We start from the raw sequence: 72,089 nt of genomic DNA on the forward strand, positions 1-72,089 counted from the left end.
TTACTGTGTAACAGTGCAACTATTTTTCCTTTCATTTAAGTTATGTGTCATTTTTCCTTCCAGGTTATTTCAAGTGTCCCTGCCACTATTGTATATTTGAATGTTTCTCATTAATCAATACCACCATCTAGTGGCAAGAGGCATGATGTGTCAACTGAAACACTATTGAGCCTGTATTCATTCATCTCAGTTTGACTTTAATTGTATTTCACTGGGAATTTTGGAGGAATTAGTTCAAATCATGTGTAAAGTATTCCTCTCCGTTATATCGCTTCAAATGACTGCTTGAATGAATAATGACTCGCCTCTATTTATTAACATTGCCTCATCTCTCTCTGTTTTCCTGCTGCATACGGGGGAGCAGTGAGTGTTTACACTCACATGAAAAGGAACAGGTCATTTTTAGATTATTCATTCTGTGTTTGTATAAAACAGTATGTGGTTCTGACTAAAAGAGTGTTAGTGTTTATGTTAGCGGGTTGTCTGTGAATACATTATCACCGTAGCTGACAGCGTGATACACACACACACACACACACACACACACACACAAACACACACACACACACATACACACACACACGCACGCACACACACACGTGTGAATGACTGCAGTCATTCGCATATACAAACACACATATCTAGAATCACAGCGGTGTTTCTTCAACTACTGATTGCACTCAGTCACAATTGGGTGGAGTTTTTTTTTCTTTTCTTTTTTTTTTACAAATGAGTAACAGAATCAATGAGTAGAAAAAAAGACAGAGAGGGAGGAGTGGAAGACTAAATTAAAACAAGCGTAATGGGTGGGTTAGAAACAGGTTCGATTATTAATGAGGTATTAATCCCTCTCTCTCACACACACATACACACAGCAGTGTTCTCCACAGGCAAAGGAAAGACTTTCTGGTAAAAAAATCTACAACCTGGAGCTGTTAACAGGTGTGTGTGTGTGTGTGTGTGTGTGTGTGTGTGTGTGTGTGTGTGTGTGTGTGTGTGTGTGTGTGTGTGTGTGTGTGTGCGTGTGTGTGCGTGTGTGCATGTGTGTGTGCGTGTGTGTACTTTGTATTTATGCTAAAACAAGATGTGAATTATTACAATATGTCCGAAACTTTAGAGTTCAACCAATAGCACACAAATTGCATTTTAAATATTACAGTATGGAAACACAGGACACCACACCAGTATGAATATGCTGTGACAACAACGTTAATAACAGACAGAGAGGACAGCTCTGCAACGTCATTAACGCTTCAATGTAAATTAAAGCATCAGATTGTGTGTGTGTGTGTGTATGTGTGTGTATATGTGTGTAGGTGTGTGTGTATGTGTGGGTATGAGTGTGTGTGTGTGTTGGGGAGGCATGTGGCATTGGACAGTGGAGAGTGGAGGGGGCCACATTGTGATAACGTTATGGGTGTATGCGTGTGTGTGTGTGTGTGTGTGTGTATGTGTGTGTGTGTGTGTGTGTGTGTATGTGTGTGTGTGTGTGTGTGTGTGTGTATCCTTGGGACAGGCCCACACAATGGGATAGGCATGGTTGCCAAGGTAACCCCGTCAGCCCAAGCAACCGTGGCAACTGGTAGCTAAGTAACAGAAGCCCAGAAACAACATGGAGAGGTGGGTTATAGGTACATCAGAAGGGGTGAAATTATGGGCTGCCACATGCATGTGTTTGACTGGGAAGGAAGGGGGCGGGGTTATTAAGATGTTGATAATAAACATAATATTTGACCTCTAAAAACTGGAGCCCCTTCCTCCAGGGCAGAGGAGTGTGTGTCTTGCCCAGATAACAACTTCTCCGTCTAGCCCGGCCAACAGCTGGGTGGCCCATTGGGCCCCTCTCCTACACACACCCAGAGTCTGTTACCGTGTGTGTTGGTGTTTGGGTGACAGTTTCCCTGTTTTCACAGTTTTGGGCAGGAAGACATTAATTACCACCGACAGAGAAAGAAATCCACACGATGAAGAACTGTATGAGTCGAGCCAAGGGTGCTCTTATCACAAAATGCACACATGTACAGACATACACACCACACACACACGCACTTGAGAATGCAATTTCCTTCCTTTCACTCCATACAGGCCAGTGGTTCATCTCCTGTACAGCAGAGGGGGTCGAAATCAGGGCCCCCCACGACCTGAGCCTGCCTAATGGTTAAAAAAAGATGATGTTTTTCTCCTGTAACACTGTTGTTGTTGTTGTTGTTGTTGATTGTTGTCTGTCTCGTCTAACGTCTCATGTCGAATCTATGCACCTTCCGCCTAGAAAAATTCCTTGTTTGTGTAAACATTCCTGGCAAATAAACGGTTTCTGATTCTGATTCTGATTATCATCTGTGATCTTCAAAATAAGGACTATCGGTATAGGTTATAGGACTGACCATTTACTGCCGAGCAGTGGTAGAAGATTTATTAAAATCCTTTACTCTGTAAAAGTAGCAATAACTACCACCCGGTGAAAATACTCAACTAAAAGTAAAATGATGTCAGTATTATTCAGCACATTGTGCTTAGAGTATAAAAGTATTGATTATGAAGTCAAATGTTCCCTGTCAGTGCTTTACTTTTATATATGATACTTCTGGATTAATAATTATTTTTGCATTAATGTTTATGGTGCATTTTACTGTTGTAAATGTATAAAGTTGTGCTAATCTTTTAACTCTGTTACATGTTGGGTAGTTTAATTTACAGTAAAGCATCATACCTCATCATAATCTATAAGGTCATCATATGTTTGTAAAGTCGCTGTCCTATGAGAACCACATATCTCTTACTTTTATCAGGCCAGACAGTCCAGTTTTTAGCTTTTTGGCCATGCATTTTCCAGGTGATACAAGAGGTTTTTCAAATAGTTTTTTTAGTTTATGAAGTAGGATAATTTTCTCAATCCATAAAGGCAACACTTTATCACAATCACTGGACAGGAAGGGGACCAAGAAAAGTTACCTGAAGTAACTAAAACCGTATGTTAAATGTAGAGGGGTAAAATATACAATAATTACCTCTGGAATAGAAGTATAAAGAAGCAGAACATGGAAATACTCAAGTAAAGTACCTCAAATGTAAACTTAACTAACCCAAAATGTTTCACCAGCCCAGAACAAACAAAACGAACACTGGCTCAAGCGAGAGCCCTCTACATCTACACACAACTACACACACAAGTACAAAAACACGACAATAAGTCAGCATACAGTGCAAAGGCTGCGATGGAGACATGTGAATAAGTATCCTGGCTCTGTGAATAAAATAGTGAATAAAATAAAATATCTTGGCTCTGGCCACAGTCTCTCATCCACCACCACTATATTTACAGAAGCAGAGCACGAAAGTTCAGCCAAAACCGTTTTTTTTTTTTCAACATATAAAACCCAAATTCAATTGCATCAATAAAAATAATAGCCACCAACCTGAGGTGTAGCCAAGATCCACATGCGATGCCCTGCGGTGACATTATTCACAGTTTACCGAACAGCAATTTGTAGGCTTGTCGTCATAAAATTCCACAATGTTCCAATTCAAAGTTCAGAATTCGTAAACATTTTTAAAACCTCGACAATTACCCAAAGAGATATTTTGCAGCATCATTCCCCCGTCAGTCAATATTAATGAAGCAGCTCCAGGAAAAACTGCCCAGTTTTCCTCTACTTCTCATACACTTTCGGTGAACCTGCTCCAGGGTTTTGCCTTGTGATGCTGATAAAGATGAGATTATTCTTCCTCTGGTTTCTAGTTGTGGGAAAGAGATGTTCAGGTACAGAGATAAGAAACCCATATACTGTATTTGGGTCGACCGGTGATGTGGAAGCAATGTGTGAAGCAACCGAGGGCATGAAGATACGGAACTGGTCAAACCAGACCACGTACAGTGTGACTATATAGGACTCTGCTGGCTTCATGTTTGGACGTCCATCCTCAGCAGTGGGGACAGGGGAAAAGTCTCTATTCCACAAAGTTACATATACATGGATTATAAAAACAGTTAGGTTGTGTGGGTGTTTTACGCTGTTATTAAGGGATGCTTGTACCCTTGAGATTACTTCATAAACTAATACTTTTGCTTTACTACTTTAGCTTGTAAAACATGCCCAGGCACAGTCCACTATTTACCATGGGGCAAACATGTACTCCCTTGTCATTCTGGACCTGGACTGAGTACACACAGACACACAAACACACTTTCATTTGACAGCTGTGCGCTATTGGAGTTAGTTTGCATAAACGTCCTCTTCCCACTGTAGGTCCAACGGTGTCACACACACACACACACACACACACACACACACACACACACACACACACACACACACACACACACACACACACACACCTCCTTTAACTTCAAACTCTCTTTGTCCAAACACTTTCTTTGAAAAGCCTGTGGTTATTCCCAGACACGTAGACACAAAAGAAAAAACACAAATGGGGTTGGAGGCTTGTAGATAAGCTTCTCTTCTCATTTTTAAATAAACCATTTTTCAGCTGAAAACTAATGTGTATGGGTATTTAGTTGCCTTGTTGATGCGTTCAGGTCCACTTCTAAGTGCATATAATTTGAATTCTATATATTGTGTTATAAATATGCATAGCAACTGCTTTCAACGGTCTGAAACCCCAAATTGAATTTAACTCTTGGCTGATCTGGAGGCAGGAGACATGAATGTTGGCAGCTTTCATCAGTAAGCCAACTAGCCCTCCCTCCGTCCCTCCTGTAAAACCAAATGTCTATAATAATATATAATAATGTCTTAACTAATATATAATAATGTCCTAACTCTGCAGCAGTGTGGCCAGAATGGACTGGTTTCCACCCACTTGGCAACTTTTGATGGCTGGGCAAAAATAGTGTTGGGCTGCTTTTGTCAACAATATGAAAATATTGTGAAAAACATATAACCAAACAAGTAAAGATATACAAAAACTGTCAGATTTGTTGTGTCCACTCACACATATTATTGACTCATTTGATTTGATAAATATTTGATTGACATGAGATGTATTCAACCATTATTAGGGAGAAAGGTTGATCTAAATAGCTTGACGTCATCATCTTTTACATTTGCCATGGCAATTTTTGTATATGGTTTGATTGCACTAGTTGTGGGTTGTCATAGCCTATCTATCTAACATGTTATCTTTGGTTATTTTATGCAGATATGAAGCTTTGTATGCTCATGCTGTGTTTTCTATTTCACATGAAATGGTTTTACAAGGGTTTTTGGCAAGGTTATGATTTTTATGAATTAGGCAGGTTTAAATTGTGATTAGGTTTAGCGGTAGAAATTAGTATTTTAATTGAAAGGGTAACAGCTATCATTATTGGTTATTTAAAAATAGAAAATTGCTATCGCCAGATAATCAGTCAACACTGATTCACCAGATTTTGGATATAGCATTGATGGCTTAAATGGATAGCGCAACCCAAAATATAAAAATAGCCTATATTTTCTCTAACCTGTAGTGCTCCTTATCAATCTAGATTGTTTTGGTGTTAGTTGCCTAGTTTTGGAGATATCAGCCACAGAGAGGTCTGCCCTCCCTTGAATATAATGTGACAATATGGAACTCGGCTTGTGTTACTCAAAGGGACAAAAAAAAACCTCAGCAGCAATATCATTTTCCAGAAATCCTGGTGTGTGGATTATCTTGAGTCATGATTTCATGTTGTAACATGTTGGGCCACACGGTGAGAGGAAGGAAAGGCAGCATGAACACAGAGCGAGAGAGAGAGGGACGGGAAGAGGAGGGGAGGATAAATCATACTTCAGGAGAAAGTGAAAGAATGTGAAGGTTAAGATAAGAATGAGACAACATAGAGGACAACCCTGAGAGAGGGGAGTCAGAGAGAAACCAGGTGTTTAGTTATCTGCTCAATACGTGGTTTTACTATAAAAAGGAGCATGAAGTGGAGAGGTATTTACAGGCAGTCTGGTTGCGCCCAATAATGTAATAATTTACTGAAAATGTAATACAATTTGCACTTAACCTAATCAAAAATGTACTAAAACCCAATAAAGTAATAACTTGACCAATGGTCTAATGCTGGGGTGGCCAAACTATACCTTTTTAAGTGAAGTTTTGAAAACTATATATATAAACTATATGACTTGAGCACATTGCATATGAATTACACTGGATGAACATTGCACATTGTAGTTAAAACACAAGATGTGGACACAATTTTGTGAAATTATCTCTGTCTTAACCTCTTGGCACAGAAACCAATATTTGACCATTTCTGCCTGTTCTGTTTGGTTCCCTTAAAGGTGCTGCAGCCTTCGATATTTGAGATTGGGAGCATCTGAAAATGGCAATGCTTAGGACAGAGCGAACAGTGTTTACCTTGAGAGGAACTGGAGGGTGGGCATTGGTCAGGACGGGTTCATCAGCTGTAGCTGAGTGCGTGTGGAGTGTGTTTATAGCCTAAAGTTAGCCTTTTTCTTCTGGTTTGCATTTACTTTTCAAAAATCACAAAAGTGATGACTGATTTTATGATTGTCGTGAAGTAAGTTTTAATGTTGGATAAGGAAAGTTTAAAATTGCACTTTGTAATGGGAGCACAATTATCAGTCTGTCTGGATAGTAATCATGTGATGGACGTGCTAAATACAGTTGGTTGGTTGGTTGTCCTCAGGGGAAGAGCTGTTATCGAAGTGACGTCTGGAGATAATTGTTTGCCACATGAAAGAGTAATCTTGCTCCTGAACAATTATTATAAAATACGTATTTGAGGAAATATGCTGGGCGTTCTGGAAGAGAAACAGGCACATTGCTCACTCATCAGAAAAAAAAATCCAGCACTAAATAAACACGATCCAAGGCGGGATCCAATTGATGGAGGGAGGCAAATTGTATGTGGTATTCCCTCCACAATAAAACAATGTATGGACAACCTCTTGAAAATCACATATATTCAGTGAGATTATTAACATAATTGACTATTTCTGCAAATGTTGTCTTATAATTACAATAGACTAATATACCTTATGTTACACTAAGCGCATGTCATATTTTGTTTTACAAGAAGATAAGATAATTGGATTTTGACATGAAAATACAAATGATTTTTTTCTAAAATGTGTTGCATATTTTGTGGCATATAAAAATGGGTCAGGGTTAAAGAGGTATTTTTCATTTCATGTTGACTAAAAGTAGCAATACTAGAATGAACTGTGTGTTGTCTTGAAGTCTTGAATTCAAAACCTTACTTCAGTAAAACTACCAGAATATTAGCATCAACATATACATAAAAGTATTCATTATGCAAAATGGCCCATTTCAGAAGTACTTATATTATTCCTGGAACACAATTATTTATGTATTAATGTGTTCATCACTTTAATGTTGCACCTTGTAAAGATGGAGCTAATTACACCTGTTTTATATACTGCAGGGTAATCTATTATTATCTATAAGTATATATGTATTAGTTGATGTATACTGTATCAATAATCTGAATTGAGTGGAAAGTAGCATTAAATGGAAATACTACTGGAGTACTTGAATGTATTCGGTTACATTCTACCAGTGCTAGCATCGAGTCTTACTTAACGGCACAATATTTATTATTTATATTTGTTGTCTCAGTAATTAACTTTTCATTGTACTTTTCAATATTATGAGGCCAAAGTGTCAACCCCCCAGACAAAATCGTCTTTAATTCATTTGGCAGACGATTTTGTAGATCAAGGAGAAATATCTTGTGACCTTGTAGGCGGACTAACATGAAATGTGCTGAGTGAAAAATGTTACTTTACTGTCATAGCCAGGTAGAAAATATCCCACAGGGCCAATAACCCTGAGTTAAAAACGGAGGTAATTACTATATCAGAAAAGAAATGCTGACTAGTAGACACACGTACAACCAACTCACTCCTCTGAAATCTGCCTCGAGGTTCAGAGGAATCAGCGTATGGTATTTATCACTTTTCATTCTTTCTTCGTCAGTGGTGAAATGTAATGTATATTTTCATAATTAAATATTTTCTTCCATTAATTATACCATTATATTGTTCCTGGTCTGAGCTTGATGAAATAGTAATGCGATGAACAACAACAACTTAAATGCATAAACGTTTTCACTGTAATTATTTTATAGCACATGCAATATGGTGATACCAGTAATATTCACATACAGTAGGCTATATACTTTCCATATAATGGAGATACAAGTAGATTTAGTTTCTCCCCAAGTCAAATTCATATTTGTATATTCAGTATATTCTAGTGTGTAGAGTAATACACTGACAGGGAACATTTTACTGCATAATCAATGCTTTTAAGGACATTTTGCAATTTTACAATACTTCCACTATACTTTTACTTCAGTAAGGTTTTCCAGGTATGTTACTTGTAGTGGAGTATTTTCCCATTGTGGTGTTAGTGCTTCTACTCGATTAAAGGATCTGAATACTTCTCGAACCACGGCTTTAAAAAAAAAAAAATCTACCTTCCATCTATTATTGCTTCTAATAAATGTTTTAACAGGATAATGTTTGGTGGAAAAGGTTAACATGCTCTGTTGTGGCTCTTTATGCATCTGTGTGTAAATGTATGCAATGTTCTTTCAAATCCCATAATTATTCAAGCAAAGAAACAACAACAGCACTGAACTTGATCAAACAGGTCTGGGTGAAGTTGAATTGTCCCCACAGGACACTTTAAGAGGAAGTATCGATGAAACATGAGACTTAATTCTCACCTTAGTTCTCAAAAAAACTTCCTTTGCTGACACCAGAAAAAGAAACCAGGAATGTCCCGCACAGATTAAAGAGAGAACAGCTCAGAGTGCGAGTGTTCTTTTTTTATATTCATGTTTATTTGAGTAGAAATGTCTGACAGTAAATAAAATGTGTTTAGTTCAGTCAGTGTCGCACACAGACACACATGATGTTCTACATAACACACACAGTCTCACATTCTCACTCACATTCTCACTCACATTCTCACTCACTCACACACACACACACACACACACACACACACACACACACACACACACACACACACACACACACACACACACACACTCAGCTGAAACACTCCATGCTGGCCTTGGCTCTCTCCATCTCGTGTAGGAAGTTGTAAAACTGTGGGAGCGTCAATTCTGGAAGAGATGAGGGAAAAAACAGGAAACAGTTAGTTAATAACACAGACTGACTGAGTACGACGCTATTACGCTACAAAACTTCTTCTTTTTAAAGAGTTTTCCTACTCCCTTTTTTTTTTTTCCTACAGCAAGGTTTCAACATATTTGAATCCTGCTTCACCCGGCTTGCTGTTGTAGAAGCTGGTTCTGGTATCTCTTTAAAAGGAATACTTTTCTGGACATTACATTTCTGCATTGCTGGGAATACAGGATAAATGTTGAATAGTTAACATTAACAGTGATCTCCAACATGGATTAAATAATGTATTTGTATAGCACCATTCTTAAAAGAAATGGAGCACAAAGTGCTTTACATTAAAAGGGGAGACGGATAAAGAATGAATATAAAAACAGGGATAGAATGCCACAATTAATAGAAAATAAGATGGAAAACTATTTTTACAGGACACCTCACATTGATAGACATCTCTCAGCTTTTGTAAAGTAACGGGGCTCATGGACTTACGGTGAGAAACAGAAGCAAATAGCAGTAGTAGCGCTCACAGTTGACTGAAGTAGAATATGTAGTGTTAGCATGTATGAAATTCTAGCTGTTTGACACCAAAATATACCAGACACATGTCAGATATCGTATGTTGAAGTGTGTAAACACAAAAGTGCCCTCATAGAAAACAGGATTTAATAAGCTGCAGGGGAGGTTTTTTCTATCTCTGTACTCCAAACGTGCATCAAACAGATCACCGAAGCATTGACCCCTGAATCTAATTAGGCAATTAGAGCTAAAAGCTGCTTTTCCTTCTCGGGACGATGAACATTTACCACGCATTACTTTTTTGTGCAGTTCAAAGTCACAAAAACAAATCCCCATGTTGATGTCCTCCTAAGCTCCCAGTCATCCTGTTTCTCTCTCCCCAACATATCTATTTGTACGCACTGTAATGTTTCTACGTCAGTAATCATGATGACGGCATGGTGTGGTGGTGAGCACTGCCGACTCTAAATTGTCTGTAGGTGTGAATGTGAGTGTGTCAGCTTTGTGATAGCCTGGCAACCTGTCCACGGCGTACCCTGCCTTCGCCCAATGTCACCTGGGATTGGCTGCGGCCCCGACACCCGGTAGCCAACGGGCTGACAGCCGTGGCGACAGTCAGCAGAGGCAAAACTATTGTCAACTTTTTCTCTCCATCTCTGAGACGCTTTGCCAATATTGGAGCTTGCTAGAGCCTCAAATCACAGTTTGTCATCTCAAATGCAATGAGATGCAAAAAAATATAAAACAACATTACTCCTTCAATTATGTCACCCAACACAGCAAGATGACATTGATTGTTAATTTCCTGTGTCCATCTGAGTCAAGCTGCCTTTTCTCCCTCACTGATTCTGCAAACTATGCACTCCTGCTTGTGTTACGCAAGACAGCAGCACATATTTACATTTCAGTATCATGAAAAGGAACCCGTCGACCTGATTTACCTCACAAAATGGTTCTGAATATTTTAACAACTTCCGCTGTACTTGATCTTCTGCCCCCTCTATATAACTGTAAAAGCAGTTGCAGTCTATGCATCCGGCGGGCGTCTTGATTCAAACGATCTTGACTCAAACGATCTTGACTCATCTGGATCTGACATGTTGAGACGTTATTCTCAAAACAATATATTATGTGAACAAACGTTTTTAGAGCTGCTTTTGTTAGTAAAGGCACAAAGTCGCTCACCCATGTAGATGTTTTCAGTGGAAACCCCCTTTCTGACCACCAGCTTCAACTGCAGGAGGACAAGAAAACTGTGTTCAACAAAACTGAACAAATGAGCTGTGTAACTGTGTGTGTGTGTGTGTGTGTGTAGGTGTGTGTGTGGGTGTGGGTGTGTGTGTGTGTGTGTATGTGTGTGTGTGTGTGTGTGTGTATGTGTGTGTGTGTGTGTGTGCAGAGCTTTCAAACCTGCAGAAAGATGTTGCCCACTTTCTGTACTTCACTGGTGCCAACAGTCACTGCGAGGGTCAGAAAACACACCACGATACTCAGATCAAGTGATCAATTTAAATCACAAACAAAAATGCATTATTGTATTTTTTCAACTTTATAGGGAAAAATGTATTCTTAAAATTTGCTTGACAATTGCATGAAAACAAGACTACACAAGGGTTCATTGTTTGATATTTGTAAACATATATATAAAAAATACAGAGGATGTAGAACTGAATACAGGTTAGTGACGATGTATATTTAAAATGTCAATAAATGTTGTTTTTTAGTAGTATATTGTTACTTTTCTCCAAGGCTTTTTGTTGCATGTTATTTCCCCAATTCTCTCCAATACTTTCCTATAATTTTGCAGCTGTTGGGTGTCAAATGTAGGTAATATTGAATCAGACTATGTGTAACGGTAAAATGTGACAAACCCACAGATAATTATCATCGACTCTGTAGCTCTGCAGAAGTATTTTGAGTATTTTCGCACATTGTTTTGGTTTTAAGGCACATGTACTATAAAGCTCAGCCTCTCCACAGTTCAAGAAGAAGCTCTGTTAAAGCCACTGTACTCTGCTTGCTCAGCAGCAAACAGCAGACGGACACAGCTGGAGACTAACCGCTGATGAAAGTGGAGCATGAAGCAGCTAAAGAGCCAGATGTCTTTCTCAGGAGGCAAAACATGATAATAAACTGACTAGTAGGATTCCTCTTTAATTTGTTAACACTCCTTTCATTCTATTTTTGTTTGACTTATATTTCTTGGGTGATGTACGGCTAAACTACTGATACTGTAAAAATGCTGGGTGGTTATGGTATTGTGATACATCACAAACATGACTTTCTCTTTAATTCAAAAGGCTGCATTACAGCAAGCGATATTTAAGCAATATTTTCTGAACTTGACTTTTCAAGCAAAGTAAAATAAACCTAAGATGTCTCTCCACTTGATCATCACCTGTGCATTACTTTTGATGGTTTCTTAAACCAATATCATACAAAACAACTATTATACAAAAAACACAAGTCAGCTAATGGATTATGTAGCCGTTTGGTATTTTGTAGCGAGACCAGACAAAAATAACCAAGAACTCAAAGGTCCTGGACTCTTTCTAATGCACTTTATATACATTCAGCATTATACAAGATGGCCTGTTTGAGTAACAGCCGATGAGAAAAGCAGGGAACACATTGGCTATCAGACTTGTCAAGTCTCCGCAGATAACTGACTGTTTCCAGCCGGTTCATTGGCGACATGCAGAGACACAGTCGGTTTGCCTGGCTGAAGGTTTTGCATGTCAATAACAGCACAGTCAAGTAAGATACAGATGGGTGCAGCATGAACTGGCACTCACTGTCCACTCCCCTCTTTAACTGGAGCGCTGTGTATTTTAACATCAGCTCAACAATAGCTTAACATAATGCTAATGACTCCCCGGCTCCGTGTATTAGCATCACTATTACCTTTGAGTCTTAAGAAGTCAATAGGTTGTATTGCATAAACAATGATGCCTGATAAAGATTTCAGGGGCCACATGCTGCCCATATTGATCTCAAGTGGGCCAGACCAGTAAAATCATAGCTTAATAACGCATACATAACGACAATATTTCTCTATGTTTAAATCATTGGTGAAGGTTTTTGGATGATAAACCCTATTTTAAAAAGGTATTTCTACATTAAACTAGAAACATAAAGACCAAAAATTCAGACATCAGCCAACTGTTTATCTGCCCCGGCTCTCCTCTGCAGATTCCCTCGCTTTGTGACCCGTTTGTGACGCCACTTTCATCAATTTTACTTAAATGGTAAGAGCCTTGAGGTTTCCTCATATAATGTAGAGGGAGGGGGGAGATATTGTTTTGCAACACAATGGCTCGCTGTGAAAAATACAGGGAAATGTCCAAAAACTTGATCCTCCATTTGGAGCTTGTACTTTCTCCCTGAATTTCATCACAACGCCTGTTTTTCTCCCGATCATTGATGGTGCACTGTCTGTAGCCCCACTGACAGCACGGGTCCAGTCCACTCCGACCCAGCGCTTCAACAAGAGCGCTAAAGATGTAATTTGCTGTAGTGGTGTATCTGTCATGGGCATCAACTCAAGGAACTCCTCAGTGACCGCCAAAATCTCATCAGCACCACGAATGAATATGGCCAGAGCAACATCTTTAGTAATGTCACTGCTCTCATCGATTGCAACTGAAAAAGCTACAAATGACTTTACTTTATGCTTCTTTTGGCTATCCAAATCTTCTGAAAGATAAGAAATCCTATCCGTTACAGTATTCCTCGTTAGGCTAATGTTGGTAAAACCCTGTCACTTTAAAACATTTTTTTATTTGAACAGTTATCCGGCGGGCCGGATCCGGCAGTATGTTTGACACCCCTGGTCTAGAGCCTCTGGGTTCATGAATAAGTGTGAGAGGAGAGACAACTTCAGGGCTCTTAAGTGTGCTCAGAAATAGACTTAATTTCATTGAGAGCTAAATTTGATGGGATGTCTAGTTTTGCTTCGTTTTACCTCCAAACTTCCACTCCATGTCAACCAGCTGGTTGACCATCAGAGTCTGTCCCACAGCAAGTCTGGACAGTGCTGCATAGTGCTGCCCCCACTGCAAAATGCAGAAAAAAAACTCCTGTGCTCAAAAAATGATACCTGGTTTGACAAGAAGGCCATTTAATGACTTTTAAAAGAACAGGGCAACAAGATTTGAAAGTTACCTGCTGTGAAAAGTGAGCCGCCTTGTCTTCGCTTACTCCTGAGGAATCAACAGATAAAGCAGATTTAGTTTCCTGTGTAAAATGTTCACAATGATAAGAAGAAATGCTGTGAGAGCTTGTGAGGTTCCATCTGCATAACATGCCGTCATAAAAGGACACTATCCAGCGGCATGACCTAACTTCTGTTTAAAATGTACCCTCTTTATGAGCGACTCCTGTTTAAAAGGATTTGGATGTGTACCTAATGTCACAAGGTCTTCTTTGATCTGCTCAGCTGTCAGACTTTTCTTCAAGGCGCCTGAGGAGAGAACAGACAGACTCACCGTCAATGAGAGAGAAACCGTCCTGCTTTTCTGGAACCTTATAGCTGAGTTGAGTGTTGTGTTACAATTCTAAACTGCTGCAGTCATGTCTCTATTGTTGCACAATTAATTACTTAAAGTTTTGACTACTGACAGAAAAGGAAAATCTACATTTCTACTACTTCTACTTTCACTAAAAATGTGTAGATTGTGGATTATACCATATATTGTTTAGACTTCTACTGATTACTGGACTTGAATTGAGAGAAGATAATGTCCCAGTGATCTGAAAAATCAACATCTAAAGATTTTGGCATCAGAGACAATTCATGATCCCCGAGCTTGCACTAACAGACGACTTTGTCACAATGAGAAATGTATTGAAAGAAAAGACACAGAGAACAACAGGAGAGGGAAAACAGACAAATAATACTTTGGCATTTTTTTGCTTTCTTGCAAAGATTAAGCTGCAACGATTGATACCACTCTTATATTTACAAGCTATATGTAAAACTAGCGCCAGCAGGGGATTACATTACATTAAATTACATTTCATTTAGCTGACGCTTTTATCCAAAGCGACTTACAATAAATAGTTTAGCTTAGTTTAAGGACTGGAAGCAAGGGAAACAGGTGGCCTAGCCCTGATCACAGATACAAATCAAAGCTTTGTACAGATTGTATTACATCATACTACAAGTACAAGTAAATGGTTTTATGTGCTGAAACTTGTCGTACATGAATTTTGGTTAATACAGATTAAATGAGATATAAGTGATCACTTGGTGATCTTAAAAAGTATGTATAGGCTTACATTACATACTTGGCATTCAGAGACTGGTATCTCCCTGGATGCTTAGGAGATAGTTTGCACTTTCTGAAGTAGGTTGGATGAGGTAATTATCCTTAATCCTTGAATTACCTACCAGACTCGTTTGAAAATAACATTAAAAAGGTACCTCATAGAACACGGGAGTTGCTGCTGCCTCGCTGGGTTCGTTTGTGTGTTATTGTGTGATTAGGGGGAATCCAAACTAACCCTTTAAAACACCAAAGTCACACAATAACACTAATTAACTAACTAACTAACCGGTCAAGGCAGTGGTAGATAAGCAACTCTAGTGTTGTGCGAGGTCAAAGAAGTCTTGTGACTTTGAAGAGAGCATATAGATAAGGGATTCAGTTCCTCATCGGAAAGTGCTGTCTGACGGTTCCCTGTTAACATAATGATAAAATGGTAAATAACCTGTACTTGTACAGCGCTTATAGTCTTATAGACATGTCATCATTCACACCCATTCATAAACTGATGGCAGGAGCTACCATGCAAGGTGCCACGTGCCCATCAGGACTCTAACTAACATTCCTACCCGTTTATACACGAGCAAGTAGGGATTAATTGTTTTGCCCAAGGACACATCAACACTAGCAGAGCCGGGGATCATACTGACGAGCCTCTGATTGAAGGATGACTCTTTATTATGATTATGATTTATTATGTTTGTATGGATGTGTGTGTGTGTGTGTGTGTGTGTGTGTGTGTGTGTGTGTGTGTGTGTGTGTGTGTGTGTGTGTGTGTGTGTGTTTCCCACTCTGTGGCATCAAGAGGACGCTCTTCATCAGGTTCTTCAGAGGACCGGCACTCATCCCATGTTCCCCTGCAAACTCACCAAGCAGCTGCATGAACCGCTCCGTCTACTCTCACTCACACACACACACACACACACACACACACACACACACACACACACACACACACACACACACACACACACACACGCAGAAAAGCATGCATTAATTTGCACACACACACAATAGGACAGGCAATGTTTTTCCTCGGTTCAGTTACCATGGTTAATCACTGAGTCCAAAGTCCCATTAACATCAGAATTGTGTGTGTGTGTGTGTGTGTGTGTGTGTGTGTGTGTGTGTGTGTGTGTGTGTGTGTGTGTGTGTTCACCTCTTTAGGCTCCAGCAGGAACTGGAACAGGATTTCAATCAGACGAAGAAATTGCTGCACAAAATGAAAACATGAAAAGTCTTTGTTAATGTCTAAATCTGTGTTTGCTTTGTTGGAGAAAATACACTTTGATCTGCTATTTAGAAGAAAACATGCAGTGTTTAATCAACAAGAATCTCACGTGGGGACATTCTGTCCATGGTTGTCTGCACATTTTCTGAGTATTTTATTGTGTATTTCAAGACGATAGATTCATGTTTATAGTTGTTATTTGTGCAAATACAAACTGTTGACATGTCTACACCTACAGTATATACACACATTTTTCAGGAATATTTCTGCAGTTTCATGTAATACACCCTTTACAAACTGCAAAAAAAAAAGAGTGTTTTGTCTGAAGACAGTATCATGCACACCTGCCAGAGACAGGTGCATAGGAAAATAAAAATCAGGCAAAAACATGGTTAAAGTCTCAGAATCATCCCACTACAACAGGGTAACACATTTACTCAAGTACTGTACAATTTTTAGGTACTTGTAAAGTATTTTCATTGCATGCTCGTATATACCTCGCCTACAAAATGTTGTACTTTTTGCTGATTGACATTTTTTTGATAACATTAGTTACTTTGCAGATTTGTATTATTGATTGATTATGTATAATAGGTTAAGCAAACCAGCAGTATAGAGTAATTAGAGTATCTTCATCTTTACCAGGTGCAACATAAAATGTATAAACACATACCATTCATTACAATACAATTTATAATCCAGAAATGTAATCTATGTTATTTTGAAATGGCCCTCCTGCATAATGAGTACTTTTACTTTTGGTACTTTAGTAGCCTTACATTGATGCTAATGCTTTTGTACTTTTACTGAAGGAGCGTTTGGAATGCAGGACTTTAACTTGTAACTGAGTATTTTCACACCGTGGTATTACTACTTTTACTTCAGTAAATGATCTGAATACTTCTTCCACCACTGACACAGTCTGTTGTCACATGATTCACAAGAGCGGTGTGTTTACTGACAGCTCTGGACAACGAGACAAATCCTGCAAATTAACAACCACGCTTCCTTTATATTCATGTTTGAAGCCTCAATAACTATGAAAGCTATTTACAAATACGGTCTAAGGAGAATGAAACGTAAGAAACGAGCTGAGTTTAGAAATACAACTCAGTTAGCTAACATTAACGTGAACTAAACGGATGCTCTTTAGTTCATACCCGTCGTTAAAAAACTGCTGTATTTACCTGCTCGTTGAGTTTGTTAAGGTTCTGGAAGTCCGTGCTGACAGAATCCGGTAAAACATCTTTAGTGAAGTGAAGCTGCATCTTTTTTTCTGTAAAACCGTCAGTGCTGCTCGGCTCTTCCTCTCCACTTCCGGGTTCATTAGTGCGCATGCGTGGCCATGTGCTCTGTAATAACTAATACATCCTTAAGAGAAATTAAAGCAGAATATATTTTATTTATCATAAAAATGTGGTATGAAGGGAAAGGAATCAATTAAAACTATGAGTATAAGAATATTAGATCATGTTTATTTCAGTACTTTTGATAATACTACTTGGTCAAAGGAAGAGCATACAGATATAATCCAGGCAGTAGTGTAAAGTATTACATTTACTCAAGTACTGTACTTACGTACAATTAAAAACATTATGCACTACATATTTTACGATTTATTTTAAGATGTGGCATTTCTACTTTTGAGTTACTTTTACTTTGAGTATTTTAATTTTGTACTATGTTAATCTTCTAATATTGTACATTTTACACCACTGCATTTATCTGACAGCTTTAGTGCCTCTGCAGATTGAGATCATTAATACCCAATATAAATAAAACAATAAATTATCATATATTATTAAGGATTAAACTACACAGCAGCATATAAAGTAATAATAGTAAGGTGCTCCATCTTTCCTAAATGAAATATTAAACCAATTAACTAATTAATGCATCTATCATTTTAATCAGCTTGGACAATATACATTATTCTGAAATGGGCCATTTTGTATAATAAGCACTTTTACTTTTGTTATTTTTATGCTCGAACATTTATACTTTACTTTACAGGGATTTTTACTTGTAACCGAGTATGTTAATCAAAACATTTTGATTGTACTTTTTCTACCACTGATTATTCATCGTCATTGGTAAATGTGTAAAGCATTAGAATAAAGTGCTCCGTGTAGTTTCTGTTCAGCAACAGTGCGTTTCGCTTCACCATAATGACCATATTTCCCTAGAGACTTTCCCCTGAGATCACAGACAGGGACCGTTGAGTGTTGGTGAGTGGAGTTGTTTAAAAAAAAAAGTTCCTGTTCAGATGTTTAACCTGCGGGGACAGAAAAGGGGGAGTCGACATTCTCACCTGGGGAAACTCTCAGCGGCCAATCTGCTGCCAGCTCTCAATAACTTGAGCCGACCCACCGCGAGGCTGCGTCAGTGCACGGTGGGACACACGCAGTGAGCACGAGGGAGAGAGAGAGAGAGTAGGAGAGAGAGAGGGAGAGAGAGAGAGAGTAGGAGAAAGAGAGAGAGAGAGTAGGAGAGAGAGAGAGAGAGAGAGTAGGAGAGAGAGAGAGAGAGAGAGTAGGAGAGAGAGAGAGAGAGAGAGAGAGAGAGAGAGAGAGAGAGAGACTGCAGCAGCATGCTTCAACAGAGTGAACAACTCATGCGAGAGGGCTGACCGACTCCTGTCCTGCTGTAAGTTCAAGGTTGTTGAATTTTAAACCCACTTTTCGGCACAACTTTGACTCTACGGACAGCAACGCATCCTCCGTGTCATTTCCCAGCCAAGAAGCGTGGATGGTTATGTAAGTTTCTCACCGGGGAGGGCTTTTTTTTTTGCAGGAATTTACCGAGCAAATAATTCAAACTTCATATAGAAACCCACATGTTTGTCTTTAGCCACATTTGACACATGTCTGATGCTGTTTGTAGAGGCTGTAGATGGCGTGCTTTCCCCTCTATCTCATTGTGCACTTGTAAAGTTTGTAGCTCGGCAGTCTTGTTGCCCATGTGCTGCAAAAAAAAGGTTGAACCGAATATCTTTAAAATAATCATGTCGACGCTCGTGGTGCCTTTGTATTGCGTTTATAACGCATTTATTACAACATTCCTATCATGCTCTTTGAGGAATTGAATGCATCTGTAGTGCACATTGTGCTTATCGGCTTGTTTTTCAGTAATAATGTGTATCTCAAAATAGAGTTTAAGGTGACTTTTTTTTTTAACTTCAAAGTACTTGTAGCTATTGTTATCATATAGTTTATATTTCTGCAAGGATTTAACGTTGCTACTGGTCCTGAGTGGTGAGTTTGAAGGGAATTGTCGTGCTTAATATATATTCTTATAGCGCTGTTATTACGACTTGAAACGGTGTGTGTTGCTGCAGAATAGTGCTTTTCCACAACCACTAAGTGTTGTCGCAGCAATGTTCACTGTGGACTAGTTACTCCTGGTTTAGTTGCATGTCTCTTAAGCATTGCACGATGGGAAGTGCCCGTGTGTTTCCTGGTTTTCAACGCGCTCCGGTGTTTGAACATGTTCTGACGGTGCAGGTTTAGCGGGTGGACGTCCTTCTTCTCGGAGTATATTTCTCTATTGCCCCTCGAGGATGTATCAGTAGAGCTTGCAGCCTGTTGTTAGACCGGTAGGTACAAATGTATGCGATGGCAATTAAAAAAGTATTCTCATTCATGTCGGAGTCACTATAAAATGCAGAAAGAAGCCACGCGGTGGAAAGTGAAGGGGAGGAGTCATTAAGTTAATGATACAGTTAATCCAGAGGGATATCAACATCACTTAGATAGGCCATATATATATATATCATTTATTATTTATTCTAGAATTAAGTGACAAATGACAAGACGTTAACCAATACTATTTGTTTGTTTGTGAAAACACCACTGCAAGAGTTAAACTGGACTCAGATATAGCATTCAAGACATTCTAATAAATAAATTTAAATCAGTTTTTCATCTTTATTGTCTTTTGTGCTGAAAACAATGACAATCTGTGATGCAGATCTTAACAAGTAAATGAGTAAAGTAAAAAGTAAAACAATTCTACTAAATATTTAACTGAATTGAAAGCAAAATGTATACCAAGACAAGGGATGTCAATTGATCACAATTATATTTGCAATTAATTGTTTAGTGTATAAAGTGACAGAAGGTAGTCGGGGAAAAAATTTACAATGATATAAAACAGAAAACATTATCAAAACGATTGATTAATAATCAAACTATAATCTGGGAAGAATTAAAAAAGATACACTTGCTTTTTATTGTATAGGGAACCAGTGAAATGTTCAATAGAATAACACTGTGGGGTTCAATATTATAGACAATATAATGTGGCTTGTTAAAATTGTAATTATTTGTATCAGAGTAACTTCAATGTTTTCTATACTTTCCTCACTGCAGGCTGGAGTTTGTGTCCCTTTTTCTGAACCATTCATCACTGCAGGCTTAGAAATTAAGTGTGTGTTTTAAATTCTTTACATTCTTTGGATCGCCTTTTGAATGTTTTCAATCTTATCTCAAAGGAAAAGTCTGAATAGTCTGAAATAATCTGAATAGCTCCATTCAGTTTTGTTATCTTCAAGCATCAGGAGAAATGAGGCGGGACATTTACAGTTTTTAATGAAGGGAAGGACATTTGAGGAAGAATATAGTGCAGGGATTATAACAATAGTATACTTGGAGCCTGTAAAATATGGATGTAAGCTTAGTAAATGCAAGATAGAGGAGTTCTTTGGCAAAGTTGTTATCTGTTAGCTGTCGAGAGAAATGCAATAAACTGGATTTAGTCCCCCATCACATTTTAATGAGATCTCTTCAGGACCAGCATGCCCAGCAGGAGCACTTTTAGCAACCAGTAAGTCTTTAAATGTTCATATAGGCAGGCCAGCATTGAAAGAAAACATAAATATTTCCCATAGACCGCATAGAAGAAGTGAACATAGTTACAGTGACGTCACCCACTGGTTTATGGACTTTGGTTTTGAAGCCTTGAGGGTGTCATTTTTTAGGTCACCATTTTGGTTTCTGGCCATCGGCTTCTTGTTTTTTGGGAACCAGAAGTAATACGAGAGGGTGGAGCTAAGTACAACCCAATGCTGAATACAACACTTTTAGGTGACCAAAATGTTAACTTTTTTGAACAGAAAACACAAGTGAAAGGTTTAAGTTCCACTAAGAAATTACAGAGAATGATCACCTTGTATCAGTTTATAAGTATGAATCAAAACTTGTCTCTCCAGTAATCCTGCCAATATTGATAGCCTGGTCCAATTCCTGTGCTCTATTTTCCCTTAAATTTAAAATGTTTACAGTCGATGGCCCGCCATGACTCAATGAGACCGAACAACTAGATTTGTATAATTACATCGGCAAAGAACCCTGTGTTTAATATGCTGATACTTGACCCACCTAAAAGGGTCAGTACCAGCTCCGATACGGATCAAGGCATCCCAATACACTTATACATGGTCTCTTCCTGGAGTATACATCACCATTTTTCTGATCCAGGCTGTTGAGTGTTGGATGGTATGCTGCATGAGTGCAGTCTGTACAATATGCAACAAAGTAGACAATGTATAAACTGTAGGACTGTATTTGAGCCTGAAGGGGCCATAAAGTACATGACAGACAAGGAATGCAGCCCCCAGTGAGAGACCCTGAGGAGCATACTCTTTGAGTGAACAATCCCCTCTTGCAATGCAGTCCCTAATCTCTCGCCACCAGACACAACTTTGATGTGAAGCCCCCCCTTTTTGTCCCCTTTTCCTGGGCCCCTCACTCCTCTCTGCCCCCAGTCTTTCCTCAGTTTTTTTAAATTCATTCTCACTTTTCTGTTCCCAAAAGCAGAACATTTACAGTAATGAACACTTAAATATAAGGATTCAGAGCAGTATCGACAAACTAATTGTTACTTCATCATCATTTTCAAGCAAAAAGCTAATTGGAAGAGGAAGAAGGGACATTCAGTTAACAATAACGCTACAAATCCTGATGTGGCACGGTAGCTCCTCTCATCAGTGGGTGAATGATTACTATGTAAAGCGCTATATATACAAATACCAACTAGTTTTTGAAAAGTGAGTCCAATGTGGAAGTGCCTTAATCTTGCATTCTTTCAAATTGCCAGCAGGGCTCTACTGCAAAAACACGTCTGGTTGTATAGAAGTCAATGATAAAATCCCCCTATTTATCAATTGATTTATTACACCAATAAACATGAGTTTATGGTCTCAATAACTAGTTTGAAAACGTCTTCAATAGAGCATGATGTTCATTCAGTAACAGTGTTTCCCCTACCGGTTACGCTATCAGCAATCACTGTTAAAGCCTAACAGTTAATGTATTCGCAGGTCAAGACAAACATCCTCAACAGCCTGCAGCCTGCGGAGCTCAATAAATGGACGTTTCTGACTTGGCATATTGAGAGGCTCTGGAAATATTCTTCCAAAAGCCAGAAAAATACACTGCAGTGACAAAGCCTGCACACTTTGTGGTTGTCATTAAAATAAATGAACACCATGTTTCCTTTAAGTCAGTATTTATCAAACTTGGGCGAATTACAGGTGGGGCGCAAGAGGAAATGCTGATTTTAAATGTTTACTGTACACTGTTAATAAGTTACGCTTGCGCATGCACGACTCGCCGATTCTTGGCATTTTCCAAAAACCGATCTTCATGAGATCTCCGTGATGTTGGCTTTTTTGCTGTTGCGTCTCTCAAAACAACATTGAGCATGAATTGAGAGTGGCCGTATCAAGTCTACAACCCCGTGTTAAAAAGATGTGTAGAGGAAAGCAGCTCATTGCAGCCACTAATACTGATCCAACTTGATGGCTCATTTTAGGTTTTTTTTGCACAGATATAACTTTATTTTCATTTCACTTTTTTTGTCTGATGGAGCGATCTGGTTTACTTGAAAGTGATTGCACTTCCCCACTGTAAACCTAGGGGAAACACTGAGTAAATTATGGTCCTATTTCAATGAAAAGACGATAAAGCAGGGTATGGTTTAGGGCGTAGCTACTTTGGGATTCACAGGTTACTAGCACAGTGTCTTCTGGTCCGAGAGTTGTCCGTGTTTTCGTCAACCTTTAACCATTTCACAGAGTCTTTTCAGTTCATGAGCGTTAATTGTAACATTTAGTTCGCCGAAAAATTTCCAGTTCAGCGGTCGGTTGTACTGAGCTCCACCCTCTTGTGTCTTTAAAAAAGACAACAAGATGATTAAGGTTAAAATATTGAACTCTCGGCTTCAAAACCCTAAAACGTGCATGATTGCACTTCCGGTTTGACTCAAAGTCAATGTTTTTTTTGAATGGGTTTTTGATTAGATACCTGAATTAAAGTCTGTGGTTCACAAAAGCTGAGGAGATTTTATCATTTTGTTCTATAAAATAAATTATCTCAGTACACCATCATGCCACACACTGGTCTTCTTTTAGTTGAGTGGTGGTGACGTGAAGTCATGCGACCATGGTGTAATATGTTTATAGTCTCACGTTAGGCTTTTACTCACTTAATCATATCAATAAGGCATGAAGCCTTCACATAATGTTTTGTTTCCCTCTGGGAGGATTTGTTTCTAAAAACGAGTCATAAATCAGTGATAGCAAAAGTAACTTTACCAAACCCTTAATCCATCAGAAACAAATCCAGACCTTAATGATAGTTAGCAGCAGGCACCTGTTTGGTCTGCTGTTTGTTATGTGCAGGTCAAAAGTCAAAAGCAGGGGGGAGAAGAAGTGGGCGTTGACATCCTGCTTAAGTGATGATGAACTCCTTCACCTCTCTGCAGCCGTGTGAAGGGGGAGTCCCTGATCTCAGATTATTACTATGTGGCCTATTAATGTCAGAGACGGTTAGTGTCAGTCAGAGGGCACCAACCTCTGCACACAGAACCACGAGACTTCCTCCTTCCAGCCGCCACAGACTGTGTGAACACGTACTCATGCTGTGGGTACATAAATCTGTTAGACAGGCACATTTTATGAACTCACCTTCCTCTTTGGGGACAAAAAGCTGCTCCTCACAACATAGAACCATACATTTTAGGGGCAAGAGTTGATCTAATTAATGTCAAGCATGTTAGGTGTTGCTGTAATCACTGCTCCTGTCCTGTCCAAACATGCCATGAAGACAAAGCATCGTTTAGAGCCTCCTAGTGCAAATAGTCAGTGTTTGACTTTTTTAGGGTGAATGTTTTGAGTTTGTGTTGAAGACTGAAACTACTTATTACTCGATTTAGTGTAGAAAAGTGTTTCCAAAATCACATGCTATTTTTTGTAGACTATGACCCGGAGGTATTGATTTAATTCTGGAGTGTTTTTTAGGCTATACACTGAAGGAAAAAAAGTGAGCGAGATAATATTTGGGATTGGATTAATTTGTGCTGACTACACAATCATTAATTGAACATACAGGTGTTTCTACTTATTTTCAACTGCACAATCACTTTATTTTTCCCTTCTAAGAGTTTTCTTTTTTTGTTTTACAATTAGTTTCCATGGATTTCCAGGCAGATTAAAGTGAGTAAAACTAAAACTGACTTGAAGTCTGCAGGTCTCTCTGTCCAGGTTTGTTTGACAAAGCTATTGATTGACCTGTCACCTTGATATTTTAACTGAAGCATGCACACACATGCACATACAAACCTATCCTGTATCAATGCGCACACACATTTACATCCACACTAAAATATGCATTAATATACAGCAGCAGGAAGGCTCCCAAGAATGTGCAGTCACAATGAAAAGAAGAAAGCCGAAGTACTGCATACATAATGCATGTACAAACGCATAAACTGTTGCTTTTTTTGTTCACTCCCTCACACCTACACACACACACATGCACGCACACGCACACACACACACACACACACACACACACACACACACACACACACACACACACACACACACACACACACACACACAGAGACAGGCTTTTGTATCTGTTTACCTCAGGATTGTATGGGCATGTCAGATCTGCTCCTTCCCACTCATGGAGGAGAGGCCAGCCTCATCCTCTCCTCTTTCTGTTCGAGCCTCGACCTCTCCACGTTTTCACACAGCTGTATTTCTCGTCATTAATTACTGGAGATAAGAGAGATAATTTAATGCAAATGTTGTTCCGTTGTATAGTGAAACATTCAGAGGATGAAAACATAATTTAAATGTTTTAATTGAATTGTTTCCATTGAGAAAATTCAGAAAATGGATTTATAAGAAAGCTCTCAGATTTTCAAAAAGAGTAACAGAGAAGCATATACATATTAAAAGACAATGCTGTGATATTGACTGTGTTGATGATCCACAACACCAGGTCACTAGTCCTGTTTTATTTTCTGACGGTTTCCTTGTTTTGTGTCTCGTCCAGGTTTGAAAAGGAGTCAGCACAGCCTCTGGATCAGTCAACCACAACAGTGATGCCTTCCAACAAATACTCTGCTGCTATCATGGATAGCAGCAACAACATGACAGCCACAGTGAGTCACACACACACACACACACACACACACACACAAACACAGAGGTTCGTCCTCTTCCCATTGTGAATATGGAAAAATAGAGTTAAAGCTGTTTACAAAAAACACATTCCCTCCCATTAACACCCACATACACACACAAACACACTTACACAAAACACACAACTACTCCCTGAACTTTTCTCTGAGCCAGCTGTTGTTTTAAAGGAGTGTGTGTGTCGATGCCAAGGCAGATGCCCGGACAAGAGTGCCAGCATGTTATATGGGCCTAATTGAGAATGCATGTTGGCTGTGATGTGTGTGCATGTGCCACACACATGCACACACACGCACGCACACGCACACACACACACACACCCACAGCTGCATCTACGCAAAGAGGATATGTGGTATAGATAGAAGGATGGAGGCAGTAAATGACGGAGGGAGGAAAGAAGGAAGAAGGCACAAAAAATCATTTATGGAAAGGTTGAAGACAATAGCACAAATACACACACGCATATGCACGCTCCCCTCTTGTCAGATTCACAACCTTGTATGGGACATTTTCTGAAAACTCAGTTTTCTCAAGACGTGTTGGCTGACATCAGGAATGGTGGAGTCAATGGAAACTCACTTTTTGATGGAGGGTTAGTAAATCGATTGTAGCGGTGTCACGGATCAGATCAAAACAACAAAGAAAGCAAATATAACTTTTACAGATCCGTGATCAAGTTTTTTTTGCCGCCGATACTAATTGCCCACTATTGATGATTCACATTGCCAGATACAGAATTATTTGTTGTTTGACTATTGCAGTTGGTCTACAGGGCACCAGATTTAGTAAAAAATTGCGGCGTACCCAAAAATTGTTTCAACCGCTCAAAAATTTTCTTTATAAAAACACACAATTCAAATGATAAGGAAATATTTATTGTATATATATTCATGATTAAAGTAGTCATTAGTAGGTTTAATGATGTATCATAAGCTGCTTAAAGTGTAAACCGGTCATTATTCTGTCTCTAATATCTATTTATGTACTTCTGGATTTATTCAAGTTTCTCACCAACATTACATTTTAGGAGGTTTCATTTGAACCCATTATAACGTTAACATTTCCCTTCGCCCAATACTCATTTTCACCTGAACACATCACAATGTAGCTGAACAGACTGTTCCTCCGTTAGCGATGCAGCCAACGTCTTGTCAATTTAAACACGGATCAGTTGTTAACAATGTAACATTATTAGAGATTGGCGACTATAAAAGCATAAATGTCAATGTCCTGATTGCATATTTTACTGAATATTGCACTGTGATGGTTAACCCTAACCATCACGAAACAATGGTCCATTACACTACTAATATATTGTAATTTGTATATTATTATAGTATAGTATCATATTTATTGATGTTGATGTGTATGCTGCACAAATGGGAATCGTCAACTGTATTTGTTCTTACTGTTCTGAGTGGTTGCTTGATTTGTGAGCCCCCACAGCGCTACACTGGGGGATTTTTTTCCGAGGCAGTTTTTAGGCCGACACAGATAAAACTTGCGGGGAGCTGACACACTCGGGAAGACGTTCTGAAAGATGGCTGAAAAAGGCTTATTTCGGTGACCTGTAGTGAATTAGTGTCAAGTATTATTATAATTATGCCACCTTCATTTCCTGCTTCACGTTACCGGCACGCTAGCTTGAACGCCAAGCATATCGTGTGCACGACTTCCCATCTTGTGTCCACGAGCTCACAAGTTCCATTTGAAGGCAGCAACACAGAAACTTTCACAATCTGTACACACACCTTTACTCTCTGTTTCACATGTACCATGCACACACACACTTTCACCCTCATGCTTTCATAACTTGTGTACACACACACTTACAACCACAGGCACACACACGCACTTATAAGGCTCCTGTCATACGTTACTGCTGGTTCCTCTTTTTCAGTCTCATATATCACTCCGTCTGAGAGGGACACTTCCTTCTCTCCGCCATCTGCCTTCCTTTTCTTTCCTTCTCTCTTTTCTCTCCATCTGTCCTCTTTTTTTCTAACCATCACAACTGTAATTCCTCTCCTCTGTGTTAACCGGTTTCTATCTTCACACGTGTTATATGAGGACTCTCCGGAGGTATTCATTTCAAGTTTAGACAGATTGACGGCAGGCGGGTAAACTTTAATTTTTTCACCGAACATGGAGGAGAAATCCTAAAAGAGTAACTAACACCCAAACCGCTTTTTTTCAGCTGAAAAATAACGATTATGGATATCAAGTGTCTTGCTGATGGATTCAGGTCTTACACTTAACATTTAAGTGCAACGCTAATTAATTCTACCTATAATGTTGCGTAGTGACTGCCCTGTACTGGTTGAAACCTTGCTATTTTAATTTTTTTTTGTGCTATAAACAGATTTAGAGCCAAGTGATAAATATGACGGCAGCTTTGTCAACAACAAAAAAACTTACCGGCTCGCTCCTATGAAACCAATGTCTCTAGGAAGGAAGCGTGCATTTACACTCGATGCTGCCAGCTCACCTAGCACCACCTAGCTAGCTCACTTTACAGCTCAGCCGAGAAGGACGGCAGTAATATTTTACATCTCAGAAGCATGAGCCTCTCGTCCACGAGTAGATACACGTTTTCAGTAGAAAGAAAGTAGTTCCTACATGAAACTGCTCACAAGAAGGTCTGTGGATTGTAGCATTTATTTTGGTGCTTCGAGCAGCACAAGGCGAATGCCTCATAGTCCCATTATATTCATTATATCAGAGAGAAGGATGACATTTCTACAGACAACACTTGGCAGACACCAAAACAGTCTGGATTGATAAATAGCACAGGTAAGAGGAGAAATATGGATTTTAGATTTTGGGGTTAACTGTCGCTTTCAAGAAAACAAACTTCTGCACAAATTTCACTGTAAAAAAATAAGTAAGAAAAGTTAACGTTGTGCATCTTGGAGTTGTGTAACTGGCTGGAAGTATTGAGGAGGACGGGAGATGCTGGGCTTCATTCCACTCTCAATTTTGCAAGCTTGCATTGTTGAGGTTGAGAGCATCACAAACAAGTCAAATAAACGTAATTCCTTTCTTTGCCAACAAAAGATTACACTCTCAGAGCCATAAAAGTGTACTTGACACCGCGTTTTGGGGCAGTCCTGTCCAAATGCTAGCCGTGTGCCATTTCTAGTCATTTAGGCGTCGCTAAGGTGTTTTGACAGCCCGTCGTCGGAGCGCCGCGGGGCAGACTGTTTCTCGGTGTGGAATGTGTGTGTGACGTTGGTTGGTGAAATCTGCACAATGCAAGAATCAACATACTGCTTTACCAAACACACACAGAGCCACGGAGCGTGCAGGATGCATCAGACACATGTTCCTCACACTTGACACTGTAGTCGTAGTAAAAGTTGAAGTCGCAGTATTTATACTATAAAAGGGAGTTAAGAGGGAGGCAGAGGCGGGAGATGAGGGTCATTTGTGGTACTTTAATGCTTCATTGGGCATGTTCATGTCTGCCAACAGCTTAGAGCATGAGGAGTGATGGATACCCAGGAAGGCAGGTTAATCGAGGATAATGATGATGATAATTGTCACACAGCCACCTGGCTCACATCAAATCCCATTATCGGTGCAGGTCTTAAACTAGAGGATTTATAAAGAGCAGTTAACCATTTCACACAACTCTGATTTAACTGATGCTTTCACCCAGAGAAAGGAGAGGATACATTCTTCAAAGACGGGGGATGTGTAGACCAGTATTTTTCAACCTTTTTTGAGCCGCGGCACATTTTCTACAATAAAAAAATCCCGCGGCACACCAACAACCCAAAAAGTTACAGAATGTCACATTGTAGCATAATACAGCATATATGGTTAGGTAATTAGTGCGCTACCTACTGGCATGGAAGTGTATTCAGTGTTTCCCCTAGGTTTACAGCTTTAGGGGGGGAGCGACTGACAGACGGACATACTACATCGTAGTACCACAGTACTACAAAGTAATACAGTACTAGTGACTCCATCTGTGCTTTTATAAATAATAGAATAAAAAACATTGCAAACACTTTCAATTAAACCAGATTCCTCCATCAGACAAAAACAAATGTGTTATCACTTTGTTAGAATAAATAAATAAAGTTATATCCGTGCAAAAAATAACTAATATTTAGTTATTACTAAATAGCTTATTGTGGAAAACAAGCCATTTTTTGCAAAACAGAATGATTGCAGATATGTGATCAGGTTGTATCAGTATTAGTGGCTGCAGTGAGCTGCTTTCCTCTACAACTCTTTTTAAAACGAGGTTGTAGATTTGATACGGTCGTTCTCAATTCATGTTCAATGTTGAGAGACGCAACAGCAGGAAAGACCTCACAGAGATCTCATAAAGATCGGCTTTTGGCGAAATGATAAGAATCGGCAAGTCGTACATGCGCAAGCGTGACCTATTAACGGCGTACGGTAAAATCAGCATTTCCTCTTGCGCCCCACCTGTAATACGCCCCAGTTTGATAAATACTGACTTAAAGGAAACATAGTGTTCATTTATTTTAATGACGACCACAAAGTGAGCAGGCTTTGTCACTGCAGTATGTTTTTCAGGCTTTTGTAAGAATATTTCCAGAGCCTCTCGATATGCGAAGACCTGCAAATACATGAACTGTTGGGCTTTAAAAGTGAGACCTCATAGCCTAAAATAGTGATAGGTTCAGCAGCAAATCCCATTGTAAAAAGCATGCAACATATTTTTCCTCGCTCTCTGTAGCTCTCTCTGTCCGCTGTGTCTCACCTGTGTGCATCGCATCGGGGCAGAACTCCGTTGTGCGTGACACAGAGAGCAGAGAAGAGTTGTAAACGCGACCCAGAAATGACATGCTGTCATGTAGATACGATCAATAAAATACGGCCGTTTAGTTTGTTTATAAGCAGAACAAGGTGTAGACCTGTTCTATAGAAAATGACTAGGCCAGCCACTATATTACAGGCTCAGACGCTCAACAATGGAAAATTATTTGCGGCAGCTAAATAATATTTTTTCGGACCAATTAACTGAAATTGGAAATTTTCTCATGGCACACCTGATGATCTCTCACGGCACAGTGGTTGACAATCACTGGTGTAGACAACCAAAAGATGTCAAGAAACAAACTTATCCTTGCATGTTTCGGTCATGTTTTTTAGCTTTTACTCTAAGAAGTAGCTGCAAAGCTGCCGTCTCTGCTTCTTTTCTCTGTGAATTTACAGAAGTTTTCCACCCCTCATCTTATTCTGAAGCAGACCTAGTTGGAGCAGATAAAATAAAGCTTTATGTGAGAAATAGTTGCTCCAGTTCTTTGCTAATCCCTAAATGACAGAGAGTTCCTCAGTACTTTTTAGAAATGTGTTAAAGCCGTTGTTCTTCTTCCACATGAGCTACAATGTTGGCTGCATTTAAATGAACAGTTTGGCATTTTGGGAAATGTTTCTTTGCTTTCTTGCCGAGACTTAGAAGAGAAGATCCATTCCACTGTCATGTTTGTATGTTACATGTGTTGTCTGTTGGGACTGAACAAAAAACTTAAGTTTCAAAACTAAATTGAGTTTCACAATATTTTATTTCGTAATCATTGAAATTGTGTGTTCTTATACACCACTATAGAAAGGGATAACATTTAGAATTTTTGACAGATTACACTTGACTTTGGGAGGGTTGAAATAATTTTTCGTGATCATTTAAAGTTTGGGCAGAGACTTGGGCAGAATGTCAAACATCTTTATTTACGTTCCTGATTAATCATTATATGCCCGAGTCAAAACATCGCTTGAAGCACTTTTCCACCTGGAGCCAACAACGAAGAGCTAAGTTTCTGTGGAGGTTTACTCTCATCTTTGTGTCTTGGCTTTCTCTCTGCTGCAGCTGGAGTACCCACTTTCACTGGATTGTCATTGGTTGGATTAAATGTCTTCAAGGGGCGATGCTTTAGAACAAATTAGAAATTTGAGACAGTCACAAAGAGAAATGACCAAACCAATACAAGTTGAATGTTGTGTTGGAGCAAAATGTTAATTTTAAAGGTCAACTTTAAAGGTAAACTTAATAGCAAGCTCATGCGTTAAGCAACTATTATTTTTGGAAAAGTTACAAACGGTTTCCCTGGATGTTTGCTCTCCCAAGTTGCCCTGCAGAGGCATTTTTCTGTCAACAAGAGAAGTCCCGACTGGGAAACTGCCCTGTGTAACTATATAAATGAGAAACAGGAAGCTGCTCAATTGAGCTCAAAGGTCTCCCCTTTTTTTTATGTTTCAATGTATTCGTCAATTTCAGAGGAGTGTGGCAGCCAAGGCCACTAACCTACAGTTGTGCTGCAGGGACTCCAGTTTTCCTCCAGCTGCGATCTTTCATCCATGACTGTTAAATATCAGAGAGGTCATGGAGGTCAGTTTACTTTATGCCCATTTTCATTTCACACAGTGCAGTTAAGAACAGACTGAGTCAACCTTTTTCAGATATAAGGCTCAGGTACTTTTATACACTGAAAAGCTGCCTCAATTAAAGCAAAATGTGAAGATTGTGTGAAGCTGAATGAATGAATGGGCTGAAAGCAACACAGACTGCACCGGTTTTCACCGGAATGGTTTATTTTTTTCTACAAATGAAAATCTTATTATAAAACTAAACATTGTGAGCTACATCTGGCCTGAAAATCACTGCCTACCATTCAAACCAATAGACGTGAACACTCTGCAGCTCCAGTATGTATAATTGTCTGGGCAGATAGACGGATTACGACTCTACACAGTAGTCAATACAGGATACACATCTGCGATGGCTTCTTCAAACAGCTGTTCCTATTCTGTTCCTTCTCAGGAATTCTGTTCCTTCTCAGCCTGAAGTGCTGCACTACCTTCTTTCATCACTCGTTCCTCCCAAACTGTCGTCCTGCTCGCTCTGCAGTCACTCCTCACCTCCAGAACCCAGAAAAGACTCTCACCTCCCTCTTTTGCTGTCAATCAACAAGGTGCTACATGGTTTTCTGTCCCAAAATAATTATTCTCATATGTTTTTGGTGACCCTGCTGACTTTTTGTCAGTCTCGCTCCCTCCTCTCGTTGCTGCCAGTGGTTCTCACTCTCAACCATCTGGAGCACACACTTTATGCACAGGTTCACTGGGTTCCTTTATTACTGGGGAGATTTGGCATCGCTCACACCACATGCATTCCCTGTTTTACAACATTTTACAATGTTTAACAATCACAAACAGCCTCAGATTCACTTTAAGGATTTTCCTTAAAAAGTCAGCACAATCTCCATTTGTTGAACAGCTACTTCGTCTCCCCTTCTCTTCCTCCCTCTCTGCTTTAACATCTTTGGCTCTTTTGCACTAAATCAACATTATTTGTAATTCAAAGACCTAAAATCCTGTTTGATATTTATCGTTTTTACAGTTACAACTGTAACCGTTTAATGTGACCACCCACAACATAACTTGTTGATTTCTGAGATAACATTTTTTTTATCTGTTACAAGTTCTTATTTTTTCACGGTAAAGAAATGTTTTGTGTTAACGTCAAAGCCTACAGGCAGCGATTATGAACACCCCAGTGGTAAAAACTATTCAACTTATTAAAAAGTAGCATGTGTTTTCTGCTTCTCTCACATTCTACTCACTGTTGCCTTACTTGTCTGCACGATATAAAGCAAGGCAAATTTCAATAACAAGGCGATTCAAAGTGCTTCACATAAAACCATTAAAAGCATCAAAACATAATGCAGAAGAAAACAATAAAACAAGATTTAAAAACAATTAAGGACATTAATTTTAAAACATTAAAAAACAGTCAAAAAGCAAAAAATAGAATAAAAGTTGCAGTGCAGTTAAAGAAATAAAATGCAGTAGTGCGATGCAGAAATTGATATCCTTGAATCTGGTTCAATTAAAGGCAACAGCAAACAGAAAAGTCTTCAATCTGGACTTAAAGGAGTTGAGGGTCTCAGCACACCTGCAGCTTTCAGGAACCTTGTTCCAGATAAGTGGAGTTGAAAAGCTGAACGCTGCTTCTCCGTGTTTAGCTCTGACTCTTGGAACAGAAAGTAGACCCGTCCCAGACGATATAAGTCCTGTACCTCTAAAGAAACAGCACGAGCATGGCTAGAAGGACATAACTCAAGCATGTCTTTTTTTTTGCAGTAACACAGTTATGGAAGAAATCATAAGAAAAGAAGAAAAGCAAGATTAATTTATTTGATGATTTATTTGCCAAAAGTAGGAAAACAATAGAATCTATAAATCCCAAAAATGTTCAAGCGCCAATAAGTGTTACCAATATTGTACAAAAAGTAGGCAATACATTTTGAACTATGTACATTTGTACAGCCTCTATTGTCTTGTTTTCTTCCGATGATGATGTCTGTTGGTATTTATTTTTTTACAGCTGCTGGCTGTGATAAATGGTGTAGCTATGATGATTTATTTAAAGAACACCAGCAGGTTTTGGGGTCTGGAAAGTCAACAGTACTAGTAATAGTTTCCAACCCGTATAATGTATTAATCTAGATGTTTTGCTACCAGTACATCCTGAGTCTTCTCTTTCACACATGCACATAGCTGCAGAAGCACACACACACACACACACACACACACACACATATTCAGACACACGTGTATCTAAATCTTCCTCGCTGTTTGAGTAGGGGGACAGCGGGGATTAGCTGTATCAGTGCTTTTAAGTTTATCAAGCACAAGTCCAAACAGGAGCGGCGCTCACCGCTGTCGAGGTGAGAGATGAAGTGATGCAGAGAAAAACAGGAACAAAACGCTTTTCTCCTCACCTGTGCTGATCTCTCTCTCGAAACAGATGACTCACTGGTGGCTAATGCCTCTCAGAGATCCCTCATTTGCTGTGTTATTCTTCTGCAGTCTCTGCAGTGTTTGAGTTGAGTCAGATGGTTAACCTCAGGTTGACATGCGGGCACGCCTGATAGTCTCTGACATGTCAATTGTCCAAAATATATTGGCTCCATTGCAGCGTTTGTGTTTGATTTTCAACCCTTTTTCTGTAACTTCTGTTAGGGGGTAGCAAGAATGTGCTTCATTAATGTAAACAACGCCACAGGGGGAAGGGAGTGTTTGGCTCCATGTTGCAAAAGACATTCTTGCCCCAGAGCTTTAATGCTTAAATAATTTGTCCTATCAGCAGCGGCTTTGTTTTAATCTATTTTGTTTGGTCAACAAAAAACGATTTCAGTGCCTGTGATGTTGGTTGCAAGACGTCGCTTGAACAAAATGTCATTACGCCGGTACGCGATGAGTTTGTCATTTCAATTGTGGTGTGAGGATTAGAAGATCAGCACTTCGAGCCATGATTCAACAGGTTGCACACATAGCTCAGCGTCATGCTTGTGGAACTACAGGGATGTCATGTGACCGTTTCACAGCATGTATCATACCTGTGCAGCCAGAGGCTCAGGGCCCTGTTTCTCGTACCTGGCTTACTGAGTTAGCGGGCTAATTGTCAGGATAAGATGACGTAGGTCTGGCTTTTCGGTTTCTCGAAGCAAGCTTAGATAAATCACCATAGGAACACAGCCAAAAATTTAAACCTGCTCACGGGCAGGCTTACTGAAATTCACTGGATAAGCTGGCCACTCCCACTGGACAAAAAAGGCAGCTCCCTTCCTCATTGATGAAGGAGCGATATTAGTTATATTAGTTTTATAGAGAGAGAGTTCTTCCAGATCGCCAGGATCCATCCTTTACATTATCATGACTTACTGTACGCGGCGATATAGATTTTGCCAACAAGGAATAATTTATTTGCGAGAGCTTCTCGAGCCGCGGACATTGATCACCACAGGCGCAGCCGATCGGCCGTCTGACAGACACAGACTATCAGCCGCTGCATGCTGCGCTGTTCTTAAGTTTATTTAGCTCTTAAGAAACTTATGGATGTGTTGAAAGCACTCATAATTATATGACAGTGTTATTAGTACACCATGCATATCATTATTGTAGAACATGATTAAGGTGATCGTGATAAGAATACAGAGAATCACACACAATTTATTTTCATTGCTTCAATTGATTGAATTTCTGATTATGAATAACACATACATACTGATCCGCCCATACACATATTCAAACTCCTAGTTATATGGTAATCTACACATACATGTATACACATATATAGTACATAATTCATACGTGCATACAGTACATATATCCTCATAAGTATATATTTATACGTAAATATGATCTGATTGATTTGCTTGATGAAGCACTTCAAATTTGCCGATACATTTTCCCAACACTGACGCATTTAACTTGTCTGATATATTTGCGACGCTTATGTCTCGCAGCGGGGCGATGTTAAAGTTGCATTCACGGCAACAATGTTGCAAAAACGTTGGGATATTCGCAACGCGTTTGCTGTGAATGACTACGGTATTGACTTCCTCATATGCGTTCATAATCCTCTCCTGCTTCTCAGCAGAGAAATAAAAAGAGGTTCCTCTGAGTTTATTTGCCATTGTACTGTTAGAACATTGTGGTGTCAGTGCTCGATTATTATCCCTTCTGAAGAGGAGTGGGCGCGCTCATTTATCCAGATGACTGACGTCTGGCTAGAATTAACGAGACCGTTTCAGCGCGGATCAGCCGTGAAGAAACCCAGATAGCCTGATGTCAATCATCTCGCTAATTTAAGATGGAGATTAGGACATTTGCTTGACTTTGTTTAGCCAGGTACGAGAAACAGGGCCCTGGTGTGTACTCGAATGTGCTGTAGACGTAATGCATCCTGACAGTCTTTGGGGATGTTGAGCGATGACGTCAGCCAGCACATCACACATACTGTCGTCTTCATCCTATCTGTGGGTGGGTTGGCAGGTGAAGGCTATGTGGAGGTTTCTGAGTATTTCTGTATTCTTTGTTAGCGTCTATATTGTAGTTATTAGTTATAATAGGCTTCATGTAAAATAATAAATTCAGTGGAAATTGATGATAGTGATCATGTCTGTCTGGGTCAAATTGATCATTATAAGCTGAAGAATATTATAACCATCTAATTGACATAGCATATTAGGGCTGCAACTAACGATTATTTCAATAATTGATTAATCGGTTGATTATTTTTTCGATAAATCGATGAATCGGATAAAAAAATCAAAAAAAAATCAATAAAGCGTTCATTTCCAACCCTTTATTCAAAAACAGAAGTGACAGTGCAAAACATCTTCAGAAAGTGCACAAACTGGTTGCTCCTTGAACATCCCTGAGCTGTTAATTAAAACAATAAAATGGACTAACACTAAAAACATACACATGTATACTTTACATCTGCCAAATGTGAGCCCTTTTTCCTGTAATTGATCCCTCCAGAGGCTGCATTTACATACCCTGCTTTATCAATATGTATGAAATACTGGGACAGAGGGAAGCTGTACTGCTCCATATAGAGCATGCTCTTCCTTAAACTCTTTCATTCTGGGTCTCTTATGACCACGACGTCACGTTGTTGGCTAAGCCCAACTACGTGATTTGCTTCATTCTACTTTGAGTAAAAAAAACAAAAACCTGCAGCCAGATCCGCCGGTGTACCGGTTTAACGTTAACGAGTGACAGCGTGAACTGAACCAGACGGCATGTTTCATCACGTTACGTTTTTTTACAAGCAAGACTGAACTGTAACGGAACATAACGTAACTTTAACGACAATACACAACCCAAACACGTTAGCTAACGTGATAGCAAGCTGACTAGTAGCTTCCATTAAAAACAAGTTTGAGGAACATGAAGACGCCGATTGGCCAAGACTCGTCAAAGATCTTCTATTTTTGAGAAGATCACGACCTCAGCTTTTCTCGTGTCTCACTCCAATCTCAGAAACGCTGGCCGGCCAGTTGCTCTGCTCCGCTCTTTTTTTTTTCTCCGCGACTTATTGCCCGGTGTAATAATCGCGCGACACAACGAATCGATAATGAAATTCGTTGCCAACACTTTTGATAATCGACTTTTATCGATTTTATCGATTCGTTGTTGCAGCCCTATAGCATATTAATAAAAGTTATTAAATAGAAAGCATCCCTTTTACAGGCTCGCTGCCAATTTCTTTGCCTTTTCTAAGGGCTCGCTTAGGATGTGGCTTTGCCGTGTTTTGGCAGCTCTGTGTCACTGCATGCAGGTGAACGGCCAGTTGAAGATTGGCAGAGTTTTATTATGTGACCAGGAAGTTTCAGCTTGCTTCAACCACAGGTGCTTTCCCTCTGCGCAATTCTTTGTCATTGAGAGAACATTATTTTCCTTTTCCCGTCATGATTTCAATGTGCACTCCAGCATCAGGTAGCCAGCCAGAAAGCAGTCTGGGTATCGTGGGAGTAAAATAAAGTTAAAAAAAAACAACTGAAAAAAAACGATTGAATGACGACGAAACATGACGACACACATTTAATGCTTCATTTGAAAACTTCAAAAGAAAGCCTTGAATGTAAAAAAATAAAATAAAAGGGCATTTGGTACAGCCTTATATTCAACTTGGTTCCCTGATAAATCTTTATTTTTTTGTCAGTTTAAATATTAAAATACTCATGAACCTCGGCAAGCGTTCCTGTTAATTAGATGTATCAGATGTTTCTTTTAACCAAAATTAACCCAGAATCCAGAAGTTAGATCATTTAAGTGTTCCCAACAGCATCTTCCCAACAGTATACAGTGTATACAAAACTTAAAGCGTGGTATTGGGATGTGTTCTTCACATCTTTGCCTTACTTTAATGTCTTTCTCTTCCTCACTTCAATCAGAGAATTAATAAATGTAATAAACTGAGCACCTTTTCAGTAAAAGTCAATCAGGTTAAAGTCTATGAGTCACCTTCCATCGGTCTCTATCCTCAGGCGCCGGTTATGGCACAAATCATAAGAAAAGAAGAAAAGCAAGATTAATATATTTGATGATTTATTTGACATTTGTAATATTTGTAATAAACTGAGCACCTTTTCAGTAAAAGTCAATCAGGTTAAAGTCTATGAGTCACCTTCCATCCGTTTCTATCCTCAGGCGCCGGTGAACGGAGACATGCCTCCAGCTAAAAGCCTATCAGAGAATGACAGTGGCGAACTGACCAATGAGAACAGCCCTCTGACCGCTGCTGAACCGCCCTCCCCCTTCAGCCCCAAGCAGAACGGAGACGCCGCCTCACCTCAAGGTAAAACACACACACACACACACACACACACACACACAGTGATGCATTTTTTATGTGGTTTCTGTCACACAGCATATTGTTTTGAAATGCCTAAACACATTATGACACTAACATTTTGATATTTTAAGCTATAGTAATATTTGAAAGGTCCCATAGTTTTCTGTAATTTACGAGAAAGTAACTGATATTAACTGTGATTTAGAAGTTTACTGGAAAGGGCAATATATACATTAAAATGTACTTTTGTAGCCCTTGTATGAAGCAATTTCATATGTCTCTACTCAAAATGTATTTCTGGAGAAGTGACTGTCCTGCTACTTGCACAACATTTTCTTTTGAAAATATTAAAAAAATATTAAATTACTTTTCGAGCCATCTGTCGAATCTTCTGTTGATCTCCTGCTTTTTCTCTTCTCAGATGGTAACCAAGGTTCAGGGGGAAGTAGGAAGAGGAGCAGGAAGAAGGAGGAGGAGGAGGAGGAAACTACCTGGGAGTCCGACAGCGAGGTATGACCCCAGGCATCCAAACTTTAATTTACTGAAGCTTCTTTTGTAAGATGTGAGATGTAATCCTCTGAGTGGGTGTTTTGTGTGTGTTTACAGGACAAGACTTCAGGAGCGTCTCAGTTGGGTTTGAGACAGACACCTCGACCCAGAACCATCTTTCAGGCCGGTCTGATCCCGCACACACACAACAAGCCTCGCCGACCGAACCGAAAACAAGAGCCCAGGATGTTACTGGTAAGCACACATCATGCATTTTTCTTACCCCATGTTAAACCACATGCTATTTTCCATCTCCAAATGCTGTGGTGTTTATTTTAAAATATATTTTAGTCAACTAATATCCTTCATTTTTTGTGTTTCCTTATTTGATTTGATTTTTTCAGGCCTAAATCTGATTCACCAAACATCAAAATAATCTAAATCAGATCCTTGCCCCTTGGCCAGTGTAAACATGTTCTTTTGACCCTCAATGCTTACTGTAGTTTCCGGTGCAACAGTTTTGCAATGCAGTGGAACAGCTGAGTCAGTTCAGCTATTTATTTTTTTACTCCCAAAAGTGAAAGCAATTTTCCAAAACAATTCTGCAAAAGTAGATGCAAATTGGTGTTTTTTTGTCCCTTCATCTACTGTTGACGATGACACAGAAAAAAGAGTGCCAGAAACTTTTTCCCCAAGCTGGAACAAGATGATATCCCTTTGCTGTGGTTGTTTTCTCTGCCATTACATTTTATTTATTTTGGTTCTCTAGTGTTGCAGAGGCAAATAGATGGCATGAAAGCTGCTCTACTTTGTCTACACAGACATTTAAACTTACTTCATCGACACACAACCAAATGTCTGGTATTTCTTTACAGGATTTTCATTTCATTTCATTACAATTAATATACATGGACTTGAAAACTGCAGGGTTTCCCTAACATTCACTGTCATCCTTAAATTGACTTGACTGATATCCTGGCTAGATAGCAGCTATCAGAGCATAGAGTTGGAAGCAGGGACCAAAATCCTCACCAAAATCAGTGTATTACCTACAATAGAAGGCGGTCAGCAGGCCCCCAGTTTGGAGAAACAGACAGAGTACAAGCAATATTTTCACCGCTTCACCTTGCTGTCAGACAGCCATTACTGACTGGGAACTGAAACCTATTCTCTCTTCAAAGCCACATACTCCATTGACAAAAACAGTAACTCTAACTCTGGCTTCAGCTTTGCTCTTCCACTGGTACTCCTGTCTGTTTCTTCAAACTTGAGGCATGCTGACCGCCATCTACTATGGGTAATACACTTACGATGGATAAATATCTCATACAACCCCACTTCAAAACATCTCTCCCATTAACATTGGTATGAAGGAGGGATGATGACATCTGAAAAGAAAAATAGCTTATTTTTCTCTCTCTCACACATTCCATTGAGTCCAATTAACCTCCATCTTTATCTGCATCTCTGTCTCTCTCCATCAGTGTGGCGGTGGGGGTGGCCCTCGGGTGGCTGTGGTTGCGTTCGGCGGGGTCCCAGAGGCCCCCCTTCCCGAGCTGATAGAACAAGACTCCAAGGACTCGGCCCAGAGCATCAGCACCTCGTCCAGCTCTGAGGTCCAGCCAGAGTACAATGTAAGATGAATGTTTGGAGGAGGAAGGATGGAGGGTCACGAATCAGATAGCAGGACTTTCTTGTTTACACTGCAAGGTTAATTTAGATACAATAAAAGTCTAGAATTTAAATCACAGAAATGTACCTTGAAATGAAGGTGGCAAGAATATGTCGACAATCGACAACCTTATCACAATTGTTTAACACTAAATTACTGAACAGTACAACCAAAATAATTTCCCTATTTTCAAGAAATATAGCCCTACAAGGTAACAAAACACCAAACCAAATTTCATTCTCAAATGTAATTATTTAAAGTCTATTTAAATATGTATCAGTTACTTTTCCAAATCTACATTAAATTAGATCCACCACACATCACTTATTAAAAAAAGCTGGTTCCCTGTTACTTCCAATATTTGTATTCTTCTGAAACGGGAGCAAATGCCAGGAGTTGAGTTTTCATTAAAACAACATTACGACTGTTGTGTCAACTGCATGCTAAATTAATCAGAGCACACATGGCCAAATTTCTCCTAATTTACCATATGACTGGTTGCTGACAAACAATGTGGCATTTCAGTGCTCATCTACAGGAAAAGGCACCGAGAGTTGCATTACATCACTTCCAGCAAACTTCCTGGAGAGGACAAAACAGCATCTCTGATCTGTTTTAACTGATTACTCTCTGGTCCAGCTAAAAACATAAAAACACTGATTCCATCAGCATGTTAGCGTGACGTTTGTATGTAACCAGTACCAACAACGCCATCTTCACTTCACCTCAGTCTTCCGCTCCATGAACATAAGCGATGGCAATTGGGGTGTTTTGATCTATTATCCTCGCTTGTCCCCGACTCTGGCGGTTTAAAGTAGAGATAGCAAGTTTATTGCGTTTGGGGTGATAATTTTTATCATTTAGCAGTGGTGCTAAACACTGGAGCCATGGAAGCGATACATTGCATGATACTAACAATCTCTCTTTAAAGGCAGATTTGTTTTTAAGCACTCTTGGAAAAAGGTTAAGGATGTGCAAAGGAAAAGAAATAGAGAGAGACAGCTGTATCGATGCATGAGAGGCAGCTTATTTAAAAAAGGGGAAGTGAAGGTTTGGCAGTGATAGAATGAGGAGAGTAACTCCCTTCACAGACTACTGAACCTCCCCCACCTGGCCTTGTGTTAGTGCAGGTGGCCACAAAAAAACACACACACACACACACTCACCCAGTCTGGCTGTGTTTGCTCTGTATCAATAGTTTAATTCTAGTCATGAGGACCACCAGTCTGCAAAGCAGGGCATGTGTATATGTGTGTGTGTGTGTGTGTGTGTGTGTGTGTGTGTGTGTGTGTGTGTGTGTGTGTGTGTGTGTGTGTGTGTGTGTGGTGCATACTCACACAGCTCTACATATCTCAGGTCTGCGTGCACGGAATCTCAAGGTATACTTTTTTTTATGCACGCTGATACGTCTCATTGTGTTGCCGTGTGTGTTTTCACTTGACCCAGGCTGAAGTCAGTGGAGCGTAGAAACCTTTCAAAGCCTAATGGGTTTTTCTCTCTTCAGTTGAAAGATCACATAACCTTAGCTCAACTGGGATTTGTTTGCAAGCATAGAAATCCCACCTGCTCAAAACCTAGCACACATAATTTGCAAAATAAAGAAAGAAAAATGGGTCAATTGTGGTTTTATTTGGGATGTTTGATGTCTTCTTTAAATTACAAAAGCTAACAGCCGAAATAAAGGAAATGCACCTGAGCAAATCAGACTACAAAGTGTTTTCATACAGGTGTCAAACACGATTATGTTATGATGCTTTAAAGATATGCACATTTAATCTTGATACATTTCCGTTTTATTGATCCATCCAGCGCAAACTCTGGTTTATGTCTGTTTCAAAATGGTCAATACAGGATTTGTTTCTTTACTTAAATGTCAGCTAAACCTTCTCCTCTACACATATCTCTCTGTCCTTTCTCCAACAAAACATTTGGTTTTGTAATTTAGTACAGTGAAGAGGAGGATTTTATCTAAATCTTTCATTTTGATATTCCATCTATATTATCGTCCTTTCTCTGAGGAAACTGTTTTTTTGCACAATTTGTGTTTGTTACTCTGTTCTCTTCCTGACACATTAACTCCTTTCATCCTTGCCCCCTTTGCTCTTTTCCTTTATCTTTAACACTATTAAACTAGTCTTGAAGATGCAATAAGTTATTTTCTATCTTCTATTCTAGTATTCTTTTAGCTCCCAAAATATGAACATCGTTTTCCTTTTTCTTTAGTTTCCCCTTTCTCCTCTTCTTCCAAGATTATAAAGGTTGTTAGGAATTGGCCAACTAAAATGTCCAGGGAGGTTTTTACTTTTTACAGATATCTTCACAGCCCTCCTTCAAACAAATTTCTCTTTCCATTATCTTCATTCTTCCTCTCTTCTGCCACCGACTGTCTCTTATTAGTAAAGTGGTACAGGTACAATATCGTAACATGATCCATCTACACTCTGCCTCCTCCATCCAGGACAATAAGGGTTTTAGCATTGGCGAGCTGGTGTGGGGAAAGATCAAGGGCTTTTCTTGGTGGCCCGGCATCGTGGTGACGTGGCGCGCCACTGGCAAACGGCAGGCCAACAACGGCATGAGGTGGCTGCAGTGGTTTGGAGATGGAAAGTTCTCTGAGGTGAGGAGGGAAGAAGCACATCAGACAGACTGAAGGAGGGAGGGAGAGGAACATCGTATAATAGTTGCACACATTGCACATTGTTCGATGCCACATTTTCTTTTCCTTCCAGGTTTCTGCAGACAAACTAGACTCTATCATTGCCTTCCCCAAGTTCTTCAGCCAGGCTTCCTACACCAAACTGGCCTCCTATCGCAGGGCTATCTTCCAAGCACTGGAGGTAAGCGTAGATGTGGATTAGGTGCCACGTTTTGAAATTAACCACCTTTATTCAGTGCAGGTGTCTCCAATTATACATTGGCTGTGTGTGTGTGTGTGTGTGTGTGTGTGTGGGGGGGGGGGCGGGGGGGGGAGGGGGTCAGTGGCTAGCTAATCTGATGTCTGCTGTAAAAAATATGCGGGTGTGGTTTCTCTGGTCAGAACACCAGTTCACTGGAAGTGTGCGTGTGCGTGTGTGTGTGTGTGTGTGTGTGTGTGTGTGTGTGTGTGTGTGTGTGTGTGTGTGTGTGTGTGTGTGTGCATGTGTGTGTGTGTGTGTACCAACCAGATGCCAAGTAAAATAAACTAAATGTTATTACAGACAACAGTTTTTTTGCACACTACATTACAATGATGTAAAAAATTAGTTGTTAAATATTTCGATATTTTAGTTGGACGGGGCGTGACTGCTTAACGCGGTCGAACGTGGACTCCTCAGTCGTTAATTAAAGCAGAATGAGCCGAACTCGAAACGTCAAAACCGTAGTCCGCAAAGCAATCGGTGACGTCACGTGACCACGTGGACTTTATTTATACAGTCTGTGTTTCTACATTTATTTTGGTTTCGATCCCGTTCAGAGAAAAAGTTTCCATCTCTTTATCACAGATGGCCAGTGTCCGGGCGGAGAATAAGTTTCCTCCCTGCGAGTCGGACATTCCAGAAGATCAGGTCAAACCCATGCTGGACTGGGCCAACGGCGGCTTCCTGCCCAAAGGGGAGGAGGGACTCAAACCTACAAACACTGCCGGTGAGCAAGGCAGCAGCACCAAACCAGTCGCACACTGTTCATCACAAAACAAACTGCCATTCAGTGAGGAAATTACTGTAAAGTCGGAGTGCTCCTCTGTCTCCCCGCAGACAGTAACCCTCTGGACCACCAGGTCCTCGATGTTTCCCTGCCAGAGTATTTCCCCAGCGCCAAGCGGCCCAGAGTCAGCCTTTGTAAGAGCAAGGCCGCCCCGGAGGAGTCCTACAGCAGAGGTACATTTTCTCACTGCTGCGTATAGGTTACGGAAGTTTTTTATCATTTGGCATATTATTTTCTTTCATTTTTTTGGGAACTTAAACCTTTTTGTTTTCCTGCTTTTTGTCTGTTTAAGGTTTAAATGGGGATTAAAATGCTAAATTTGGAATTTGTTTTGTGGTCCAGATTAGCTTATGTTTCTTACGTTATTATTTTTGCATCAGATATATTGGGCTGAGTGTACTTTTGTGTTGAGAATGGTATTCATTTGAGGTTGGCTGCACATTGAAACAAAAACCTGCGTTTAAAGGGCTTAAGACTAAAAGAGGCCCATATTAATATGTGTTGGAGACATCCCAATATGAAAATGTGTTTGTCTTTTCATACTTCATAACATTGTCCTTCTTTTCCTCTCAGAACAAATGGTGAATGAAGTTCTGAAAAATAAAAGAAGTATAGAAGGTAAAGACACACTCTTTCACACTGTGTGTTTCTGTGTGAATAGATTTGTGAATTATTAATCGTGTTGTTTAATTTTTTACAGAGTTCTGTCTCTCTTGTGGAAAGATGAGAGCAGCAACCTTCCACCCACTGTTTGAAGGAGGCCTGTGCCAAACATGCAAGGTAGAGCAACAAAACAATTTACTATTTTCCACAATCAGTAGCTTAACACATTGAATTATTAAGTGTGACGTTTTCATGAGTTCCTGAAGGTGGCGCTTTCTGCTCAGCCATGTTGGTAATGTTTGCGTTGCATTCAGGGGTCCTTGTCAATCAACTTTTTTCAAGGCAAACATGTTGACTTGTCATATCAGGAAAAAGTATGATGGCTGCATTTCATCTCAGTGCTCCAGTCCCAAGGCTCTGGCACTGGGACACCGACTATAAATGAAATAGTCATTTTTAAGGTTTTGAGATAATTGCACATTGAGCATGCAGTAGTTGCACTTGAAAATGTCAAAAACGTCCCCCGAGATCCACAAACTGAAGCCTTCGAAATGATCCTGTAGCTGAATCCACACAACACAAACTGCACATTATAACCTTCATGAATGGAGGCTCTATTGCAGGAATATTGTATTATACTGCATCATTTTAAAGTACACTTTATTAACTGGCAACTGAGTGCATGTTTGAAGATTATTTAATTTAAATTGTTGCAGATGTGCTTCAATGTCAGTGTGGCAGTGTCTACAGCCAGATGTATTAATGCGATTTATTTCTGTGTGTGTGTGTTCAGGACGTGTACCTGGAGATGTCCTACATGTACGACGATGACGGTTACCAGTCCTACTGCACCGTCTGCTGCGGAGGTCGAGAGGTTCTGCTCTGCGGGAACGCCAACTGCTGCAGGTCAGAGACACACACACACACACACACACACAATACATGACCTACTATCTTCCCCACCAATGTGTCTGTCTGTCCGTTCACCTCCTCTCTTCTCTTCTTTCCAGGTGCTTCTGTGTGGACTGTCTGGACATCCTGGTGGATCCCGGAGCGTCTAACAACGCTCGCTATCTGGACCCGTGGCGATGCTACATGTGCCAGCCAATGCTGCAGTACGGCGCCCTGAAGCGACGCCACGACTGGAGCCTCAAGCTGCAGATTTTCTTCACCAGTGACAGTAAACAGGAGTTTGTGAGTCCCTTTGTATTTTATTTTTTTCACGTATGTTTGGCAAAAGTAGAATTTTTGTATACAACTCTATATTTTTCTTTATCTGTAAATATTTCTGTGTATATTCTATATCATTGTTTCCCAACTAAGATAAATCAATATGATGGACAAGATTTAATAAGACTTATTGTAACTTCTTTTATGTTTTATGTCTTCTTCTTACCACATTTCTGAAATACTGCAAACTGAAATTAATTTAAGTGAAATTCAGTCTTGACCAAAAGCCAGACTTGCAAGGACAAACTAGGTGAGGTTATATCAGAAGCAAACAGGAAGTCAACTAAATACAAACTTGAACAACCTAATGCAAAAGAAACTAACCTTTTATGACTTTCAAAGTTATAATGTAACAATCCAGTTTGAATGTAATAAGCAGAGCATATCATCAGCTTTCCAGAAATGAAGATAAGAACATGTTTTAGTAATAATAAATAATTACCTAACTTATGAAAAGATTATCTTTAACACATTAGCTGCCCAGATAAAAATGAGCCTCAAGTAGAATCTGTCTTAATTTTTCCCTACTAGGAGAAACAAAAGATTTTCCCAGCAGTCCCTGCAGAGCAGAGGCGACCAATCAGAGTCCTCTCCCTGTTTGACGGCATTGCCACTGGTGAGGACGAGTGTGTGGATGACAAGAAACAGACAGTGAATGAATGTATTTGCACTGATGTCTTGACCATTTGGTGTTTAATTCACCTGAAACACAGCAGGTCATAACACAAACTGTGTCTGTGCTTCCAGGCTACCTGGTTTTAAGGGACCTGGGTTTTAAGGTGGACCAGTACGTAGCATCAGAGGTGTGCGAGGACTCCATCTCTGTGGGTGTTGTCCGACATGAAGGAAAGATACAGTACGTCCATGATGTCAGGAACATCTCCAAGAAAAACGTAAGAAATAAATAGTTTCAAGTGTCAGGAATATCAAGAACATACCTGTTGAAATGATGGAGTGGATCTACTTACTGGCAGTTTTAAGCTCCCCAAGAAATGTTATTTAAAACATGACCGAGACACGCCCTTAGAAATCCATCGCCAGCAAAACCATTGTTTGACTATGGTACTTATACTTATAGGATGATATGTATTTCATGTGGTGGCCTAGCTTAAACTCCTCTCTTGCGCCGCACATTGCATTTAGCTGGCAGTTTTTAGAGGCGCATAAAAGTTATTATTCTCAACTTTCAGTGCTCGTTACTTGACCCAGACGGCCAATCGTTTAAACAAGAAGCGATCTGTTTCGATGTAAAAATAAATGTCTTTATTCTTGTAAAACTAAATATGTGTTTAGATAAGTTCAACCGGTAATATCATGACATCCATCCATCAATCAAAAACAAAATAAAAAAAGTCCTCCGTTTTGTGCCCATCACCCTCCTCAAAGCCGCAAACCGGGACTTCAAACGTTCGCTCCGTGGGGCCGTTAATGGCTCTGGACACGCCGCTAGCTATTCGCTCCAATAACCACTTGCTTCCTCCGCATGTCGGCAGCAGTAGAATTATATAAAATGCAGAATTGAACTGCACAACAGCTATTAGCAAGGCCAGTCACGCTTGTTATCCGTTATCCATGTTTAAAGGGTGCGTTGTTACTGCTAAGAATCAAGCAGCAAACGCGGGTGTCTGCATCATTGTTTTCAAACTTCTACGGCTCCGCCCGTCCACACTATGAGGTAACTCCAGAGTTTTCAAACTTACCCGGCTTTCAGTAGCGTTTGGAAACTCCTTCTCGGGACAAAGAGCAGCTTCAGCCTTCTCAAATCCCCTTAGGGAGCCTTTCATTTGTTCGTGACACGAACGAGAGAGAGTGACTGTGTGTGCGTGTGTGTGTGTGTGTGTGTGTGTGTGTGTGTGTGTGTGTGTCACTCCTTCATTTCTTTTTCTTTCACTTCATCTCTTTCATTCCTTTCATTCTGCTCTTGTTAAATGAGGCATTTGTGCGAGAGGGTGAAAGAGAACAAAATGTGCCCAGTTTAGATGGGGGCTGAAATTAGCACCCTTGTGCCTGTTGCTGGTTAAATTAATACTTCATTTGGAGCTAAGTCAGTTAATTGATTTGTCAATCAACGTTTATGGAATTATCATTTAAGTAATTTAAAGTTCAAATGAACAAATATCAGCCTGGTTTGAGCATCTTATGCTAATCACGAGCACATTGACTATTGTTATGATTGTGGTTTGGTAATGGTGCTGTAAAGTGATGGTTATGGTAACAACATACAGTATATAATCATGCAAGACTGGGATATATGTTTGCTAGCAATTAGCACGAGAGACCAGACGCCTAATTGAAAGGGTAACAGCTACTCTTCACTAACACTCCTCTTTCCACAGTCTGCAGAGTCAGTTGCTTAGCTTATAACACAATATGTAGAATTATAATACTTTGCTCTAAAATACGGTACCAAAATTTGGACCTGAATGCACTAATAACAACCTTCTCAATGGTTTTCTGCTGGAAAAAGTAGTTTGAGGGTTAAATTAAGAGTATTAGTTGTGTTCATGGTACATTGTAAGTAAAGTTGCAGAAGATGTATGAAAGTTTGAGAATATTGTACAAAGTGAGTTCTACTTTAGTTCCGTTGTTGTTTTGTTGTTTTATTCATGCAGTAGATGTAACTTCCTCAGTCTAACACTTGGTGGTGCTGTTGTCTCTCTCAGCTTCTCGACTGGGGTCCATTTGACCTGGTGATCGGAGGAAGTCCCTGCAACGACCTGTCAATCGTCAATCCTGCCAGGAAAGGTCTCTATGGTTGGTACCGGCCATTGGAAGTCACGTCAGGGACTTTGTTTCAGTCATATTATATATAGTTACATATGTATAGTTTGAGCAGTGAATGGCTGTGGTCGTTAATCTCTGGTTTATAGTCATTTTAGTTTAACTATTATGAGTTGAGGTGAATGTCTTTAGTTTTTTAGCTTGTCTAAATACCCAATGATTTTATTTGTATGACAAAAAATGGCCAATCTCAAATATACTTAGTGTTTCATGTTTAAAGGGTTATCTGGAGTGGCCACTGGGAGGTGCCAAAATTTAATTAGGAAGAAGTTCAGTCTGTACTGACGTGCTTTGTTCCCCCAGAAGGCACAGGGAGGCTGTTCTTCGAGTTTTACCGTCTGCTGAGCGAGGCCAAACCCAAAGAAGGAGAGGACAGGCCGTTTTTCTGGATGTTTGAGAACGTTGTCGCCATGGGCGTCAATGACAAGAGGGACATCTCACGATTCCTAGAGGTGAGTTTTATGGACTGTCGAGTGTAAACAGCTGCAGAATATCAAAAACATAAACCAAAGACATCCGCGAAGGAAACATAGTCCATACATTTTTCTATGTGTAGCGGAAGAAGTAGTTCGAGACCTCAACCTGAAATCTAATTTTAGACCTAACCGTGAGGGATATGGACTGGATATGGCTATGACAAAGCAATATCATATCACAATTTTTTTTTAGGTAGGAACACGATCCACGATCTTATCATTATTCTTGTTCATGTTTGTTTTTAAGACTAATTTGCAAGTTACTGAACAGAGAACCAGACTAATTTCCCTATTTAAAGAAATAGAGCCCTACAAGGGAACAAAACATCACACCAAACATCATTCTCATTCTCAAATGTAACACTAAAAAGTCTGTTTAAAGTTTCTTTGGATATTTATTTAAGTGTATTTACTTTTACAAATGAATTCAATACACCACAAGGTATTTATTTTAAAAGATAATATGTCACTTTTGAAACCAGCAAGATAGCAATTTTATTTTGATATAGCAGCGGAGCTAATCCTTTAGCAGCAGAAATACTGAAGCCATCGAGCCACAGCTGATGTGCACTGTAGCACGAGACTAATGATCTCTATGTAAAGGCCGAGTGTGGAGACATTTTCAGCATTCACAAACTAATATTGACAAACACCTCTCTAACCTTCTGTTGTATGGTGTAAACCAGAGTGATTTGCCCTTTGAGACACTGGATTTAAAAACAGGAAAGTGCCTATGAATCATTTTAGGTGCTGTATATTTCTGATTATCATGAGTTTAATTGAGTAATCAATGTGTGTCTTTGTGTTTCTTTTTTTTGTTGCAGTGTAACCCTGTGATGATTGATGCTATTGAGGTGTCTGCTGCTCACCGTGCCCGATACTTCTGGGGAAACCTGCCGGGCATGAACAGGTAGGGAAACAACTCGTCACCATCATCTCAGTTCCAATTTCTCAAAGAAAAAACATTGGTAACTTTATAGTGGTGAATAATATGTTGCCACGCATATTCAACGTATCAATTAGTGATATGACAGAAAGATATTGACAGTTAAAAGTAATCTTTCAAGCAAAAATGACAGAAAATCCATTATACCATATTAAATTGAATATCTTTGGGTTTTGAACTGACAAAACATGACCTTTGAAGACATCACCTTTGAGAAACTGGGATGGACATTTAAAACTATTTTTAGTTAGTCTAGAAAATAATTGTCAGGCAAATTGATAATGAAAATAATTGTTATTTGCAGCCATGTTACATCACAGTATCTACTGTAAGGCTAAAATAGTTACTGTAATCTACAAAAAATAGATGTTTTGTGTGGGTTTTGCTTATGATATATATATATATATATATATATACACACATATATGTATTATATTATATAAAGTGTGAATACTCCTCACCGTTTCAGGCCTCTGTGTGCCTCTGGGATGGATAAGCTGGAGCTGCAGGACTGTCTGGATCACGGCAGAGTTGCAAAGGTTTGATAAAAACAAAATACAAAACAAAGTCACAGTTTACACTTTTAAAATGTGGTCTCTTCTTTCACCGTGTATTTTTTGTTTCGTAGTTTGGGAAGGTGCGTACCATCACTACCCGCTCCAACTCCATCAAACAAGGGAAGGACCAACACTTTCCTGTCATAATGAACGGGAAAGAGGACATACTTTGGTGCACTGAGCTGGAGAGGTTAGCTGGAACCACACACACACACGCGTGCATGCACGCACGCACGCACACGCACACACGCAGTGATTTGAATGAGAATGTCCATTCCAGTCCTATCCTTTTACCATGGTCATACTGATTAAGCACCATTGTGACATTGATTGTAATAGTGGTTGTGTATTTCTTCCCCTGCAGGATCTTTGGCTTCCCTGTCCACTACACAGACGTGTCTAACATGGGTCGCGGTGCCAGACAGAAGCTCCTGGGCCGGTCCTGGAGCGTCCCCGTCATCAGGCATCTGTTTGCACCACTGAAAGACTACTTCGCCTGTGAATAGACGCCAGACATCACCAGTTATAATGACACACCAGCTTTTCCATTGTAATTGTGGCTTCAGGGAACATCAGCCGCCGGACACATTTTTGAAAAGAGCTGGAAGTTTCTCTCCATTCTTGCAGGAGAAAAAACAGTTTCTTTTCAAATCAGTGTAGCTGGAAAATAGCTGTTTTTGTGTCTAGTCCTTTTGGGATCCTGGTGAGAATGCACTGCAACCTTAAACACACATAACACACACTAACACTTGAGATAAACAAAAGCACAAGCTGTCTTTTAACCCATAGTATCACTGATTATATCATCCATAACCGAGGCCATGAGAGTGCTTCGCCTCTCTGGAAGTTCAGCTGAGTTCAAAGGGAAAGATGGCGAAACCTGACTCACCTGTTTTGTCGATTAAGATTAGGCCTGTACCGTGACAGGATTTGATTCATTTTTAAATGCCCTTAGAAGGTATTGTTTTTAAGTTGACAACACTTAGTAGTTGTAGAAAATAGAGAACAACATGGCACCAAAGGTACAGCTTTTTACGGCCCTGTATCAAACTTTTTTTTAAGGACGTGTAAACATTTCAGAGGATGTTTATGCCTCCAGTTAACTGATGATTAAAATATGTGACAGGCTGTTGATCTTAAAAAAAAAAAAAAAATGAATCAAAGTCTTTAGACGGACAGATTTGGGCCGACATGCTGTTCCACTAGAATCAGGCCTGAATGTATTTTCTCAAAAAAGGAGTTTGTTTAGAAAAGCCGAAACATGGTATATAATTCTGAATTCTAAGATAATAAATATCCACAACTGTACTAAATTATAAAAAATTCATTGATAAATAAAACGGCATTCAGCAATAATATTTTCCGCAAGTCTACGCCCCACAGGTACTTTGAAAGTCTTATGGTTGTTCAATGCTAACAAAATAATATTTTAATCTTTGTGGAAATTACAACATATTTAGATTTGCATATGGAAAGAAAAAAGTGCTCCGCAGGAAAATACATTCAGCAATGGAAGCTAGTGCACTGTTGGCCAACCTGGAGATGAAGCAGGGTTTGTCCTTATATTTTGTTCCTTTTCATAGTTATGTTGTTGTTTATTGTTGTAAAAGAAAAACAGACAATAATTTAGCTTGTTGTCTTTTGCTTTGAGATGAGTTCATATGAACAAAATAGCTTCCTTAAAAAAGAAAAAAAACTTTTATTAAAGATTATATAAAAATATTTTTGTATAGATTGTGTGACACTTTGGTTATAATGTCACAGAGACATCTCCCTGATAGCTACATACAAATACTTGAAACAAGCCAATGCAAAAACACAGATATAGAGATTTTTTTGGTAACCGTTCCAGACAGCTAAGAATTTACGAGTGATGGCATTTATCCTGCTGTAGAAGTTTAGATTTTATCATTAAACACAATTTGTTTAGCTCACTGTGGTGGCTGATGTCAGTGATGTCAGCCACATGGATAAGAGAAGTTAATTTGAATCCAGGAAAGCTCGAGTGTCACTGTGTGTAAATTTGGTTTAAAAAAACTAAAAGGTGGGAAACACTGGCGAACACGCAATATTCCATGTAAACTACCACTTTTGGTTTAAATGCCTTCTTAAGTTTCCAAAACATTTGACATGCCATGAAAATCATCTCTAAAGTGCTAGTTGATACTCTGCTTTGTTCTGTGTGGTGCACATGCTTTGGTGTGCAGTATGTATAATAATTACAAGTAGCCTAACAACAAGTTATTGCAATAAAGTAGCTTTTTAATACTTTAATACTTTTTCATAATTATACACTGCCATTGTTTTTTACCTGCAATTGCATGTCAGTATGTATGCTTAAGCTTTAGCCTGTTCACCTGACAGAGGGGTTTACTGGACAGTTTATTTTGGTACCAATTCTCTTCAAAAATTGATATATTCCTTTAAAATATCTTCTTTCATTTTTATAACTGGAGGAATCTTTTTTTACGTTGTCAACTGTCACCAAATCATACTAAATGGGCATTACCTCAGACAAAGGGGCAACTGTACATCGTTCCTCCTGTAGGATCTCTGTTCTGTGAATATATACTGTAGCTTTATGCTCCCATATGCCCTGTGTATATATATAGCTTGTATTTTATCACTGGAGCTTTATTTTTGAAACAATGCACATATTGTATTGATAGAAAGGTTTACAAGGGTTTTAACTCTCTTGTTTGACCAAGAACTACATTTTTTTTTACACAAAATGCACAAACTTTTTTTTTTGTTCATGTTTAAATGACCAGTTCATTAAGAAATGTCTAACTACTCTCTGGTGCTCAAAGTTAAAGTGCCCTTATAGTGCTACCAGGAGCCTCTTTCGTCTAAATTGTAAGACCTTTAAAAAACAAAAAGTATTGTTTACATTCTTCAGTAATACTGGTGAACGTTTAGCTTGAAAACAGTTCGCCAAAAAAAACTATAGATTTTTGTTTTCTTTTTAACAAAGTTAAGCTTTCTTTAAATGTGTAATGTCATTGCACATTATAGAGCATTTTAATCAATAGGTTTTTGATATCTTGTGTTGTGTAGATGTAAAACCATTTGAGTGCATTTATAGGCTTGCGTGTGAATAATATAAGAAGTTTCTACTTTGTATTCTACAACCTTTTAGTGAGATATCTTTTTTCAGGATTCCATTTGAGGATTTTTTTTTTTGATGAAAGCTTTTTTTGGATCTAAAGAATAGATTCTGTGCTATTTTTATACTTCTTTTGATTAGTGTTGATGTATTTGTGTATGTTTATTGGCTTCCTATAGCAACCAATATATAGTTGTTACTCAATAAAAAGCAAAAAACACTTCCATGGTCCTGTGTGTAACCTAAATATTTTTTGTACATTCATCTTTTGTTCCAATATTAACTCTCTGGGCCGAAATATCTATAAATGTTCATAAAGTTGCAAGTAAGGATTATTTTCATTATTGGTTAATTAATTATTCCGGATATAAAATCATAACATTCTTGACAAATTGCTTGGAAAAAAAAAATTGTATTGCATGTCTGATACCCTAAAGCAGTGGTTCTCAAACTGTGGGGTGGGAGGGGGTGATGCTGTTTTTTTAAATATATAAAATTATTATTATTATTATTTTATGTAATCCTTTATTAATATCACAGTGGGGAAATTATTCTCTGCATTTTACCCATCCTTAGTAATTAAGGGGCAGTGTGCTGCTGTGAAGCACTGGGGCTTCAGTGTCTTGCTCAAGGACACTTCAACATGAAACTATGGGGATGAACCGGCTACCTTGTGGTTTCACTAATACTGATGCAACGTGATGCTCACACATCTGCACTCATTTTGTTTTGCACAGGTTGAACGTTATTGTTATTATCTTGAAAATATATTCAATGCAAAACAGGTTATTTGGAGCCACAATAAGTAATTTTTTTGCCAAATAATAGATATTTTTTGCACAGATAAAACTTTATTTGCATTGTTTTAACAACGTGATTGCACATGTTATTAGTTTTTGTCTGATGGTGCAATCTGGTTTACTTGAAAGGGATTGTCATTTTCTTTATTGTATTATTTGAAAAAGCACGGAGGGAGGAGTCACAAAAAGTTGGACCATTTTGTTACAATTTTGTTGGGGCAGTGGGACCCGAACATTTTTCTTCCTCCAAAGTGGGGCCCGACAGAAAAAGTTTGAGAACCACTGCCCTAAAGACATTAATTTGGATTTTACGCGATAATTAAATGATTTATCAGTTATCCTTTATTTTGTTATCAATTAATCAATACTTTCTTATTTGAGTATAGTTGAGAGAACTTGTGCTGTAATGGATTTGAATATGATTTTAACACTTCTTAGAATGGGAACCGGTATGTTTATCTTTATCTTAATTGCAAAATCACAACTGTCTCCGTGCTCTTAACAAATGATTTAAAAAGAAAATAAGCAAAGCGTACAGCCTATTATACATTCATTTGAATGAGAGTGAACATATAGATTTTTACTCAACTAAAATCTCCATATCTGCTCAGGGCTATGCCAGATAAGAAGAGGCTTATTATTTGCATGTAAAAAAGAAACAATTTTACAGTCTGATCTGAATTAAACAGGGAACTTTGGGATGAGAACAGATTATGTGTTATGTGCTCAAATGCTTGGGTTCAGATACAAAATTCTGGTGGCTGCAATTTGGACTAGTGTTTTTTTAATGCTGTAATGTTGAATGTTACAGTGATCACACCTGGATGAAAAGAAAACATGAATGAGAAGTTCTGCGTCTGATTATGTTAGAAACAGAACAATGTGGGTGGTGTGGTGGCGATTGAAGAAACATCCTAGTGATGTGAAAGCAACTGTAAAAAAACAAACAAAAAAACATTGGTCCTGACACAGAACCCTGTGGTACCCCACAAATACAAACAGTGCCAATCAGACATTTGTGTTCTGCCAAACAATTATTAATACAATATTAGTGATACCAACACATTGCTAGTGTTGTTGTGGTCGGTAGTATCAATGAAGACGCTCAAGCAGAACAAGAACTGAAGAAATCATTGCTACATTGAGTAGTTTTGTTAGAATTTGTGGCAAAACCAGAATGAAGAGTCTATTCAAAAAGCCCCCCCCCCCCCCCCTTTTTCTCTCTCTCTTTCTCTCTCTGTGTAAAGTAGAGAGAGGTGAGATTTAAAATGTATGTATTCCGTTATTATCTACATCCGGATGTGGTTTGTTTCTGACCATGTCAAAGACAGAGGACATGCAGCAATGAAGTATTGAAAGTATAAAGTAAGATCTCAGAGAGGTTTAGTTGGCATAGAGACAGTTTGTTTCTGTCAGAAACCAACCAAATGAATGCTGTCATCTGAGGCTTGATGACATAATTTGTTTATTGTAAATAAGTATTGTATTTACTCGTCTCTACCAACCCCCATTCCCCTCCAGTGCATCGTGTGTTGTAACGTTTGAGATCCAATGACGGTGAGGACATGGCGGTGTTTACTGCATATGTGAAGTTCTCGTTTCTCGTTTAACTCACCATTGCCGCCCGCACGGCGCTGGGTATCTTTGCTCTCAGGCAAATGTGCTAATTTAACTAACCTCCGAACAAAAACATACGAGCAGGATGTAATCAACAATTGGGCAAGCTTTAAAAACTAACGTTAAGTTACTTAATAAGTAGCGTTAAGTCTAACCAAAGCCTACTTAGCTCGGTAGGCTAAAACTGAGTGTCGTTAGCATAGCAACATATATGTGAGCTGTATGTGACGCTGTTTTCTGATCCCTGTCAGATGAATGAACGTTGACTCGTAATTGTGTTACATTTGCTCTTTATACCAAATCAAATAGTATAGAGTTAAGATTCTTTGATTATATTGCCAAACACCCATTTTGAACAACATTTAACTGGCAGCGCGTGGTGCGGAGGGGCGGGGTTAGTGGTTTAGGATTTGAGGTTGGGGGTGGCCTAATCTGGAACTGGTAGCTAGCTAGTTTAAACCAGGGGACGAAGCAGAGGGGGTGAGTACACACGTTTCATACCGCTCTGTGAATGTGTTTTCCAAAGATGTAAGCTTAACGTTAGACCTCAAACTCACAGTTGTTTCTAGAAAACAACGTTCGTTGACGCAACTGTACCTCAAAACAAGTCACGTGTTACAAACGTGAAAGTTATGGTGCCGTAAAGTTATTTCAGCTCACGTTTTAGCCTGCGTTGTTGACTGGCTGCTAACGTCTTTGCTTGTTTCACCAGTTGCATGTTTATTAGCTAGCGTTAGATACATTCGTTTTCAAAATAAACTCATTCAGTTAAATGGCGGGGATTTAAAATAACCTAGCTTTTCACTTCGTCTGCATAGTTTTAGATTGATTTAGCTTGTTGACGGTTAACGGTAGCGAACAGTTTAATCGATAGTTTAGAACATTATAAAATATATTTGGTAGCATTATATGTTGTGTTAGAGTTATATGGATATGGTGCTTTAGCTGTCAACACTATTGGATGGCTAGGGAATGTAACGCTAATTAGCCTCTTGGTTCATTGTTTATCTGGAAGTTGTAAAGTTATTGTTGTGACCCAACATCGTCCATCGCTCGTTTGCGTTGTTTCCCCTCCAGTTGCTCGTCGTCCCACCCATAGACTGTAATGCTCCTACGTCGGCCAGTTGACCTGAGGTCCAATTTATTTTCTCCATATCACCGTGAAGCCGGTTTTTAATCTGACCCTGTGTCAGTTGCTGGTTTCATTGATTCTATTGGTCATACTTCTACCCCCTCCAATCTGATTGGTGTAGGGTCATTAACGTCATACTACACCGGACCTCTATGCATTGATTGGACCTCAAGCAAGGTTGCATTCACGTTCACGCAGTAAACTACATTTGCCATCGGAAAATAAAGTTTTTAATTAATTAGGGTAATTTGTAAACGCAGTTTGTTGAGTTGTTTCATGCTTAGTTTGAATTGGCGTTGTGTTGACAAGCAAAGTATCACAGTCCGCTACAAATGCAGTAGTTGCTTTCTTGGTTATTTGTAGAAGGATGGGAGCCGAAGTCAAATGTCTGTTTAATTTTAGATCTAATTCTCAGTCTTAACACGACGACAATGTCCATTATTAGTTGTTGTCTAAAGGGAGTGAAGTACTATATTTCAACACGGCTTGAATGCATCATTTAGGGCAGAAAATCCCCAAGCAGTTGCTGACATGTGCAGGTGTACTAAACAATACATTTTAGGATATATTTTTATTTATCTTGTTTATTGTGTATGTACATAAGTACGAAAAGAGCTAAGTGAAACCGGAGTCAAATTCCATGTATTACATGGCCAATAAAGCTGATTCTGATATACTTTATTCATCCCCAAGGGGAAATATGGTTGTGGCAGCAGCAACCAGAGTTAATAATTGTATACAATGTTTTGAAATGTCAGTAGAACTGTTTGTTAATTGATATCAGGACTTATCAATGGAAAACATAATATTACGTTGGGGAATTTATTTGGAAGGAAAGTACACACTTTCCGAATTAATTACTTAAAAGCAGCAGGAATAATGGAAAGAATTGTGCTATTTTCGTTCCTTGTCCAACTCCAGTCCAGTGGGAGATGGTAATGTTTGTTGTGATACATGTTAGTTCTGAGTCCTGTGCTGTTTTAAGATGAACTGGTGAATTAACTGGTGATACTTGCTTGCTTGAGACAAACGTCTCGTAGGAGTGGCCCTAACGACTAACCAGGAAATAAACATTTCGATCACTTATCACATTCAAACTTTGTTTGCTATCAATTTCAGGACTTGTGCGTGAGGCTGTGGTTATGATGCTGAGGATGCTTAGCAAGGACAAGAGTAAATGAGAAAGTAGGTGGTAATTGTTGATGTTTGTTCAAAACATTCACGTTATTAAATCCTTTACAAAATGCTCTTGTTGTCCATCTTATTTGTGTATCCTATATCGTTATTAATCGGATACTATATAACAGAGCTTGCATTGAATATTAGAACTTGAATTTGGGCACTTTATGAATATAAATGTGTACGAGAGTCATATTTGTGTAAATGTACAATTTCATTTTACATTGTGTTCGTGCAGATCCATCCCTTTCGAACATGGACGTGGCAGTGAATGTACATTTGTTTCGCCCCGAGCGACCAATCGGTAATGAGCTGCTGGCTTGGCTCAATGAAACGTTACAGACAGGCTTCACCAAGGTGGAGCAGCTATGCACAGGTGGGTCATTGCATGTTTGTAATGTGTGAATGAAACCTTAACAAACAGTCATTAGCAATGCTGTTACAGTGTGTGTGTGTATATATATATATATATATATATATATATATATATATATATATATATATATAATATTATTATTATTTTTTTTATTTTTTTTTTTAACTAGCTGTGTGGAGGGTGGACTGAGCATCATTTGACTACATATTATTGATCACTTTTGTGTGTTTGTATGAATACCCAGGTGCAGCCTTTTGCCAGTTGATGAACTGGTTGTCTCCCAAGTCCATGGACCTCTCCAGGGTCCAGTTCCAAAGCAACAACCCAATGGATGCTATCACCAACTACAGTTTATTGCAGGCTGCATTCAGAAGAGTTGGAGTAGTACGAGTGAGTCTTTAAAAAAAAAAAAAGTGATGACAGATGACCAGTAATTATAAAAATGTCAAATGCTCTCAATACAATTAAGAACATGACCAATAAATCAGCCAGATATTAGCTCATTGAAGATATATTGATAGCAGTGTTCATGTTGACTGATAAGTAATTTAAAATTCACGAGCACAGAGATACCATGATTTTCCACTTTATAGCTCGCCGTAAGACAGTTTTACTAGTATGACAGAGAGATACGTTGGCCTTCGAAATGTGAAAGGCTCTCGCTAAAGCCACTGTTTGGTTTGTCTGATCTCGGTTACTGAAACGTGTCCCTGGCTGCAGTCAAAAGGCCTTTTTTTTTTTTTTTTTTTTTTTTTTTTAGCGTAGGAAAGTTGCTAACTGGGTGAAATGAGCCCAAAGTATAAAGTAGGAGCTGTGATAAGGTAAAATCCCGTCAGTAATGTCCACCGTGGCATCATAATTAAGTTACGTACTGAAAGTGGATTCTCTGAGCACCGTGACTGTCTTTTTCTAAATCTTCATGAATTCTCCAACACATCTTTCCTTGGCCTCATGGCGTTTTCCATCGAGGTCAATGAAAAATGGTTAGGAAAAGATATACTTTTTTGTCTTTTCGACTGCAGCCCAATTGTAGATATGAAGGGCTTATTCTAAACCAATAAAAATCCAGCGATTCTTAATTTCCAGTGATTATACTCATTGAAACATAGTTAAGAATATTATATTCCATTTCTGATGCTACACACCATACCTTTTTTAATTTTGGTTTCCTGATAGATTTAGAAGTATGAGACTTAAACTGACCTGCTTTCTCTTTCAAGAGCATCCCCACCGGGGGGCTGATGAAGAAGGACTCCGCAGTGGCTCTGACCTTCCTGCAGTGGTTTAAGGCATTCTTTGACAAGAACGTCAACCGGAACAGGGTGTACACTCCTTTGGAGGCCAGAGGTGGACAGAGCATGGTTCCTGCTTACTCAGGTATGAACAGTGTGGGTCAGTGAATATATCTCACAGTTGTTACACAGACAGCCTACAGAGCAAAGATGTGGTTAATTAAAATCATCAAATTAAAACCCCTAAATCAAATTTTTCTTAGTTTATTCAAAAACTGTGAGAACAAAAAATGCAATATTACTATAACATTAAAATCAACTTGTTACACTATTCCCTCACAACTTTTTTTCAAATCGTAAATCATCAATGTGTAAAAAGTTAAAATATTGGCAATAAGCTGTTGATTCCAACTTCTTAAAAAAATATGGAAGCTTGATCTCACATAACAATTACATGAGTCATCTAGGTTATTGAGGCAAATACTTTTCCTCATATGATGAAGCTGAAATGTCCCCAAAGCCATTCACAGTTGCTCTGACTAGATTTAATATATTTACACAGTTATTTGACCATTTACAACCTCTTTCAAACATGCACTACGGAAATGTAATGTTGTTTTACATGTTGAATTTGAATGAGCACCTTTTACATAGATGCACCAACAACAATCTTTCAAGGTCAGACCTAACAACATTTCTACAACGTTTTGAACATTCCACAAGTATGAATTAAAGGTTATTGCATTAACATAAGGCTATATCAGCGCTGGGTTAAGTACGCGAAGAGAGAGAGAAAATGCTCATATTTGTCGCTTAATAAAAGGCCTTAAAACACAGGGGCCGTGACAAATATACAAGATGAAAATGCTAAATACTCTGCTGCGAATATTTCGAATTTAGGACAGTTGCAACACTCCTTCAATACAAGGTTTGAATAGATTTGCACAGGCAGACCACCAACAATCGGGATGCTATTGACCTAGAGCAGCTGTCAGTCTGTCTGAGCTAAGTTATTATTTTTATGGAGTTTTGTTTTAGCAAAATGCTCTGCGTGGTATTCGCTGCCTTTGCCAAGGTTGAAAGGAGTAATACAGTTTGTCGCATTGGTTCATAGAGCTTCCGTGTTTTTGTATAATATAAGTGCACATTTTGAATATGTTTGTTTCACACAATGTGATTGGGTGAAGTCTTTATTCACCGTGCAAAAGCTAAAAGGAATCAAACTTGCTTCATAAAAAAATGTGCATTGCTTTTAGCGTAATATTCACGTTCTGTGTGAAAGTACTGCTAACAAAAACAACAGTTTGAAACAATATTTGCACGGAAACGTAAAGCATAAAGGCCTAAAAAGTACTGTATAAATAAATAAAAGTTCCACTTAATAATCTCTTTAATTATTATCTCTTGTAACAGGACCTATTTCTGAATGACAAAACAAAAGGTTCTTTACTTTAACAGATATAGTAAGCCAGCAATATTGCGTGTTCCATGTATGAAAAGTACTAATACTGTCTTTTCACTCCCATCATAGATGATCATTCCTCCCGCACCCATCCGATTATTGTGATGACAGAGGGCAACACAGCAGAAGAACCCAAAAAAGAAAAACCCAGTGAAAATTTGAACAAGAATGCAGATGTGATATTATTGATATCTGATGATGATGATGATGTGATGGATGTGACTGATGTGACCATTGCGACAATGCAGCTGGAAACAGAGAAAATGGAGACGACAGTGAACAGAGAGCAGGTAAAGGTGGAGCCAACAGAAGCAGCAGTGGACAAAGGAAATGAAACTAGCAGTGATACTTTCTTGCGTTTCATCAGAAGATACTGCAGTGACAATGGACATACACACTTAAATACAAGCACAGACACTCAGGTTTCTGGCCCTCCAGTTTCTGCCATCTTGAGTCCAACTCACCCCACCGACATCATTGCGGCATGCAAACACACGCCGTACTGCCTCTACCTGTATGTGGGCGTGGGGCTGGGTGGAGGGCAGAACACGAGCGTCGTCCTGATTGGATACTTCGACAAGAGCTCAGGGGCCAGTGTGGTGAGGCCACTGCTCACATTGCAGATGAGTGTTGATGCTGTTGATCCACAAACCTTAGCAGACACTATCATCAATGCATCCACTGCATTTACTGATGGAAATCTTCTGATTGAGTCGCTGAAGAAATGTGGCCTTCTTCTGTCCAACAGTGTTGCGTTTTACTGTAACGCTCCACACCCGGGAATGTGCCAGGTGTTTCTATACCTGCTCCGGGCTTTCAAGCCAAAGTTAATATCACTCTGTGGCCTCCCTGGCATGGCAACAAGAGCCTGCCAGGCGGGACTCTTGGCTTCCTTTAGTTGCGTGGTTGACCTGGTTAGAGACATCCGCCTTCACTACTATACCTACCCACCTGTTTGTGGCAGTCTGAAAGGGTTGTTTTCCGAGCCTTATAACCCATCCCTCCCTGTCTCTGCGCAGTGTTTGTTTATCACCCATGCTGTGCAAAGGATTGTATGCAGCTGGAGGCCTTTAGTGGACTATTTTAAGTCACTGAAGCAAGCACAGGATGCTGACCAAATCCGAACCCAGTTGATGGATCATAAAGTGAAACTTCGCTTCATTTTCCTCTCCCACATGTTGGAGCCCCTCCAAGCTCTCCAAAAGTTGCAGCAATGTGGCCCTACCGTGGCCACGGAGCTCCAGCAGACCTCCAAGCTGGTTCACTCCTATGCAGCCAATCTCCTCCTGCCTTCTGTCGCCGAGCGCTTTCTCAGGAAGCGAGACCTGAGTCTCCTCCTAAATTGGACAAAGCTTCTACCGATAACGGAGGTGAAAGTAGGTGCTCGTGCCAGAGAATTCCTGTGGGCCACCGCTGTCGTAGATCTGGGCGAACAGGAGCGAAGGGACTTCCTGAAGGACGCAGCGACTTTCTATAAAGCAGCACTTAAGTCTTTAGTGGAGAGTCTTCCTGAGCATCTTGGAGAAGTTGCTCTGATGAATATCAACACAGTGCTGAAACATTCAGAAAATATCAACGTAAGAAGAATTGTATTCTCTTATACTTAATGAGACTTAATATATTAGTTTAAACCTGCATTAGGCTGATTTTAATGTAATGTTGTATTGCTTTGTTTCAGGACATGCACTTTTGGAGTTAAAGATGTAAACATCTGTGTCTCTCTCTGCTTGACTTAATCTAATCTCTGTATTGCTTTTTGTGATATCTGTTTCCCCTTTAGAGAAATAAATTGTCAAGTGATGTGCTGTCAGAGTTGGGAAAACAGCTGGGTTTGTGTTTAGAGAAACATCAACTGCCATACGAGTACTTCAATTTCATCAAGGCGGTGAAAGTGGAGCAATGCTGGGCAAAGGTAAACTGATAACACAATGGATCACGGTTGCATAGCAGTTATTTAATGCAATTTGCAACTGGTGACAGGAATGAATGAATACCTGTGTTGTCTGAAGGTTCACTGAATGAGTAATGGTTGTTGTCCACTTTCTCATGAACAGTAAAGAAAACATGTTATCTCTGTACAATAATATAAATGTACCTTCCCATTCTCTGACCTTGAGTGGCAACACGTCATTTTGTTTTAATATTGTCCTGTTTTATTACCATTATTAATAGTGTAGGTAAAGTCCTAGTTCAGTTATTACAAGAGTTGCTTGTCTTTACAGCTGTTGGATGCCACCGAACCATACTCTGATCTGCGTAAATTCTTCCATACCATCCTGGCCCTGCCAAGCTCACTGGGCAGGATGCAGGTGTTTGCTAAAGTGAGTGTGAAAAGCTACATCTGAAACTGACTTAATATGTCCAAAGAACAAAGCTCTGGTTTGATGAATAATTAATGACAAACATCTGCAGCTGAGTTCATCAGTGCCACAAACTGTATTTTACTGGTGTCCAAGAATCTGTCGTCAAAAGAACCGGCCACTGCTGCCTGTGGTTTTCATGTATACTACTGTTTCAGAAAATTGTCCTTAAATTCATGCCCAGGAAGACTATTGTTAAAAATGTGTAATAAGGTTAGGAGTTGGAAGCTACTTTTAGCCTGAGCATTTTTCAAATCCAATGACCATGCTGAATATAGACATACCAGACTGAAGCATATCATTCAGGAGAATTTTTAATTGCAACAGGCAATCACATACCGTATTTGCTTTTTTCATTTTATTAATTGTAGTTTGGATTTCAAGTATAAAGTGACATCTCTAGCACCTATACATAAATATATTTCTCTGTTTGTTTGCTCCTTTCTCAAGGTGTTCAACAAGGCTCTTCCTCCCAGAAAGGAAACCCCCGAATCCTCACCGCAACTATGCAGTTGGGCAGAAGAACCCTGCATCAGTAAACTAAGGCAATCTGTTCAGGCCAGTAATATTGACGAGAAGAACAAAGAGACTTCATCAAAGGATGACGACAGCATTGAGGCCGAACCCAGTCTACAGCTTCCTTCCCAATGCTCCAGGAGTATGGAGGACTCGGACTACACAGACAATTCCTCTGGTAAGACTGTCAGCCATGTGTGCACAGTGAGAGTATAGCACACAACGTTGGTAGTTTGTGCTTCTGCACCAGCTTCATCAACATGAACATTTCAGTATTGAAAATCTTATACCAATTCCAAATATTGTGGATGATGAGGACTAATGTGACTGTGTTTTTCTATTTTCGTCAGATGTGGTTGATTTCTCAGAAGAGTCCAAAAAGAGACGGACCAGCAGCCCAATGAAAACAGAAAGTAAGAAATGTAGAATAGTGTTTATAATCTAGTTAAAGAATGAGGAAAGGGCCAGTTGTTATATTTTCTTAACACTGATTGTAAGCCCACTATAGGTGTTTTCGGATCAAACTGTTCTGGAAACTCCCTGGTAGGAACTGCAAACTTTGTAGCTCCCCCGAGAATGAAATGCCTTCAAAGGTTGACATTTGCACTGCTAATGGGGTGCTGAAGTGGCACGCGCTGCTCACACACCTCTCCTGTTGGCAAGCTATAAGAATAAATGAGCAACTCTGTTACATTCCACAGTCATATAAACACAAGCAAAATATCTGTCAAGATTTAAGTTCCAATCGGCTTCTTCGGCTCAGTGGGTGTGTCTGGGTTAGCTTTTGTGCTAACGTTACTGAGTCAGCCTTTGCTCCACTGGGTTAGCTCCCTGGGCCAGCGCTCCCATTCGTTCTTTGGGTCAGTTGATGCGTGCTGATAAACAGGTTAACATCTGGTCTTCACTGCTGCTCCGTTTGTCTGTGTTTAGACACCTAAAAAACGATTTAAGTGCACACTATATTTAAATAGTTTTCACTGCTTTAACCTTGCCATCAAGCAGCCCTTTCTGTCAAGGAACTATCCCTTGAAGCAGTAACCAGTAATACGATCCTTTTAAAATACTTTAAAATTCTGAAATTGACACACGGTCTTTATTAATTTGGTAATAATCTTACCTAGAGTTGCTTCAAGCTGAACAGGAGAGCCTTCTTATGTTCATTTGTGAGTGAAGACGTATTCAGTTGGGGATTGTCACTGTTTTGCAGGTATAAGAATGCCAGAGTCTGCATTCGTTGAGATCTGTATTGATGATGATGATGATGATGGCGATGATGAAGATGAGGATGACCACTGCGTGATTTCAACAAGCGCACCACCTAACTCTGTAGAATTGCTGGTAAAAACAGATTGTCCAGATTTGCATAGTTAATAATCAGTAATTATTTTTGTACAAATAGCCTACTTTATACATATTATAATTTTGAACAATGTTCTTGTTTAATTTATTTTTCCATAGAAAATATCAGTATTCATGCTCATCTTGTGTGTTATAAAGGGTGTGATGGGGGAGCTGGTCTGGGGTCAAGTGGAGGGTTTCTCTCCTTGGCCAGCCGTCGTCATACCCTTTGGGCGAGAGATTCAACTTCATAAAGAGAGTCGGATGGTGAAGTGGTACGGACAAAACATGTCCTCTCAGGTGAGTCCTGTCCTCCTAAATGTGAGAGTTGACTACAGTACATAATTGCTTCTTATTAATAGTGACAGTACAGTCATATTGCCACATTGTAACCACTGGATCCCTGTGGCACCAGACAATTTGCACACACTGACTATTTAATAAAAATTGAAGGCCTGAAGCGCTGTTGAAAACATGTTCAGAATGGCAGATCTTTCTAAATCCCTAACATCTTTTTGATACAATTTGTCATTATGTTGTTGTAATATATCTTACATGTGTTATCTTTAAGTCCCTGATACTGTATATATTATTCTTATGTCCATTTCTTGCTCTAATTTATTTACTCTGATTCCAGGTCACTTTACAGACTCTGAAACCATTTGCTGCTTTCGCCCAGCACTTCTGTTCCAACTCCTTCGCCATCCTCGTCACCTACCGAGAAGCCCTCTTCTTGTCTCTGCAGGTTTGAGTCTCTCTGTGTATTTACTAATGAATATAAACCGGACTTTATAGGAAAGTGGGTGTTGTGGTAACTGCTCATACAGCATACACTGTCTTTGGAATCCAAATTAAAAGAACTTCAAAATGTTCATATTGTGATGAATTTGTGCTACTGTTTACATATCCGTGACTTGTCAGGAGGCAGCTCTACGTTGTAAGAAGCATTTTTCTGAATGCATTGGGGACCGAGATGAGTTGTTGAAACAGATGTTGGACTGGGCTATTGGAGGATTTCAACCAATGGGGCTAAACCAACAACCACCAACAGCTGTCACAAATGGTATGAACTTCTGATTTATGAATATTTATTCATTACTGTCACACATTACGGTCCTGATCTGCGATGGTGGAGGGTTACAGCAGGCGGCGCAAGAAATAAAGGGATGGTGTCTGCTCAACTGCTCTTTGGTTGCACTCTGCCTGACATAACTTTGTAGGTACATTTGAATGGATCGCAGCCGATATACAATAAGACGTTTTAAAAAAAGGATTTATTCATGGTCTTTTATGAAAGATCTTTTTAATAATTGCAGAATTGTCAATCACCCCCATGTTCTATGATCCTGCACCAGCTGGTGAGCCTTTCAGCAAAGGCAAAACAGATTTTACTACAAATGTACACGACATAAAATGAAGTGATATTAAGCCGTGACATTTCTTCTTCACATTAATCGTTAATAATTCTTATTGTCGGTCAACAGTTTAACTGTTAATTATCAAATTCCCCGAGAACTTTTTCAGTCCCAGTACCAATACCTGGGTTTTAGGTACCGGCTGATATCGTGTACAGATCCGATACCAGTGTTTGAATAATGCGCTGTATGCCTTGGATCATTCTTTTATTTCATTTTTAAGGCAACATCAGGCTTGACTTAAACATTGCTTTCATAACTTAAAAACTAAATGTTACAAATAAATAGATATAAAGGTATTGAATGGTTATTTATTTATTTATTTAATGTGTATCGGATACCAGATTGGCCCATTGTCACTGATATCCGTTCCAGCTATTGGTATCCGTGCATCTCTAATTGAAGCATTCATATGTATCGAGGACAGCTGCAGTCGGGAAGAAGCTGTTTGGTGTGTGGTTTTGGTCCTGATAGACTGCAGACTCTTGCCAGAGGGGAGTGATTCAAAGAGTTTGTGACCGGGGTTGGCCACAGTCTTTACTGTCTGCCTCTTTGGCAGGATGACGCAACACAGATAAAACAAAAGTTAGTACATAATCTGACATGCATTGTATATATCATGTAAATGATCTTTACTTTTGTATTATTGTCATCTGTCCAGGTGTTACTAAAACGAACAACAGACCAAAGGTAAAGCTGAAGCGTTTCCTGAAGCCCCCCTCCTATCAGCCGTCCCTCAGCTCCTCCAGCCCAATGAGGGGAAACATCAACACTATCGACACTGAGCCGAAAGAATCGCCCTCCACATATTCCTTGAACTGTAGTTCAGACAAAGTGAGCATTTTGGGTTCTTGGAACTTGATGCATTTGTCTTGTTTGTTTGTTTGTATGAAGACTATTGAAAATTACTCAGTTCATCAAATAAAAACCCCAAAAGAGGTCATCAGTAGTTGCAGACCTGATTAATCAGAAACGGATGTCAAATTTTGGGTTAGAATTTTCCAATTCTATTAAAAAACTATTTATGATTCTGATGAATTCTAATGTAATCACTATTGTTATGCAGATGCTACTATTATTCATTATTCTTCCGCTGTAATTCCCTTCTCTCTCCAACAGAGGGCACTGGCAGGCTGTTCTTTGATTACTACCGCACCACCCTCCATTAGCACACCTTCATGCAACTCCACAGAGAAGTTGTCTCACATGGGTGGAGGTGGAAAAATTGCACGGAAGGAAGGAATTGATTCTGCGGAAAAAAGCACTAAAGAAGTCATGAAAGAGAAGGAATCCAGAGGAGAATCGGCATCATCGAAAAAAGCGTTGAAGGGAGGGTGTGAGCAAGCGAGAGAGGACTGGAGTGGACAATGGTCGAATGGGAAGGGTAAGGGAGGGAAGGCTCAGAAGAAGAAAAGCAGTCCGTTTGATGGATCTGATCATGACATGTCGCCAGACTATTTGCCAAACAAGAAGAGGACCATCACCAAATCTTACAAAAAGGTCAACCAGGTGACCATCGCTTACACCCAGCCGGACCAGAAACTCAGAGGTACCAAAAATATTTTACGTCTGTTGACTGACTGAAAACGCTTTAAATCACTAGATTGTTGACACGATGTGCAAATGTACAAAATGGACTAGATGGGCATTATTTGTGTGGAAAGTTCTTTCTTAAAGGGATTGTTTGGATTTTTTTTAGTTGGGGCTGTATACGGTACTTATTTAGTAGTCCGTGTATGACCGTCTGTACTCCCACAGTTTGGACAAACCAACAGGAGTACCAGCACTGGAACAAAGCAATGTACTTCTGTTGACGAGGGCAGCAAAATGTATTTTAAAAACTGTGTGCCATGTCATGTGCACTATCTTTAGAATATTTTCACAGGTTTACCTTGCCATCAGACAGCGCTTGTGACGGGAAACTGAAGCTATTAATGCTCTCTTCAAAGCAACAAGACTCTTTTGACAAGAACAGTAATTTTATCTTGCAGAACACGGGTGGTTGATGGTCTACTGTGGCTTCAATCAGGTAGTTAGTTAGTGTTACAGTGTGACTTAAAACTAACCCTTTAAAAAAACAAAGTTGTAAAGGGCTGTTTAACGACGAGGTAAAACGACAAAATGTTGCTTAGACAGATTAAACTGAATTGTGTTATTTATATATGCCTACAGTGCCTTTTTTAACAGTATTCACTCTTATTGGCCTATTACATATTCCTTTTTTGCATTGTAACCTGGAATAAAAATTAGGATTGTATTTAATAGACCTTCACAAAATACTCATTGGTAAAGTGAAATGAAAAAAATCTGAAAAACTAACAAGTGGTGTGTATTAACCCCCTTTCCTCTGAAGCTTCTAAATAAGATCTAATGCTACCAATTACCTTCAGAAGTCACACTTAGTTGAATAAAGTCCACCTGTTTGCAATACAGGTGTCACATGACCATTAAATATATTATTTACAAAATGGGAAGAATATGGCCCCACATCATACCCAATACCAAAACAGACCAAACCAGGAGAACACTAATCAGAGGGGCAACAAGCTAGATTTGACTGTTCCCTTGGAATTTGTGGAAAGTAAAATGTTCTAAAAATTCACACAAAGTCAAGTTAGAAATAATTAACAAATGATAAAGTTACATTTCTAAAGAATGCCTCCTGCCTTTAAATGCAGCTCAATGTATTTAAGTACTCAGTTATTGTTTTCTTTCCTTGCAGAGGATGTCATCTGTAGAATCATGAACATGAAGCTGGACATCGAAGGTGAGTGTCTCGGCATATTGTGTGTGTGTATCTATCTATATATATATATATATATATATATATATATATATATATATATATATATATATATATATATATATATATATATATATATATATATATATATATATATATATTTAATTAATTAATTTAGGGTTGAAATGATGAGTCAATTGATTAGTGGTCCTGTTTACATGTGCACAGTATTGTAAGAATTGCTAATCTGCCAGTTAATCTCTAACCAAGCTCAAAAAGTTACTGTGAGGAACTTGGCAGTCTCAATGTAATACTGATGCTGCTATATGACCTACATAAGTAAACAAAACCATCAGCAAGAAGATTGGCTATTTCTATATAATTATTCCTTGACGCTTGTTATCGGTGCACCCAGGTTGGATTTAGCAGGAAAATTAGATTCAGTCATGCAGGTTTACCAGAAACTCCGGCAGCTCAGACGCCAGTGGGGCTTCCGGCAGCCACCAGCTTCGCCATGCTGCTGGGCCAGCTGGCGAGAAGGGTGGCTCGGGAGAACCAGAACCAGGATTGTACAGAGCAGACTGTCAGACCAGGGTGCAGTAAAATGAGAGGTTATCTGACGGGAATTTGGTGATTGGAAACACTACTTTTGTCCACAGGGACTGCTGAAATGAACACAAACTGACAGTTCCTTTTAGTAGCTTTAAGTATTTCCCTTTTTTGCCGTTTTATGTAACTACACTACTATGCATCTGTATGGATAATTTCACTTCCTTAGTCACTCATTGGTATCTGTGTTTGTATTTTGTTGGTAGGCTTCTGTTTGTGTTGTGGAACCGAAGACATTGACATCTTTCACCCTCTGTTTAAAGGCAGCCTCTGCTCCAACTGTAAAGTAAGCAATCATTAGCTTCTCTTTACCTTACAGCACAGTTACTAATAGTACGTGTTCCTCAGTGTACTGTGGCATTAAGTTACCTAACACTGTCAGGAGAGAAATCTATAAATTAGTTGTTAGATAAATCAACTAATCTAAAAAAAATATTGCTGGATTAATCAATAATAAAAAAAATGTTTCGCAGCCACTGTATTTCCTCCTGTGACATAAGTCTGTTGAACTTTCCCTAACCCCTGGCTGTGATGCTGTTTTTGTCCCCGTAGGACAACTTAACAGAAACTCTGTATCGTTATGATGAAGATGGATATCAATCCTATTGTACCATCTGCTGCTATGGCCTGGAGGTCATAATGTGTGGCAATGATAGCTGCTGCAGGTTGTTCATCTTTTCCTCTATGATTCAATCTTGCTTGAGAGCCCAGTTTTTTTTACTTTTGTTTAATTGTTTTTCTACCTCATTCTCTTCTCAATTTGCAGATCGTACTGCACAGACTGTCTGAGCGTCCTTGTTGGTCCGGGGACGTTTGATTCATTGAAGCTTCTGGACCCGTGGATCTGCTACTTGTGTCAGCCTCATCGACCCCACAGGGCCCTGATTCCCAGAGAGGACTGGAGCGTTCGCGTTCAGGAGTTATTCGCCAACAACAGTGCCATGGAGTTTGTGAGTGATCTACATTTTAACTTTGAAAACTAAGGCTGCACCCTATATTGTT

General features: G+C 39.3%; 3 protein-coding genes across 3 annotated transcripts in view; 2 read left to right on the forward strand and 1 right to left on the reverse strand.

Annotated features, from left to right (window-relative positions):
- Positions 1 to 8,498: 8,498 nt before the first annotated feature.
- Positions 8,499 to 17,448, reverse strand: commd7 (COMM domain containing 7). The gene is made up of 9 exons (XM_079225709.1): positions 17,333 to 17,448; positions 16,074 to 16,127; positions 15,706 to 15,808; positions 14,053 to 14,109; positions 13,812 to 13,849; positions 13,612 to 13,702; positions 11,058 to 11,107; positions 10,833 to 10,881; positions 8,499 to 9,112 (listed from the first exon to the last, which is right to left on the reverse strand). The coding sequence occupies exons 1-9, from the start codon at positions 17,411 to 17,413 to the stop codon at positions 9,036 to 9,038; spliced, it is 600 nt and encodes a 199-aa protein (XP_079081835.1). The 5' UTR covers positions 17,414 to 17,448; the 3' UTR covers positions 8,499 to 9,035.
- Positions 17,449 to 25,523: 8,075 nt separating this feature from the next.
- dnmt3bb.1 (DNA (cytosine-5-)-methyltransferase 3 beta, duplicate b.1) lies at positions 25,524 to 51,708 on the forward strand (the record flags this gene model as incomplete). Its single annotated transcript, XM_079226295.1, has 21 exons — positions 25,524 to 25,598; positions 38,620 to 38,767; positions 39,186 to 39,274; positions 39,371 to 39,508; positions 40,738 to 40,887; positions 43,384 to 43,542; positions 43,655 to 43,762; positions 44,408 to 44,549; positions 44,660 to 44,782; positions 45,183 to 45,227; positions 45,310 to 45,389; positions 46,006 to 46,118; positions 46,223 to 46,406; positions 46,974 to 47,058; positions 47,190 to 47,335; positions 49,106 to 49,196; positions 49,527 to 49,675; positions 50,524 to 50,609; positions 51,115 to 51,184; positions 51,274 to 51,392; positions 51,567 to 51,708. The coding sequence occupies exons 1-21, from the start codon at positions 25,539 to 25,541 to the stop codon at positions 51,706 to 51,708; spliced, it is 2,427 nt and encodes an 808-aa protein (XP_079082421.1). The 5' UTR covers positions 25,524 to 25,538.
- A 17,470-nt stretch (positions 51,709 to 69,178) lies between these two features.
- LOC306743989 (DNA (cytosine-5)-methyltransferase 3C-like) overlaps positions 69,179 to 72,089 on the forward strand; it is a gene marked incomplete at its 5' end in the record, with an annotated part of 9,825 nt that continues 6,914 nt past the window's right edge. The window contains 6 exons of the mRNA XM_079226548.1: positions 69,179 to 69,284; positions 70,458 to 70,502; positions 70,952 to 71,047; positions 71,294 to 71,373; positions 71,640 to 71,752; positions 71,854 to 72,037. Coding sequence (XP_079082674.1) covers positions 69,179 to 69,284; positions 70,458 to 70,502; positions 70,952 to 71,047; positions 71,294 to 71,373; positions 71,640 to 71,752; positions 71,854 to 72,037 — 624 coding nt within the window. The remainder of the gene's footprint in view (positions 69,285 to 70,457; positions 70,503 to 70,951; positions 71,048 to 71,293; positions 71,374 to 71,639; positions 71,753 to 71,853; positions 72,038 to 72,089) is intronic.

Source organism: Taurulus bubalis, assembly GCF_910589615.1.
Source record: "Taurulus bubalis genome assembly, chromosome: 11".
In the NCBI taxonomy this organism is placed as follows: Eukaryota; Metazoa; Chordata; class Actinopteri; order Perciformes; family Cottidae; genus Taurulus; species Taurulus bubalis.

Bases quoted from the DNA above. Each gene is read 5' to 3' on its own strand.
- commd7 (XM_079225709.1), bottom strand. From the start codon at position 17,413: ATGCAGCTTCACTTCACTAAAGATGTTTTACCGGATTCTGTCAGCACG. The intron at 16,128-17,332 runs GTAAATACAGCA...CATTTTGTGCAG, and splicing joins TTAACAAACTCAACGAGCAG to CAATTTCTTCGTCTGATTGA. The intron at 14,110-15,705 runs GTGGGAAACACA...TTCTCTCCTCAG, and splicing joins CGTCCTCTTGATGCCACAGA to GCGCCTTGAAGAAAAGTCTG.